This window comes from Ammodytes marinus (assembly GCF_949987685.1).
Source record: "Ammodytes marinus genome assembly, chromosome: 1".
Taxonomy (NCBI): domain Eukaryota; kingdom Metazoa; phylum Chordata; class Actinopteri; order Uranoscopiformes; family Ammodytidae; genus Ammodytes; species Ammodytes marinus.
Window position 1 is genome coordinate 14,267,302 of NC_137230.1, and position 70,919 is coordinate 14,338,220.

General features: G+C 41.0%; 7 protein-coding genes across 8 annotated transcripts in view; 4 read left to right on the forward strand and 3 right to left on the reverse strand.

Annotated features, from left to right (window-relative positions):
- Positions 1-3,718: 3,718 nt before the first annotated feature.
- On the reverse strand, positions 3,719-6,519 carry LOC307252160 (RING finger protein 148-like). Its single transcript, XM_080029750.1, has one exon. It carries the CDS (start codon positions 6,093-6,095, stop codon positions 5,004-5,006), a length of 1,092 nt encoding a protein of 363 aa, XP_079885876.1. The 5' UTR covers positions 6,096-6,519; the 3' UTR covers positions 3,719-5,003.
- Positions 6,520-9,552: 3,033 nt separating this feature from the next.
- Positions 9,553-17,464, forward strand: slc24a5 (solute carrier family 24 member 5; the record flags this gene model as incomplete). Its single annotated transcript, XM_080028335.1, has 9 exons — positions 9,553-9,709; positions 10,105-10,284; positions 11,268-11,351; positions 11,644-11,747; positions 11,923-12,023; positions 14,590-14,873; positions 15,218-15,424; positions 16,470-16,571; positions 16,918-17,464. 9 exons carry the CDS (start codon positions 9,553-9,555, stop codon positions 17,238-17,240), a joined length of 1,542 nt encoding a protein of 513 aa, XP_079884461.1. The 3' UTR covers positions 17,241-17,464.
- Positions 17,465-18,175: 711 nt separating this feature from the next.
- Positions 18,176-26,877, reverse strand: myef2 (myelin expression factor 2). The gene is made up of 17 exons (XM_080028074.1): positions 26,718-26,877; positions 26,082-26,278; positions 25,289-25,341; positions 24,373-24,380; positions 24,187-24,280; positions 23,768-23,959; positions 23,523-23,676; positions 23,365-23,414; positions 23,221-23,281; positions 22,717-22,818; positions 22,199-22,234; positions 21,999-22,094; positions 21,779-21,868; positions 21,029-21,073; positions 19,431-19,603; positions 18,696-18,747; positions 18,176-18,557 (listed from the first exon to the last, which is right to left on the reverse strand). The coding sequence occupies exons 1-17, from the start codon at positions 26,825-26,827 to the stop codon at positions 18,394-18,396; spliced, it is 1,677 nt and encodes a 558-aa protein (XP_079884200.1). The 5' UTR covers positions 26,828-26,877; the 3' UTR covers positions 18,176-18,393.
- A 5,990-nt stretch (positions 26,878-32,867) lies between these two features.
- Positions 32,868-33,113, forward strand: ctxn2 (cortexin 2; the record flags this gene model as incomplete). Its single annotated transcript, XM_080053810.1, has 1 exon — positions 32,868-33,113. One exon carries the CDS (start codon positions 32,868-32,870, stop codon positions 33,111-33,113), a length of 246 nt encoding a protein of 81 aa, XP_079909936.1.
- Positions 33,114-39,512: 6,399 nt separating this feature from the next.
- slc12a1 (solute carrier family 12 member 1) lies at positions 39,513-52,080 on the forward strand (the record flags this gene model as incomplete). The annotated part of the gene is made up of 26 exons (XM_080038379.1): positions 39,513-39,767; positions 41,331-41,474; positions 41,791-41,866; positions 42,802-42,897; positions 43,753-43,892; positions 44,007-44,117; positions 44,224-44,335; positions 44,488-44,615; positions 44,819-44,903; positions 45,182-45,339; positions 45,439-45,546; positions 45,670-45,793; positions 45,922-46,023; positions 46,708-46,863; positions 46,946-47,045; positions 47,643-47,754; positions 48,098-48,238; positions 48,853-48,959; positions 49,062-49,144; positions 49,799-49,921; positions 50,422-50,550; positions 50,978-51,089; positions 51,262-51,348; positions 51,506-51,641; positions 51,762-51,829; positions 51,945-52,080. 26 exons carry the CDS (start codon positions 39,513-39,515, stop codon positions 52,078-52,080), a joined length of 3,129 nt encoding a protein of 1,042 aa, XP_079894505.1.
- A 1,524-nt stretch (positions 52,081-53,604) lies between these two features.
- On the forward strand, positions 53,605-56,596 carry dut (deoxyuridine triphosphatase). Of its 2 annotated transcripts, none has more exons than XM_080033241.1 (7): positions 53,605-53,753; positions 54,426-54,576; positions 54,820-54,911; positions 55,049-55,093; positions 55,200-55,274; positions 56,091-56,161; positions 56,461-56,596. In XM_080033241.1, the coding sequence occupies exons 1-7, from the start codon at positions 53,642-53,644 to the stop codon at positions 56,515-56,517; spliced, it is 603 nt and encodes a 200-aa protein (XP_079889367.1). In that variant the 5' UTR covers positions 53,605-53,641; the 3' UTR covers positions 56,518-56,596. The 2 variants fall into 2 exon arrangements, with proteins under 2 accessions (XP_079889367.1, XP_079889368.1); XM_080033242.1 differs by lacking the exon at positions 53,605-53,753 and adding an exon at positions 53,768-53,948.
- A 1,396-nt stretch (positions 56,597-57,992) lies between these two features.
- The window catches only part of fbn1 (fibrillin 1), a 61,343-nt gene continuing 48,416 nt past the window's right edge, over positions 57,993-70,919 (reverse strand). The window contains exons 51-66 of the mRNA XM_080025901.1: positions 69,347-69,499; positions 69,188-69,250; positions 68,972-69,091; positions 68,185-68,304; positions 67,972-68,094; positions 67,190-67,321; positions 66,696-66,821; positions 65,906-66,112; positions 65,233-65,358; positions 64,788-64,910; positions 63,566-63,682; positions 61,680-61,808; positions 61,460-61,579; positions 60,486-60,717; positions 60,217-60,394; positions 57,993-59,661 (exon numbers count right to left, since the gene is read on the reverse strand). Of these exons, the coding sequence (XP_079882027.1) occupies positions 59,275-59,661; positions 60,217-60,394; positions 60,486-60,717; positions 61,460-61,579; positions 61,680-61,808; positions 63,566-63,682; positions 64,788-64,910; positions 65,233-65,358; positions 65,906-66,112; positions 66,696-66,821; positions 67,190-67,321; positions 67,972-68,094; positions 68,185-68,304; positions 68,972-69,091; positions 69,188-69,250; positions 69,347-69,499 (2,456 nt within the window). The 3' untranslated portion in view covers positions 57,993-59,274. The remainder of the gene's footprint in view (positions 59,662-60,216; positions 60,395-60,485; positions 60,718-61,459; positions 61,580-61,679; positions 61,809-63,565; positions 63,683-64,787; positions 64,911-65,232; positions 65,359-65,905; positions 66,113-66,695; positions 66,822-67,189; positions 67,322-67,971; positions 68,095-68,184; positions 68,305-68,971; positions 69,092-69,187; positions 69,251-69,346; positions 69,500-70,919) is intronic.

Sequence of the window (70,919 nt, forward strand, 5' to 3'; positions counted from 1 at the left end):
GCTCGATTGTTTTAGTTCAGTGAAATAGTGAAAAATGCCTTTGTGGTTTCTCAGAGACAAAGCAGCATATTTTGATTTGCTTGTTTTTACCCATTAACATTCCACAATCCTAATATAATTAGTTTGCTGTCATTGAGGACAGAGGGCATAAACTAATATTCACATTTATTAAATTATTGTTGAAATAAATCAAAATGAATTTATACAAAACAAATCAATTAACGTATCTGCTCTTAATAATACAAGACAAATTATAAGCCACCAATGACCCGACCTCCACAACGTACAAAGAAGATATGCCAACTTGCATTAGGACACACCGAGCATCAAACTTCTGCAGAATATCATGATGAAGAGGTTGTCCTTGATTTTTTTCAGGTAGTCAGCATGATGCTGTATTAATATCTTCCAGTAGATGGCAGACTTTAAACCATTGGAGTCCATATGGCACCAAACCATACAGTGCTCAAAAGGAATAAGTTGGAACTGGACAGTGTCACTTGAACCATTGTGTGGTGTGGTGGGACACAGATAACCTTGGTGCATCACTTCCTTCCCTTGCCATTAATTCCAAAGGGGAAGAGGTGTTTCTTCCCTCGGACATCCTCTCTTTTCCTTTAACCTCACATGCCAGCCTGTCGGCCCCTTTGCTGTCTGTCAGCAGGAAAAAGAGAGCAACGGGTGGCGAGTTAGCCAGGGAAGCGTGTCACATGACAGGACGGGGCAGTAACGTCAATGACACAGGATGACAGTTTGTTTTGTCCAGTGCACTCGGCACTATCCGAGCTGCCAGAAGGGACAACCAGAGGAAGGGAAGGGTTGTCATTACATCAAGCAGAGGCTAAGACTCTCACCTGGAGAAAAAACATAATTCACTGGCTGCTGTGGTAGTGATAGAACAGTAAAATATATGCAGAATATTTGAAGTAGACTCTTCCTGATGAGATAATGCTGGCAGCAAACATTCCAGCCTTATAACACATTAACCATACATTCCTTATCGACTGTATTGTGTTTTTCCGGAAAGAGCCAGTCTCCCTCCTTTAATGTTTTAAAATAAAATAAACCCTGCTGAGAGTGGTGACTGGTATACTCAATATTTGCATTGTATCACTGAAATGCTAAGAATGTGGAGTAGAGGATTATATACATGTCTACCAGAGCGTTTGATCAAATCATCTAGGCACTAAGAGAAGAAATAGATGTTTTATAATGTAGTTACTGACTAAATGGATTCATTTGTTCCTTATTGCACATTTGTAATCAAATTCTCCTCCATCATTAAGTTAATAATACAGACAGTCTGGGACAAAAGAGCCTGGGACCAGACCAACTACTGTAAATGCATTAGAAAGATTTTCAAGCTGCATAGCAGAGAGACTCGAGATAGATAGATAGATAGATAGATAGATAGATAGATAGATAGATAGATAGATAGATAGATAGATAGATAGATAGATAGATAGATAGATAGATAGATAGATAGATAGATAGATAGATAGATAGATAGATAGATAGATAGATAGATAGATAGATAGATAGATAGATAGATAGATAGATAGATAGATAGATAGATAGATAGATAGATAGATAGATGGATCTCTTCAACTGGGCCATAAAATTATACAGCCAGTGAAGTACTCAATTTCATTGTCGTGACATTTATTACACAGTACTTTCCACTCAAGCAAGAAATTGGCCCGGTACCTAAAACTGGAGGGAGGGACTGGATTGTGACCAGGTTTATCATAGCTGGAATTTAATTCAAATGTGTTTTTCTTTTCCTCTCTTATTTGACTACTGCTTTTATTGCTCTCAACAGCTGTGTCTTTTCTAATAATCAGTGTACTTAACCTGTTGTTTTACCTTGTAACCTGTTCTGCTTTGTTCTGGTTTGTTCTGTACCGTGTCTTGTTTTGTGCTGCGTACTGTTCTGCTTGTGCTGTTGTTGTTATTTACCCTTTATGTCCTTGTTTATTTGTAATTTAAAAAGCCTTTTCAATACCAAGGCCAGGGGACTACAGATGAAAAGCTTTTTGGTCAATTCTGGCATTCTTAACCCATGTATATAATCATGTGTTTTATCAATTTGCACTGTCCCCTTCTTAAATAAACTGAATTCATTTGAAATGTGAGTAGTGATTTTCTCCACCAGGTGGTGCTGTAGGCCTGTCATAAACATTCACAGGGAGCAATGGAGGGACATCAAGACTCATGGGGCATAAAGACTGAACATTGTTTTGAATTTATTTAAACATTGAGATACTTTTTTTCATTATTCAGTTCCATTTCCATAGAAAACACGAGACATTTACTGTCATTAGATCGTACATGAGCTGATAAGCTCTGTGGCCACACTACAGCAGTTAATTCCACTGTTTGATTCCTATCTGGAATTGAAGGTCAAGTGCAGTATTAGAGTACAGCCACAGACTATATGCCATTAAATGAAAACCTTCTGACTCAATTTTCTCTTTAACAACGGCAATAAATCAGGAGGAGCGCCACCGCTGAGCAGAGCGTGCCCCTAACCCAGGGCTTTCCAGTTGTTCCCAGCCTAGCCAGTTAGCTCGGTATTGATTCTCTGTCGTGCTGTGATACCACTATAACCATCTGACCTATCAATGCTGAGCTCACAGCACTAGAATCAAGTGCACACGGCCCTCACAGGGGGTCGGCTCAACTCATCCTCTGGACTGTGGTGCTATTACTAAAAACATCTGCTCTTGGGTCATGTCCTGCTATACCTGCTCTAGCCTCTACAATACACATTTCACCTTCACAATAATTCCACCCCTTTTCACACATACACACAGTCCTTGGGCAACTTTTGAGACATTCGGGCCGTTATATTGAAATGACAGGAGGTTGAAATTAAAATTATTATTAAAAAATTAGGCCCCCTCAAAATTGCTATGAGGGGGCCATCATAGCAAGAGTTGGATTACCCAGCACACACAATGGGACCAGGCAGTGCCTATATGAGCCACTGACTGCTGGGGCGTCAGACCCAGATGAATTGAAGGCAATCGGTCCCTCACAAAGAAGTTAAAAAGAAAAGTTTGATACTTAAATAAACTGAAATATTGGACTCACTCCAAAAATCCTTTAAATTAAACAACGCAAGAAGAAAAATTGCTGACCACTAAACTAGTGTCTCTATTATTTATAAGAGGTCACAAGCCAAGACTGTTGCTAACCACGACTCATTTTACAGCTCTTCATAATCACACAAGCTCAGAGTCCTGGATGACTCAGGGAAATATGCTCAATAGCCTCGAACATTTTCAAAAGAAGTCTCGCGATTTAATTGAAGACTTTACTGAAGATGTACTTCTAACACACAATGAAAGGATAATATAAAATAATATTTCCTTTTCATTGCCTTCCAGCTGCATATCTCCGCTTGCTCAGTCAGGCCCTTCTACTTATATGATGTGATGATTATCCGGCTCAGGCTCAAGGTGTGTGCGGATGGGCTCCCACCTGTGCAAAGTTAATTACAGTTCCATTCCTATCCTACAGTCCTTTGGACCAAGACCATAACTCTGAAAGTGAGACACTATTATTGACAGACCTAGACCTGCACATTCACACTCGCACACACTAATTGACTCCCCGACCATCCACATACACACACACACACACACACACACACACACACACATACACACATATGAACACCATTCTTACAAGCACACATGCTCATAAAGTTGTCCTCATTTTGAGGGATTTATTGCATTTTAATAAGCATCAATGTGATTTAAAGTCATATTCATTTGTATAGAACAATTTAAGACTCTTGGAATCTGTTAAACAGCAGTGAAAATGATTCAATAGAAAAATATGTGAAGTACCAACAATAATCAGCATATCCCCACCAGCAAATAGAGAAAACAATTCTTTAGCTTTATCATTCACTGTGGAACACACTCAATCTTGGAAAATGCAAAAATCTTAAACGTGTTTCAAAATGTACCCATGGGAGAGTTTAGAGGTAGACCACAAGGACTCCAAAAAAGTCAAGTAAGTGAAAGGAAAAACCTGGAAGACCTGTTCAAGAACAGAAACTTGTAAAAAAATAAAAATAAAAAAATAAATCAGACGTTTAGAGAGGGACTTTACATATTATGTTATGCTTTACCTTTATATTACCAGATAGCATGGTCGACAAATAAGTCAATCAATATATTCATATATATATCATTTCAAAAAACAGTACACATTAAGTTACCCTCCCCCAACCCCATCTAGTCAAGATTACATTCTTTGCTTCATGTTTCTAACCAAGAGTACCGGGCCCTCAGGTGATGATACTCACTCATCGCTGTGCAATGTGTGTCATGCTGCATTTCCAGTCACATGGGTGTGTTCAAGAAGGTATGTTTGCAAAGTAAGTGTGACAAGCAATACAATTAGAATGGTAAAAATAAAACATTTCCCCTTTCGAAGGAGCGGAGAGAAACAAAAAAAAATTAAGTACATTTATTCAAAGATTTGTTGATTTAAAAGACAATGGTCAATTGTGAGGGAGTTTGAGCGATGCAAGCTAACAAAGCTTTTCGTGGAGGGAGTTGCGGACATGTTAAAAAAAACAAGATATGCAAATCCTCTGCTGCACTTCCTCCTAAACCAGTTGTCGAAATTGTGTGTTTACGCAAAACAGCAACTTGACGCTGGCAGCCCTATAGCCCTGCATGACTTTCAGAATCTATTCTAAACATCTAAAAGAAAAAAAAGAAAAACTTTAAGAACACACCCAATCATTTTACACTTGCACCAAGACAGACACACGGAAAGTGCAAACTAATTACACAAGTGTCATTACCACTTTAAATCCTTGAAAACCTTTTCTGATAATCAATTTTTACCAACACCTGCATTTACAGGATGAACATTGTTCCTCCTGTTGGATCATTATGGTTTGATTCCTTTGTGCAGGTTCAACAGGGAATTAGACTGTGTCCTGGTTGGGTTAGTGTTGTGTTTCCGTTTGCTGTTGCTCATCCCCTCGCGGCCTCTGACTCTCCCTGGAAGGCCCTGTTGTCATAGAGATGCTGATGACTCTCTGGGGCAGGGCTGCTCGTGTCCGTCAGTGGGACTTCATATATGGCTTCTCCTCCTGTCACCGTGACCACAGTGACATCTGGTGGCGTGTCGGCAGACATGTTGTCTTTGGTCTCTTCTTCTACCCCCAGGGCCTTCAGGATGTCGCACTTACACATGGGGCAGGTCCTCCTCTCCAGCAGCCAGGGCTCGATGCAGCCTTTGTGGAAGATGTGGTCGCACGTCAGCACCGTCACCACTTCCCCGGCCCTGTAGGACTCAATGCACACGGCGCACACCTGGGAGTCGGATGCGGTTTCCTCGTCCCCAGTCTTGAGCTTGCGCACTTGCAGGCGCCCGATAGCCTTCTTGGCCTCGGACTTTAGCCTCTTCTCTGAACGCCTGTGCCTGCTCATGCTGTAGAGACGGTTGGCGGAGATGAACACAAAGTAGGTGATGGAGGCCGCTGTCACAACAAAGAAGGCGATGGACAGGAAGTAGAGCCAGTAGGCGTCCATCCAGGGTCCGTGAGGGCTGCCTGGTTCGATAAGCATCTCGACCTCTGTCCCGTTTTTCACCAACCTGACCACCTGCATGCCCTGGATGTTGCCGGTCATGATAGCTACAATGTTGCCCGCCTCCGAGTGGGCCATGTGAGTGGTGCTGTTGCCACTGCCGTCCACATTGTACACCACCACACCAGCTGCCCCTTGACGTTTGGCAGCGTTGATCTTCTGACTGAAGGTGCAGTTGCCCCTTTTAATGAGGGCTATCCACGGTGGTGAGCTGGAGTTGCGGTTGAAGACAGGATAAGGGTCGCAGCCTCTGGGGTCTCCCGTGGGAAGCGTAACAATGCCCTCGGCTAACTCCAAGTTAGAGTTACGGCCGTACGTCCCGCACTCACAATATTTGTCCACTGTCTCATTGTTGGTGTCGTTCACATAGCTTATTTTCACCATGGCTGTCCAAAACACCATGGCAGCCGAGTAGTGAACAAGCCCCGACAAACACAGCAGAAGCAGCAGAGAGTGTTGTGTCTTCTTACCCATGGTAACGCTCTTCTTTAAGAAAACAACTGGAAGCCTGCTGTTAGCGTCCGTGTGCTTCTTTAAAAAACTCCTTTTGTCAGTCGCAGTTCCTGGTTTTGTTGGAGCAATGACGATCCGAATACAGCTGCAGTTTAGCCCTACCTGCTGCTGTCTCCCGTAATCTGATATGAGCCTTTGGTAACACAACACCAGCTATGCGTCAGCCACTCACCTCTCGTTATCTTCCTGAACCTTGAACACTGAACACTCCTCTCAGAGGGCAGGGTGCTGTGGTATTCAACAAGTTGGTGTGCAAAAAAACACACAGACCTGTGCTGTTTTTTCAAAAGCCAAAGAAACGGCATATAGGAGGCAAGACACGATAAGCGAGAGATAAGGGTAATTCTGTGGACCTTAGTCAGCAACACAGAACAATCTTGTGAGACTAATAAAAACAGCTGAAGTTTCCTTGTGTGACGATGAGTAAAGCAACTCAGACTGGTTTTTCTAGTCCGGCTCGTTTCCTTCCCCTATTCCTGTGGCTGAGGTCATTGTTGTGAAATGCAAACTGACAAGTATTACTACTACTCTGTACTTTGTGGCTATTTCTACTCTCTTACAAAACAAACAGTCTGCCTCTACCAAACATTTTAACTAAACTGGCCCATCAGAAATGTGTAAATTAAATCACACTGGAGGTGCACACAGCCTTGTGCAGGTGTCCCCTGTGTGTAGATACATAAAGGCACTTTAAGAGTATCTACACAGCTAGCATACCAGTGACAACAACTGACATGCACCAGGGCATTGTCAAGTTTCCATTGTATCTTCTTACACACAAGTGAAAGCACATGCAAGCACACACACACACACACACACACACACACACACACACACACACACACAAACACTGGGAGAGACATTGACGCTTCCAATGACAAATGAGATGGAGAGGTTTGTTGCCAACTGCTATTTTACCAAACACACACACAAACTGCATCACACAGACCTCTAGAGTTTGCTAAAGAAACATTCATCACAACATCATAAAAAGGGGCCTGGTATTTATTTTGGACAGCTCACGGTTCTTGATAACAGGAACAATTGTTCTGCTATGACCCTTAAATTCTTGAAACTCAAATAATTACCGACACACAGCAGAAAATAAAGCACAGAGTGAACCCATGAACTATATACTGTATTATTAACTACAGAGATAAAGCAACATTATACCATACTGGTGTAAATAAAGTGTTGTAAAGGGCCGTTGGTTAGTTGCTACAGCTGTTCACACGAGTATACAGCCTAAGTATGCTTTCTGTATTTGTTTATTTACAGAACCACACTCATTCCAACAGTTGTGAACCACCGATGTTTATTCTGCATTCTTTCATTAAACCCCATTTGGACTATACATCCTCTGCGCATTTTTACCAGATGCACCACAGCGGCTTCTAAGCTATTTCTTACCAGAATATAATCTCTCTCCACAACATAAAGGAAGCACTCTCTTCCCAAGATATGCTCAAAGACTTTATGTTCCAATACTGGCATCTACTGGTTGGACAAGGGTCTGGTCAAAGACAATAACAAACTGCACTGAGTCACTCAGACATCCCTAAACACTGTGAATAATAAAAGCTGATATATTACAGGCTATCTTGCCTTACGATAATTTGACCCCCAAGATGTTTTTTAATTTCAGTAGGCTACTATTCCATATCATATGCCAATCTGGTGATCAAATAACACCCACATATTAAAATACCACGAAGTCAAGTCTTAAGAATGTATTAGCCTATTTAATTGATAAAAAAAAATACCTCATTAAATCAATAATCGTATGATCAAACATAAACAAATATGATGAAGTGGGATGATCTGATAGGCCTACATTATAAAACTAGTTCAAACGTTATCCACTAGTAGCCTAGTGGGAACAGGCATTATGAAACATACGTAGACTATAAAACGTAGGCTACTTCACGATAGAACTTCATGACATGTTGGCTGGTGGTCACGAGGTGCTAAACACATTTCCTTAATGTCAAAGAATAAGTAAAAATACAAGAGAACTCGGGTGTTTAAAAAGCCACTATTAATCGCAGTATAGCCTACCACACAGGGACGCCATTTACTCACTGTTGTAGATCATTCAAAAGAATATTTAAAAAAAGAAAACTCAATATGACTCATCAAAACAAGATAAGCACATGCAGAATGCACGTAGCCTAGTTCATTCATTTGGCCTATTTGGCAATGTTGTAAATCGTTTTCAGCATTTTGCATTCATGTAACCTGCTACTGAGTTTAGTGCAGTGCCATTGAAAAGGAATAAGCCAAGCAACTTACCACTTATTGCACAGCTCTTCTCTGCAGTAGCCTACTGATACACTGTCCATCAGTGTAATGTCTCCTAAGCGCCTGGCTGTCTTGGAGTGCGTGCACGTGCTCGCTGGTTTCAAGATTTGGGGCAAACTTGGGGCATGTCCGGTCAAGCCCGACACCCCGTCATTCTAGGCCTAACCTACACACACACACACACACACACACACACACACACACGCACACCTTTTTTCTTTCACATGGGTAAGTTGTAGGCCTAATATGAGTGTTTTGTTTTTTATAGCCTACCGTTTGAATAGCCTATACAAGTGAGTAGCACACATCTATGGCATTGGTTAGAAAGCCTAACTAGCCTATATCGATAAAGATAAAGATTAGTTTCCAGGAATTGATTCGATGGAGAAAATTAGATTGATGAAAGTTCCCAGAAATCAAGAAGCCTAGGCCAATTTGACCTTTAAATTATCACATGCGGCCCATGTTATCTATATGTTTTTCCTTATATTTATAGCTTACTCTGTTTTATAGGCATGTAGGCTAACTAAAAATAATAGCTTTGCATAAACATTTCAATATACCAAAACTGCTAAAGCAATACCTATCAAATGTTTCCGTATTTGTAGCCACTAATGCCCAATAAAGTGAATTATCTCTCCAGTTGTATACTGCAATCAATATGGTAAAGTCTTGCAGAGCGTCAGGCCTCACCCTTTAAATAAATATTTACAGTCGTGTCAATTTGTGTTCTTATTCAGTTACCGAATGAGAAACAATTCATTTTCCACATACAAAGTTGTGTTAAAGTGTATGCTTAATTACACCCCTGGTGCGCCTCAGGGTGCTGGAGTCCGTTCATGTCGAGTGGAATGACTTACAACTCGTGATTCCCCCCCCCCCCCCCCCCCCATTCCCATTCTTGGCTAAAGCGCCAGGCCTTAAAAGATGCCTTCTCCCCCCCAATAATCTCTCTATTCGCAGCTTGTAGTCGTAGTGTAGAGTTAGATGCAGCGTTTCCAGCAGGCAGCTTCAACCCACATTTAACCTTTTTGTACACTTTTTTTGGGTTAGGAGAAAGGGCCACATGAATCCTTAGGAATTCCTTTTTTATTTTTATTTATTGACTCAAACTAACATGAATAAAGCTGCTGTTCTGCACAGGAAGAAGAGGAAAGATTTTATACCTTACTTTCTGGGATTTGTAATATTTTTGTATTGCACGGTCCATCTTGTGTCATATACAGCAACAACAGCCCAGGGAAGCCGCTCTGCCAGGGTGCGCCGGGCTCTTGGTAAGAAAATCATTATGTCTGTGTTTGTGTTTTTAAACCTCCCACAATTTTACAAAATATTTTTGTTTTATTATTCTAATCTGTTTAAAGGGTTGTTAAAAATGTCACGGCTCATTTTCTTTTGTTAGAAAGTGTGTGTGTGTGTGTGTGTGTGTGTGTGTGTGTGTGTGTGTGTGTGTGTGTGTGTGTGTGTGTGTGTGTGTGTGTGTGTGTGTGTGTGTGTGTGTGTAATCAATTGTAGCTCAGCAACTGTGACAGTGTTTGCTTTCTCCCTAATCCTCATGTCTTATTGGCATGAAATCCCGCTTAACTGGCCATTAAGACATTACACAATGTTGCTGCAGAACTCCAGCAAACAGGCCGTTCAAGTCAGTGATGATGTGTGTGTCTTTCAGAGAATGAAACAGAATGTGTCGTGGAACAATCCTCAGAGTTTCCTGAAGGCTTCTTCACGCTGCAGGAGAGGAAGGATGGAGGGCTCGTCATTTATTTTATGATTATTTTCTACATGTTTTTGGCTGTGGCGGTAGTCTGCGATGATTACTTTTTGCCATCCTTAGAATTGATCAGTGACCGTGAGTGACATGACATTTTTTTTATGTGTGTTTGAAATGAATGAAGGGGTTAGTAGGCTATATCATTGAATCACCACACAAGTAGCCATACTTGGAAAGATGACAATTGATAATCTTAGATTCACTCTATTTTTGTCATATACTTTACGTACTTATTAGCCTTCCCTAATGTTGAATGTAGGGTTACATTTTTTTTGCCAACTCTAGTGGTTTTATTAAGCCACATACATTATGGATTGGGCAAACTTCAAAGGACTGTCTTGTGTAGATATTGTAGGACTAAGAATAAGAATTCCTAAATACAGTATGTGGACAGATTGTAACTGAATACGTTTATAAATATAAAGTATAAACCTATGTGATATGTTTAACTGATTAAACAGTTCTTATTAATGAATGTAAATAACGTTGAGCAGAGTGTGGCTGTGCTGTTCCTTCCTACTCTGTTCCTTTTGCTTGAGATGCGATCAGATATACCTTTGAAACTTCTATTGACATTAGGCTCAAATAGGGCTTCAACAAATTATCATTTTCATTGTCAATACTTCAGTTTATTATTGTTTTAATGGATCAATAATTGTTTATAGCTAAGCTCATCCGTTGTTTCAATTGTCTTTTAGCCCACAATCAATATTGGCATGGGATTTTTACGATTCACAATTATCCTGGCTTCATTGTGGGGGATACAATGGACCAGATGAGTCTTCAACCATTATGACATGATTTTAGAACGACAGGAACAATGCAGTTCCCTCCTGAGGCAATTAAAAATAACTCAGGCATATTAATATAGGACTTTATGTTAGCAAAACTAGACAGCTTTTTACAATTCCAATAACGGAAATTCCCCACGATCAACAATATTTTTTCGCGAATCGGGATAAATAACACACCCGATATTAAAATGTTTTGTGTTCTATTCCTTCCATCTCCGCTCCATGTAAACTGTGGTGTTTTCTCTGTGTGTCCCGTATCTCCCTCAGGTCTGGGACTCTCTCAGGATGTAGCAGGAGCCACGTTTATGGCAGCTGGTAGTTCTGCGCCTGAACTGGTCACAGCCTTTCTGGGTAATTAATCGTGCACATTAGTATTGATGATAATTACAACAAACTGTTGATGATGACGCCCGCATCATCATCACTGTCTCTGTGTCCCTTTGCAAACTGATGATCTGTGACTCTGCCGCCATATGGGAACAGAAGAGGGGCTGTGCCCTTTGGTTAGGACATGTTTTCCTCGCTTCACTTCTGTTGTTCTCCCCACATTTCCTCCACATTGTCCCTGTCCTCACAGCTAACAGGTGCTCTTTATGTGTGTGTGTGTGTGCGTGTGCGTGTGCGTGTGCGTGCGTGTGTCCAGGTGTGTTTGTGACAAAGGGAGACATTGGGGTCAGTACCATCGTGGGATCAGCAGTTTACAACCTGCTAGGAATCTGTGCTGCCTGCGGACTCTTGGCCTCTATGGTACATTCTGACACAGTCACAACACACAATCACAGCATTCAGACAAGGATTAGCCACCCCCGCTTACTATTAGTGCTTAAAAGCGGCCATCTTTAGCGGGCCAAAGCGGAAGAATTGTTGTGTACATTTTGTGGTATAAACTGTAAAACAATTATTTTTGTTTTCCTTTTATCAGGCAGGGCGCCTCAGCTGTTGGCCGCTGTTCAGGGACTGTCTGGCATATGCCATCAGTGTCTCTGCTGTTATTGCCATAATTTCTGATAACAAGGTGTACTGGTGAGTATACTGCCTCAACAATATTGTTCCAGGCTGTCCCCACCTGAAAGCACCTCCAGGTGAAGGTGGTGATATAAAAGACAAAGCCAGATGCAGTTGTTTATTGTGTCTTGTGACACCGAGAACAACAATTTAAAATAGATATCTGAGACAGTGGTGTAGTACAGTACTATGACTCAATAGCATTTATTACACTGACAGTACAGAGCAATAAATGTCCCTCGTCATAAACACAGCAATTTAGGTAGCATTCGTCGTTTATGAGAAATTTCCACATGTACTGGAATTACTTATTAATTCTAGCGATAGCACAGTAAGATGAAGTGATAAAACCGCACATACTGTATCTATTATGGAGCTAGAGTTTCATGAAATAAAACATGTTGCGAAATAGAAGAGAAAAATCAAAACCAAACTGCCCCCCATCCAAAAAGTAGGGGAAACCTTGGTGAACACAACCTACGTAATAATAATGATACCTTATAACAGAAACAAGCTAACAAAAAGCAGGGGACAAGAACAAAAGTGGTTGCAGTTTGATTTCATATGAGGAGCAACCCTAAAATTAGTTTTTAAAGGTACAATATGTAACTTTGGGTGTGTCAGAGAAGTGAACAATTTCTAAATGCATATTCTCATAACTGATAAACAAACTTCCTTCACAGGAAAATTGGACCCCTGGAACACTGTATGAAGTTAGAAAGCTAGCATAAAAGTTACTGTTTCACTGTTGTTGTTTACAGCAGCAAGGCCACATTTTTATTTACGAACATTTTCTAGTCTTACGTTTGGTTCCAGAGGGGTATACTACGAAACAAACTCAACAGAGCCCGGCTCTCTTTTTTTGATCTGGTTCAACATAACACATACCCTCGCTCAGAGCTAACCAGTATCACGAAGGAAGTTATCAACCTCTTATGTTGAACGAGGGTTTCGGCTTCAGGCTCTGTGCGCATCCCCATGAAAGGGGGCGTTTGACCCGTCATTTGACTCTGCATCCGCACAAAATGGACTGATCTTGTGCCGCTAACTTTACACAAACGGACTGATTGCGAGCAGCTGAGTAAAACAAAAGTGTGTCGCCAACTTCATTCAAGAGGAAGAGTTTGTCAGTCTGAATTATTACAGCAGAAAACAGAGAGCCGAAAAAAACTCTTACTGCAAATAAGGAGAGTGGAATGCTGCCAGCATGGAAATTATTTATTTATCTTGCCGATCGTTCTCGCAGTGCGTAACGTGACATTATAAAACAATGAAACGTTGAACTCGGATTTAAACACTATACCATTTAGCCTAATATAGGCTACTTTGCTATATTTATAGCACTACGCCTATAGTCCCACACTTAAGAATGTAATTTAAGTCTGACACTGTCCCCAAATGAATAGCCTATGGAAAATCACTTTAGTTTTGGGCCATATTATAATGAATACAATTTTGATTTAGACTATTAGCCTTTTATTTGAATCTTACAAATACCACTAGGCCTACAATAAAAAATCCTGTTGTCTGTATTTTTCGGACAAATATGAATCTACTGTGAGAAGCTTAACCTGCGAGTCTGCAACAATGTCCGAACTGTGACAGCTGTCACCTGTCACGTCCCAACTGTAATCGCTACTGATGAAAAGAAAGAAGCCCACAGTGAAATAATGTTGCAACCTGTGATTTTATAGAACGCTTTATTAAGAGCCAGTGTGTGTAGATCGCCAGGTAAAATCATTTGAGGTGAGAGCATAGAGTGGCGCTGCATACAGTAGGTCTAGGCTATTTAACATTTTCTGCATCAATAACTGTATGCATGTGGCAAAAAGCCCCAGCGCGATGTGACAGTTCATTCTGCTGTAAGCCTTATGTCACGGCTTCGTTTCGGCTTCAGTTATTACTGATCAATAAGTTTACTTATTTAACAAGTTTCCTCAGTGAGAATGTATCGCTCAGACAATATAGTCAGGTCCGCGGGATTTCAAAATGTGTAGTTTCCTTAAAGGGCAGCGCTCTAAGAGCCGAATTTAAGCTCAAACTCTGAAACAAAAACTGGTCTGAGCAGGTTAGCCCTGCAGCCTCTGTTACCACGGTGATCTAGCCAGGTAAAAAGAGAGCCACCTTTCGTGATACTGAAAATTCTGGCTTTAGACCGCTTTAGACTCAACAGACCTTGCTCAGCCCTTAATCTCGCTTCGTAGTATACCCCTCAAGTTCCATGATAGAATCATTCAACACTAAGAATTCCATATAGTGAAAATATGTTGTGTAAACTAACTGCAGGCTCTGCAAATATAAACAAACCACCCTCCAGTGAAACGACATGCATCTTTATTGAAGCCTTTTATAGGACACAAAACATCTTCCAAAAGCAAGGCCCATTACCAATTATCTGAAGTATGACTTGGGACTTTGGTTGAATGCTGCAGGAGTAGCTTAGCTTATTAGTCTTTCATTTGGACAGCTTACACTCATATCTGTCCCCAAGGTCAATAATGAGTCTTAATGTTCAAATTTGATTGATTGATTGATTGATTGATTGATTGATTGATTGATTGATTGGAATTGATTTGTGTTCCAGGTATGACGCGGCCTGCCTGCTGCTGATCTACGCCGTCTACATCGTGGTTCTGTGCTTCGACCTTCGCATCAGTGAGTTTGTCCTGAGGAAGTTCAGCCCGTGCTGCACCTGCCTGGGGAAAGGACCTGGAGAGAAGGCAGAGACACAGCCTCTGATGGGCTGGAGCGATGACAGCAGTCTGAGAGTCCACAGTCGCGCCAGAACAGACAGCGGGATCTTCCAGGATGACTCGGGATACTCTCACCTGTCCCTCAGTCTGCACGGCCTCAACGAGATCCCAGAAGGTAAAAAAAAAAAGTGAATAAGACTTAATATTTGGTTGCAAATCCTTCTGTATCCTCCTGTATCTATCTAAGGGAAATCACTTTGATAGTACTTCTTCCTGGTTTTTCACAGACCCAAAATGCTTAACATTGTTTTTTGTACACATTTCCCCATTCACACACACATTCATACACCGATAGCAGCATCTACCACACAGGGTGCAAGTTAACTATCAGGAGTAATTTGGGGTTCAGTGTATCTATCTATCTATATACTGTATATATATATATATATATATATATATATATATATATGTGTGTGTGATCCACTCATAACACTTTTTTCTCTGCTTGTGCCCCATCAGAGCACAAAAGTGTGTTTGCCGTGCCAGAGAGTGACCTGAAACGGATCCTCTGGGTTCTGTGTCTGCCCATCACTACTCTGCTTTTCCTGACCATTCCCAACTGCAGGAGAAGATTCTGGAAGAGCTGGTACATGATAACCTTCTTCATGTCCGCTGTCTGGATCTCAGCTTTCACCTATCTGCTGGTGTGGATGGTCACTGTTGTCGGTAGGATCATTGTTTTTTTTGCTTGTTTTTTTATGACTTTGTGTGAAATCTTTACATGTCCTTTAGTTTTAGTTGCAGGTGTTCGTGGGCCCTTCCTTTGTGTAACACCAGTGTTTTGAAAGTTGGTGAGAAAAAATTTCTAATTTTTCAGAGTAGAATCACATGTTGGTCTGCTGGCTAATTCCTGGGATGCCATTGTCTTGGAAGTGCATGAGAGGGGGGTTATTGTAGCTCCAGTGGGCCATTTGGCTGCCCGGTCTCAGCAGGATTACCGCTCGTTTCACCCTTAAGGAAACAGTCATGTGAGCACTGCATGTATACACAGAACTACCCACAGGCAAAGATCCAAGAACAGCTTTACCCCATCAGACGTAAACTATACAACTGACCTGGGATCAGTGAAAGAAAGGAAGCTCCATCATGTGACGGTGGTAGGTCTCCTGAAGTATAATGAGAGTATTATCCCATAGTCGTCAGATAGTCTCACATGGAGGGAGAGTTTAGTCTTATGAGAGAGCAGGCATGGGACCGAGCAGGTACAGCTCTAACATACAGTGTGTCATTGAGAATGTTTTTTTCTCCTGTGACTCTGCTCATCAGCAGTTTTAGTTTTGTTTTACAAGGCGTGTGCAGTATGACTATTTTTTCGCAAATAAACTAAATATTAAAAAAGAGCAATTAATTATACTCATCAGAATTACCTAGCAGCGCTTATGTACAAGAGAAACATTTAAACGACATACAATTGAACAATCTAATATAATATAAATGAATAAAACATAACATTTTGTATTTTTTTTAAATGGTCAAAACTCTTTACAAAGTTACGCTAATGGCTAGTTGAAATTTCATATGTGGGTGGAGTTCTGCTTGGGGAATTTGGTCTTATGACCAAAGTATTTCTCAAATCGTGGCTACGGCCCTCCCTCCAGTGGTGATTTATTAACCCTATAGCCACAGTTCAGATAAGAGCAGCAGCTGTTCTCACCTTCGCTTGATGTTGTTGATGGAGTGGAAGAGTGACTTTGATACTATGTTTACACAGGCGACACCCTTGGCATCCCTGATACAGTTATGGGGCTCACCCTGCTCGCTGCCGGCACCAGTATACCCGACACTGTGGCCAGTGTCATGGTGGCCAGAGAAGGTAACTACCAGTGTCATTCTTCATCAGCTCCCATTCACTAAAGTACTTGATATACTGTAGGTCATGGCCATTCATAACAAAACTCATTCTAAAATGAATAGTAATTTGCTGTGTTTATTTCCTCAATATAATTCAAATGTAGCTGCCCAAAAAGAGTATGCTCGACCACTGCTTTAGTACAGAGCTCTCTTGCTAAAATACATTAATGTTCATTATTGATTTATCATTCTCTTGCTGACTTATTTTACCTTATGCCGTTTTCTAAAATAACAACTTAAATATAATGTTAAAATCTTTGCAAATAGAGTCTCAAGTACAAAATGTAAACATGTTTTCTGTCCACCAGGGAAAGCCGATATGGCCATGTCCAACATTGTGGGCTCTAATGTTTTCGACATGCTGTGCCTGGGCCTGCCCTGGTTCATCAAGACTGCCTTTGTGGACACCGTCAACCCCGTAGAGGTCAACAGCACTGGACTGGTCTTCATTTCCTGCACGCTCCTCCTTTCCATTGCCTTCCTCTTTGTGGCCATTCATATTAACGGATGGAAGTTGGACTGGAAGTTGGGAATCGTATGCCTCTTCTGCTACATCCTCTTTGCTACTCTGTCCATACTATACGAACTGGGGATTATTGGAAATAATCCTATAAAACTGTGCAGTGACTGAGCTCTGACCCTCCCAGGGCTGAAGCCACATTCTCCTAAACTCTTAACAACTGTACAAGAACACAACAGAATTGTTAAGCCTCATAATCTTAAAAATTTCCAGATAAGGAAACATGGTTCCACTCAAACTTTTTTAAGTTATTGTGCCATGGAAGACTTGTGCTGGTCACATCTCAAGAACAGGACCTAGATTTGTAATTTATATAATAATATTATATGTGCAAAAGAGCATTCACTTCGGTGTGCCTGTCTGATCCAGGCATGCCCCATCATAAGGTTTTGTAAGGTGTCTTACTTCTGTCTTACTTAAGAACCATAAAAAGAAAATGTGCATTATCTTTTCAAAGCAATAAAAGGTGTCAACTATATAAGAATTTGGTTATGTCCTCTTTATGTTGTTGTAGGAGTTGAGTCAACACAACAGATTTTTATTAGCTTTTTATGAGCATCATAATGCCTGCAAAAAGTGGAAGGTGGAAAAAGCCATAAATTGTGAATAAACAAAACTTTCCACTTGTGTACGATTACCAAAGAAGTGGGAAAAAAGGGGGGGGGGGGGTCAAAGCCAACTACAAAGCATAGATGATTGAATGAACTTCAGTTCAGACACCGATTTAGATTTGTAACATTGTTAATATAATCAAATTATCCTACTGAAAAAACTAAATACAAATCTTTAATATCTGGGATTTGACACTTCCTGCAGTAAATATTGGGAACCAGAGCTAATTAAATATGTCAATTTTGATAGCACATAATTTGAATTACTCCGTTTTGATAGAAGTGGAATTGTCCCACCTTCCAAGAGGCCACTGTATGGCAGTGTTGAGCAATGATGCTCAACGAATCAACACCTCAGCTTCAGTTTTACACAATGTGAAGAACAACTTTGAGACTTTGAACACAGGAGATTTTACAACCACCAGGTTTAAAAATTAAAAGTTTATTTGTTAAAATAAACTGCCTGACAAAAAAGGGTTTACAAAACAAAGATAAAATAACTATGTAGTGTGTATATATAAACAAAACCAAAAAGAGAAAAGGAACCGTGGACACATGGAGATATGAAGTAATTGTGTTTTTAAAACAAAACAAAAGATAATTGGCAAGTGGGCTGAATGTGGAAGTGTGTTAGTATGACTCCTACAAAAGCTCTAGGCATTACGATCGATACGGACGTCCACTTCTCGGCCGTTGATCTTGGTTCCATTCATCATCCTGCAGGCCTTGTCAGCACTCTCTGGACAGTCGAATCTCACTGTCCCACATCCCTTTGACCTCCCGTTCTCCATCTTGATCTCTGCAAACATTACCTGGCCTGCAGTTTAGACATAAACAAGCATTAAATGAATTCTGAAACAGCAAGTGTTGATGAGTGTTATACCTCTTAATTTGGCGTCCATGGTTGACAAGAAGTCATGATGGAATGTCAATTCATATAAACCAAACTACGTACCGCACTCTCTGAACTTCTCTTTCAGCTTTTGCCATGTCAGATCATACGACAGCTGCAACACAGAAATGTGCACTTTAGTCAATCCGATTCTGTCCGGTAAATTATGAGGGGCTCAGTTAAGTTTATGACCTCAGAGACTGTGGAGCTGATTGAATATTGTGTACGCAACGTGAAAATAACTTTTCCGTTCAAATTGCCCCCACTGAAGAGTGTGGAGACATTAGCATTTAGTCTTTAATTTACCGTATCCTTTACTACTATCATCAAGTTGGTTTTAAGGCATTATATCCTAATTTAATGTTCATTCTATGTCTGTTTCATTGTGATGCAGGCTATAACGGTGTTGTGCAAATAAAGTGTATCAAATGTAAAGGATGAGTGCATTAATTAGGTGTATATTACAAACACATCAGGAAGATTCAGGGTCTGAAGAAAAATATGGAAATAGTCAAAACCATGCTGGGAAGTACAGCACCAGTTAATTAAAAAAACAACAACAACAGCATTAAAAACCCATTTAAAGCATAATCATCATTTGTTATACTGAACGACAAGCATGGGTTGTGTCCGACTAAAAAAGGTAAATCAACACTAGGGCATCATAGAAAGGCGAAAAGGTATTTATCAATGAAATGGTAATTAAATCAGTGGGGAGGGTTTTGGAGACAGCTCTGCAACTACAATACTGTTTAATGGACTTCTTATCCTTTATAGTAGCAACGATCCCACACTTACATTTCGCACAAAGATCTGACAGCCTCCTTTAGACCCAGAGCCTCTGTCAGACATGTGGCCCAGGCCTCCACCTCCATAGCCACCAAATCCACGGTTCATGTCCATTCCCGACGAGCCAATACGATCATAGCTGGAGCCCATCCGGTCCATAGACCTATTGCCCATGCCGCCACCTGCAAGTAACAGATACATCCACCCATAATCATTAAATAAGAGAGCAGCTTAAACTAATGAACCATCTTTATTTATTAAACAAGGCTTTATATAGTGGTCCCTGCTAAAACTTCATTGGTATTCTAGTCATTGTGACATTGCACAGAAAAGCAGACATTGGACCAGTTCAAATTGTAAGTCACCAATCAACAATAACAATGTTGTAAAATAACTTCTCTACATGGTTTTTCATTTTGTGTAAAGTTGGGCCATATTTCAAACCATAGAAGCACAACATCAAGAGCAAAGCAGCGGGTCTTGGGCACACCGACTGAAAGCTATTTTGTTTAATCATTTCTAGCAGCACAAAGTGCACAAGAGCTGTATGGAGTGAATATGGAGCCCTCATTTGAGGGCTTGCTGATTAATACATATACTCTCAGCCAATCACATCAATGTTCTCATTGCTCTCAAACAGATGTGCAAATCACAGTGATGTATGACAATATTTCAACAAAACAGAGCACTTCTTCAAGAAATCATATTGTCGCACCTGTAGTGCAGTGGTAGGAAGTGAACACACACCACCATAAATCTGAAGTCAAAGGCAGATGGTGTAACAATGAATGATAGAAATAAAATAAAGAAGATGAAGCCATTTATATGCCCATATCAATCCAACCATTTTTCAGTTTTCATTCTCACATCATAAATGGTCAGAGTATTTTAAGCTGTGACACAATAGTGTTAGTTCAATTATGCATTTCAGGAAAAAAAAATCTGAAAATCCACTTTTGCTAAAACACCTTGATACTAATTGAATATTTATGATAAAGATAAACCAACGCTAAAGGGCCCTCATGTTTTGTTTTAAGGCAACACATTAGCAGAGCCAATGCTTGACTGGGGTCACCTTATTGAGTGCATAATCATTTTTGAGAGGAAAAAAGGTATGTGGTCATATGTGTGCAGGTGCATGACGTTTGTTTTGATGTCCCTATGGCACGCAACGGTACTGCATTAACAATCCACTTATTACTCAAGTGACTGTGTTCCATAAATGAAGTGTTTTTTATTGATTATGTTAAGAAACAAACTAAGGAGAAGAGAGAGGAGGAGACAGGGGAAGAGCAAGAGCCATGAGACATCCCAACTCAGACACAAGTCAGTGTTTCCACTGGTAACATTAAAAATTGCACCACACACACAGTACGGCACTTGTCTGGCTGGGTGATTGTGTCAAGGAACACTGCTCATAATCCAAACCCCACGCTGAGTGGATTTCTATCATGGGTGATGATGTGTGTTCAAGCAATAAAGCCCAAAAAAGTCCAAAATGTAGACGGATAGGATAATTTGAGATTAAAAAAATACCTCCAAAACAAATGTGTATGCACAGGGAACAACTCGATATTTAACAGATGTGTATGGATTATCTCATCTACCTAATCCAGTCCCCATGTGAGCCATGCCTCCTCCAAAACCTCCACCTAAAGAACAGAATTTGTGTTCAGATTAAACAAAGAAACAGTGAACCTATAAAACAGAACAGCATATTTAGCAAAAAACCTTCCCTAAACCCCACAATAACTCAAAACCAAACATTACACCGCAAGTTGCATAACAGTCACTGTGTCTAGTGTTTAACGATCTCCTATTACACTACGTTTCTGGTCTTCATTTTTCATTAATGACTCCTATAGAGCAGCCTGACAAGAATCACTGCACAAAACTGCACGATATAGATTGTCGGGAAACTCTTCCTGTCATCTGGGGGCTTTCTGCATTCTTTGTCAACACTCTGATTCGCGTTTCTCCTCCCCTTCCCCCTCCCCCTCGCCCCCTCCCGCCAAACACACTCCGTTGTGATTGGTTACTTTCCGGAAGACCTGCGAAGGGAGCAGGCCTGAGCGTGTAGCAGCATTACCATTCATGGAAAATCCGCTTTTTTAGACGTCACGCGATCCAGCAAATTTGAACAAATGAATTGCAAACGGCGTCCCTAGTGTTGAGCGCTGTGCACTGCCACCCCAGACGGTCGGCAGGGAATACGTCTAAATGCATGTACGTCATTATTTGACACTTTCGTATCGTTTAACATGACTATAAAACATTTTAACAAAAGGTATCGGTCAGAAAAGACGAAAAAGCATGATAGGTGCTCTTTAAGTATGACAATTCAGAATATCACTTACCCATTCCTCCAAACGAATCCCCAAATCCTCGATTCATTGGCATCATGTCACTGTGGCCAAAGTCCCGATCCATTCCTGACCGGTACATGTCTAAACACACAAATAAAATGTGAACTAGAGGAGTTAAGTTACCAATAGCACAAACATTTCAGTGTTTACAGTTTAACATCCTAGAACTGAACCTCATCTCTGCACAGTCGGAGTGAATACGCTCACTTACCTCCCATCCTGCCAACTGGCGCCATGTCTCTCCCTCCAAAGCCGCCCATGTTGCCAATGCTATCCATGCCGCCAAATCCACCGCCGCCACTCATTCCTGTCAAGAGCAGCATCAAGATTGAACACCGTTTTCTCCTTACACCAATGAAAAGTTGACATTTGTCTTTCACAGGGAAAACTCACAGGTTTCAAAAAGCTTACCTCCTCCAAGTCTGTTCATTCCACCAACATCCATACCTATGGAAGAAGATATCAGTTAGGACCTGCCAAAGTATATACTGTATCAAATGATATCCAATGGGTATATAGGCATGGGAAGGTTATGTGTAAAACACTGTACAAAGGTGGCTTTAGGCAGAATATAGGTCATAACCTAACACCTAGTAGACTAAACTTGCTGTATTTCAGCTGGTGGGAGCTCTGTTTGTCTTATCTCTTTCACACATAGTGAGGGGTCAAAGGATGAGTCAAGTAAATGTCAGCCAAGATTTTGTGGTCGAATGGTTTACACATTAACTCTATGTTGTTTGCAGGCAAATTAAGAATTACACATTGATGTACAAAGTTTATTACTGAGGGCTTGTGGTGCTTATGTTTCGATCAGTGAGTGAAGATGCATCCGATTCTCTGTGATAAGCATGTCCTCTTGTGCGAGACAGACCGCTCAACACGGTATGTGACATATCAAACAACTAAAACATTTCTAAGTGGTGGTTTACCTCCGGGCCCCATGGATCCCATGCCTCCTCCACCGCTCAGACGGTTAGGATTTATTGGCTGCCCTCCTGGCCCCAATCCCATGCCAATACCACCTAGACCTCCTATAAGCAAAATACAAATGAAAAATAGGAAAAGAAAAGTTGAGACTATGGAATTTACTAGCACTAATGGTAGAGCTCATTAAATAAGATGTAATAATTTGAACAAAGCTAAATCCATAATGATCATGCCAATTACAATTAATATAACAGACATTAAGAACTTTGCGCATAATAATGTGTGTTCAGTCAAAAGGCAAATTACAAAGACATTTCTTTACATGATCCACCTTGACTGCATCTACAATGCACCAACTCTCAAGAATTGAAGATTACATTTTAACATAAAAAGGTATAGAGATGTGTGATAAGTCTTTGCTTTCAGCAAAAACACACAACAAAATTCTGATTTCGTCACAATCAAATATATTTACACAACTGATTAGGGGATATGAGTGTACTCACTTGGTAACTGAGATGGCTTTTCTACTTGATGGAAATCATCAGGGGGAAGAGATTTCTCATCCTGTAAAACCACACAACAATGTATTAAATCGTTTTCATATCTTCTGTACAAATGAAGGAAAAGAATAACTAAAATGAACATACCATTTTAACGTGCATCTGTCTGTCAAAGAGCATCTGTCCATTGAACATGGCTGAGTCAGGAGTCAAGTAAAAGATTGCGGTACAATTTGGAAGCATTGCTTTGTGTGCTTTAAAAAAATTAAAAATAAATTCCTCTTTAATTCAATTCAGAAGGATACATATGGACTGCACGGCCTCCAGTGCCTGTTCAAAAGTCACCGTTCCCATCCCGCGGCTCTTGCCGTCTGTATCCTCTTTGACATCTGCTCGTTTCACCACACCGGCCATGCCAAACACCTCCTTTAACTTCTTCCAGCCCACCTTGAAATCCAGCTAAAAACAACAGAAACACAATACCACATTTAAATCAACAATTAGAATCATGCATAGTTAGATTTGAAAATGGTGTATACTATGTCCTCACGTTGGCAACAAAGACAGTGGTGCCCAGCCGTCCGGCCTGCAGTGCACTGATGACCTCATGGGGGATGTTGGGGTTGTTGGCGATGGAGGGTGGAAGGTTCATCACACCCGGCCCCATGTCCTGCCCACGACCTCCCTGTTGACCTCCTCCAATACGCTGCAGCACACGCCGAGCATGTTCCCCATCGGGGTCCTTTAATAAAAATACACATAGGAAATGCATTACAATTTACTTCTGAAATACAACAGCAAGTATTGCAGTGACACAGAAAAACAACACAATGTGTTCTGCCTTTAAAAACAGCTGGGATTAAATAATGAACTTCTTAAAAGCTAAAACAAGAAGAGTTGTGTGATAAAGATTTCAAAATTATCAATTACAGTTTTACTGTATATATTTAACGATAATTCAGTTCTCACCTCTTTGATGTTGAGTGGTCTTCCACTCAGGTCATGCTTATTCATTATTTCTATCGCCTTCTTCACAAACTCCTCATCTTTGAACTCCACCACACTGATTAATAAGGGAGAAAGGGAAATCAGATGAGTACATGCAAGTGCGAGATTCACAGATCCATGTCAAAGAAAGTATGGTATGTTTCTTACCCACAACCCTAAACAAGATGCATTATAGGAGTCCAGGTAGCACACAGATCCAATGTGGAGGGGGTAAACAAAGTACAGTTAAAATCAAGACAAAAACTACCAATACAATGTATCAAGATGCTTCTAGAATTTTCTATAATGCCTGTTGGCAATATTGTTCACACTGGCTTGAGCCATCAGTTTTTTGGTTGCATTTAAATATATTGTAAAAAGGATTAAAGGCTAGTAAGAGCGTTTTTTTTTAAAACATTATCTAAAGCAATGTTGACAATTACAATACTTTTGATCAATAAAGGTTTTTGTAAACTCAAACATTTACATTTTTTGAACTGGACACAGATACCAAGGTACAAAAAAAATGCATTAACACATTTATTTAGTACATTGTTTAGTGTTAATCAGTTTACCACTGCAAGAAACTTTAATAAGTGTGGTCCTCCTTTGCACCTATAATATGCATTTTTGCCACGTATGTAAAACATAACCATAAAAAAAAACACTACAGGTTCATTCAAGAATGTTTTGTTCCCTTGAAGAGAGCTGTGAAATATAACAGAATTGTAAAATAAGTTTGAGACATGAGGGTTACTCAATAAAACAGATCACACAACCCACAATTTCCTTTGGAAAATGGCCAAACAAACAAACTTTTACACCAATTGAAATGACAACAACAAAAGCAAAAGTGTACTCTTAAGAGGAGTTCTTTAGGCTACTTTTCCAAAATCAACAGGACATCTCCCTTTCAAATTAATATCAATCATTAGCCATCTACCAGGCTAAACACGACCTACAGTATCTCCAGTTCAGTAACTTAGTAAGACCCAAAGGATCTTAACCTAAAAGAGCACTTAGTTAATGAGAGCCTGCTGAAGGCATTTAAAACCTTGTGCAGCAAATTGGCCACATCACTTACCCTTGACTTTCCTTCTGCATCCTTAAAGAGCTCCACGTATGTAACCTCACCAACTACATGAGACATACAAAGGAAAAATACCAAAAGAACAAAGGATTTTAAGTCACCCAGTCTTCAAGTCGCCGTTGGCCTTGGCAATTCCACTACAGATGGAAATGTCCCTTTAATGATCAACAGTCAGCCCAGACCAACATCCCACCAGACAACACCATGCCTTTCTGGGCAGTGACTGAGACACCCAAAGGCCAAGGCCACAGAGAAACACAGCTACATTCAACCTGGGAAATTCAAAAGTCTTCAACATGATCAGTGTGTCAACATTTTCTATGCATGACAGTTGAAAGGTTTAATCTATCCTTTGACCTTTCAAAAGGCCTCTTTCAGAACCCCATAATTCAGATTGTAAAACATTACAGCATTTTCAATCATATAATCAAGATTCACCTTGCAACAGTTGCAACAAAATCATTCAACAATCAGTTCTACTACGGGTTTGAGGTTACATTTTGGAGCTGACAATGCCGTAAGAACAAGTGACAATTGTAACTAAGTTCTTCTTCCATTTCTCACAGACATATCAGCACAAACTAAATTGGTGTCCGGCCAAAAGAATGTATTAAAACTCCCAATAACCTAATATCACTACTATATTCACTAAGGACATCCAGAGAAAGCTACAAACTAACTGACTAACTGCTAATAGAAGGATGCTCCACCTGGTAACAAAAGAGAAAGGGTCAAGAACTTCTAATCAGCTGAAGAAAGACACCGTCCCCATCACTGTGGACATTACCTTTCTCACGCATTAGATCTTTAATTGCCTGCCACTTCAAATCATAGGGGATATTGCTGATGAACACCCGGTTCCTGAGGGCCCCCTTCTTTTCTCCACCATGTTTCTCTTTGTAGGGATGGTGGCGGCTTCCTCTTCGGGTGGACTTCTCTTTAGCATCATGCTTTTCTTTGGGGGGGTTAGTTTCTTCGGCATCCCTACAAAACACACACACACAAGGCCGTCAGTCAGAGCCGACCTCAAAACCACATTCAGAGATCCCACAGTGTAGTCAAAACTCATAATATCACAATTAATCGAGATTAATATTGATATCTTTGCACAGGGAAACACGAATATCGTCATTATGTTAGCGTTAGCAAGAAAACAGCTCAACATATTCGAGGTTAGCACCAATTAAGTTATAGCAACAGCGCGGTTTAAACTGCAGGTAGAAATTATATAGCATACTTTAGACAGCAATTCAGCTTACAATATATCACATATCACACACTTGCTTCTCTGTTGGTATGTTTGACATGAGAGGTTTGAAAGGCTAGCATCAAATAGCTAGCATAACAGGACTCCATTTTAGCTAAGCTAGATAAGGTCTGCAGAGACGGGACAGGCACGACAAAACATAATTTCTCTACTCACGTTTTGACGCCATTGGGTGTTTCTTCAGGCGTCTCCTCCGGTTCGGAATTGACAGATGCTATAGATTCCTCTTGCTTCGGATCGTCGTCAATAATTATAACATCTGCCATGTTGTGGTTTTCTTTGCCTCCATACGACGCAAGATGCCCCTGTCTGACTGTCGCTGTTACGCAGTTCAAAATGTGCAGTGGAGATTTCTGCCTTCAACGCGAGATTCGGGAAAATGTTGCTAGGCAGCCTGGTAAGAGGGACAAATCATGGAAAAGTAGGTAGCTACAACGAATAACACAAGACGGTGACAAATAATTGCTGTGGGGTTACAAGACTCTTTCAGGGGCCAGTAGTAGCAAGTGAATAAGAGAGGTAGCCTAGTAAATTAATAATGCATGTGATCATGTGTGTGTCTATTTTTTGAACAGTACACGGACCCAAGAAACCCATATCAAGACCAGTGCAACCCATTAGGCCTACAGCAGTTTGATCCCTGTAGCCTACAATAAGTAAGTGCCTAGATTATCTGAATATGAATGTATGCTAATGATAGGCATACAGTCCAGAAAGAGCACAGCCAATTAAGCATTCCTATAACTATAGATTGATATTCACTTCTAGCCTAGGCCTACTTGGAGGAATAATTTGATTTTCTTTCGCCTATACATTTGTAGAGAATCTGCCCATAAAGTCTGTAGATTCCTCTGAAAAAAAAGTTTCTAAATTTGACTTGATTGGTTCAAGGCCTACTACACCTAGACTATAGAAACGTTGCCCACTACTAATTGCTATCAGTGTTTTGAGGGGCGGCCTTAATGATGATTTTTATTTTTATTTTTTATAAATAATGTTTGTGCAAGCGTGTGCATGCTCCCCGCAATAAGAAAAAAGATTGTGGAATCCAGTTGGTTCATAGACAAATATGAGAGTATGGGCCCTGGGCACAGACTCTTAATTTACACATAGAACGCTTATTCCGTATGTATGTGGGGGCCTAAAGGCCCCTCATGAAGCCCCTTAAACAGATCTACTAATTCTGTCGTTTTGCACAATTGCTTTTGTAATTCTCCCCTACTTGAGGGGCCCATGACTCTTTTTTTCTAGTTACATTTACATAGTTACATCCTTATATTTAGGCTATTCCTTTTTGGACCCTGTTATTGACATGAGTGACTGAGCAACATGAAAAGTTACTATCAGTATATCTGGCTTAGGGCCCCCTTGAGCCCTGTGGCCCCTAGTAGCATGCACAAGCATTATTTATAAAAAAAAATTAAAAAAATTTTTTTTTGTTCTTGCCTGTCAGTGGGGGCCCCCCAGAGGGCAGGGCCCGTTTCAATTGAAGCGGGTGAAACTTGGCCGCCACTGTAACACTATCAGTCTCAGAGGCACCATTTGACCAAGGACGGATTGCAACAACTGCTAAATTGCCTACAGGGCATAACAGGGAAGTTAACCTTTAACCCACAGTACAATAGGCCTAAAGATGTTACTCTGTAAATGAAAAATCAGGTCAATAAAAATTATAATACATTCCTTGATCATGGTTAGTTGTTTTCCGTAGAAAAACACCCCACAGATGATGCTGCACAATTCATGCTCATTTAACTAAGCAAATAGGCAAGAGCCCTCCATCGGTCAAAAACTGCAGTGAGTGAGTAATATGTTTCAGTTGGCAACAAGTTATTTAACCCTAACTGATGCAGTGAATAGCTTCTTATTTCTTAAACAACAATGTCAGAAGACATATGCTGTGGTTTTGGAAAAGATGTAATTCTGTTTCATAGGGGTGAAATACTTGGCCTGCATAAAACAAAGAAAACTACTCAGGAGAAGATGAAACTACTAAAATCGATTAAAGAACGTCCATTGCATTACAACCTGGACAGATAGGGGTGAACCGACATTTTTGAAAAAGGAATGTGGTCGGAAAAATAATGATCATGATGGAAGGTCACTTATAATAAATACAATTATTTGATGGAATCAAAATTTTAAATATCGACAGTAGAACTCCCGGCTATGTTTAATAGTGAAAGTAAGAGCATTTCCAAACACACAATGCGAAGAGAACATAAGGGAAATGGAGATGTGTATACCCTTAAAAAACACTTATCAGTGGGGCTTGTCAAGATAAAATGCTTCAATTTGTCAGGGAGCATACAGATTGGACTCTGGAGCAATGGAAAAAGGTTGTGTGGTCTGATGAGACCAGATTGACCCTGTTCCAGAGTGATCAGGGTAATAAGAGAGGCAGATGAAATGATCCTCTCATCATGCCTAGTGCCTGTCTGGCACTGTACAGTAGGATCTGGGGTTGCTTCAGTTGGTCAGGTCTAGGTTCTAAGCAACCATATGTGCTAAATAAAGCTTAACAAAATGTGTTACGGCAAATATGTGCCGAAATCAAAGCTAAATATGGTCCAACATGTTATTTGAGTGTGACTTTTTTGGGGAGGGGGCAGTGTATAATTGAATAGCCTAATTCTTTTCACTAACAAGAGCTGTCAGTCCACCTAAGTTTTTACACATCATCATTCAATGCTAAAGCTTCCCCTTATACATTTAAACTGTAATGTGACTTTCTGAGTAATTAATAGTTGTGATGAGCTTTTAACTCATTTGTTTAACTCCCCCCCTACTAGCCTACTAGAGATAATTAAGTTGTCTCCACACTTTTAACAGAAAACCAAACTCAAACACCACCAGGGAAGTTAATTACGACAACAGAGTCAAAATGTAAACCCACAGCTGTAGTAGATTAACTATGTATTTATGGTTTGAAAACCATTAATAGCACAATATAAACCTGTCCCTGACTTGCATGTCCAATATGGCTATCGGGTTTACCACCCTTTGACCTCATCATGCGATGCAAAGATTGTTTGAACAGCTTTACGCAACTGGTGTATTTCATTTGTCTTGTATACTTTGATACAATGGCCTTAGCAATATGTCTTAATAACATTTAGGTTTTTATATTTTACTAGATCCCCTTTAAGTGAAAAACTTAAGTTCCAATCAAACATGTAAATTAATGAAGTTGTGAGCCCCAGGAGTATTGCTACATTTTGGCTAATGGGGAGATGTATTTTACCTTCTTCTTGTACAGATTGCACATAAAGTTGTGGTGTAGAGTTCATTAACATTGAAGGGGAGCACTACATAGAATCATGTTTTACAGTTCCCAGTATCAGTTCTGCTCCTGACCTGCTGTTGTTTGGCAGATAAAACTCTAGCAATCCTTATATGCACACAAGGTAATAATCTAATAGATGTTGTGCAACAGGTGCAGAATGTCCACTCCCAGCGGTTTTCTCTTCCACATCAAAATGAGTCCAAAGCACAGCAGCACACCCTGACACAGTTACCTGTTCTGACTGATATGATACCCGCAATTCAGAAGCAAAAGTCCTATTTTTACCATGGAGAAATAAATAAAGATTTTTACGGCGTTGCACTTCTGTTCATTTTCACATGAATGGGCTCATGAATTCCTCTCTTAGAGCACTGTCATAAATGAATAATAATGACTTACAATTCACACTGTAACTGGACCTCGTCACTGATAACTGCACACTATTGGAATAGCTTTCCATTTTGACAGTGTCGCTTAAATTGACATCAGGGCAATGAGGTAAAATGTCTTAGGAATTCATTTTCTGTGTGACAGACCCCCTAAGCTAATTTGCAAGAGCCATCCTTGAAATAATCCTGAAGTAAAAGTGTGCTCCTGAGTAACTGACTCTGTCTACTTGTGTGCTCCACTTCCTGTTTCTCCCAGCTACGGCCAAGTGCTAACAACCCATCAGGACTACAAATTGCCTCTGACCCACGTAAACAGGACAGTTCTAAAGACACTGCAGAGGCATAAAACTGCCAGGAGGAAAATTCACTTAAGTGTAAAGGTTCTCTCAAGGTATTTTCCTACTGTTTACAATCGGAAAAAAAATTGTGTTTTCCGAAAAGAGCTCCCTGTCTGCCACTTCTACCACCATGAATTATTATTATTATTTCACATTGCACACCAGCGATGACCATCTCCCTCGTGGCGTGCCTTATCCTTAGATCAGAGACACTGCACCACTGACTGTGACAGAAGCCACATTGCTGATATGAATTTTCACCGCATAACAAACCAACCAGATGGCCCGACGCTTCCCCACCGCATTATGTTACAGTGGGCAATCAGATATGACCCGCTGTTTGTTTTTTCTATAGACAAGACTGATTTTCTTTCACTACAGTAACATCTTATTTAGTCAGTCTGTTCTCCTTCACCGTGTACAATGGGCTTTCATTTCTAAGCCTTTTAAGCGTACAAATAAGCAGAGGGGCTTATTTAGAGTGACCACAGCTAAACTGCACAAATCATCAAACCATGGCTTGTAGGAGATTTGCTCTGCTCTAAGATACAAAATATACCTTATAGCAACAGCAGCATTTACTGGCCCAGAGCAGTAAGAGGCAGCATTTCTCCTCCTCCTGGCTATAAGCCACGATATTCACATTTAGGTGGAGTCTTCTTTTCTTTTCTTTTTTTTTAGTAAAGCTAAATAAGCCAGGGAGGGGAGAACGAAGAGGCGGTTTGCTTGTCCGTGCTGCTGCATCCAACCCTGGTGTTGCTGAGAGTGTGTTGGGGTGGTGGTGGTGGTGGTGGTATGTTGTGAATGACTGAGGCAGCAGAGCAGCTGAGTGAGACTAACAAGTGGTTGCCATGCAGCAGCAGGAGCAAAGCGTGCTTGCTTCTGGAGGGAGAGATAGAGAAACAGAATGATAATGAGGAGGAGGCAGAAGCAAGTAAGTGGGGAGGAACATGAGGAGAGGACTCACTGTATCTCTGCGAAAAAGAGAGACACATATCCCAGCCCCTATCCAGCCTCAACCTGGCATCACTGTTTCTCTCTCTATCTCTCGCTCTTTTTTTTTTGTTTAGATGAGAGGTTGGCCTGGCAACACGTCCAGTTACTATGCCTGCGATGGATGGCGTATTAAGGGATATGTGTCGGAGGGTTCCGAGGAAGAGGAGTTGTTGGCAACAAACCGCAGCAACAGGTCTGTAGGGATGGAACGACAATGACGGTGAGATGCCTTGCTTCCCCCCCCCCTCCCCATACGTCCCCCACTAGAGAGAATCTGTCAATGCAGTCTCTCGCTTTCTCCCCTATACCTCCCCTCACTCCCTCCCTCTCTCTCCGCTCGCAGTCTCCCACACCATGCATTCTTGTGCAGTGTCCTGCCCATCATTCTACTTCTGTCTGTCTGCCTTGTCTGTCTTTCCCAATTCACTGTGTTCATTCCTTGTTTGTACGTCCGCTCCCTCTCTCATCCAACCCCCCCTTCCCCTTCCCTTCCCTTGCTCTCACTCGAGCCACCTGCTGCTTGCGTTCATTGGAAAAAGATTTGGGAAGAAAAGAATGACAGAAGCAGACTTCCACTTGTGTGACCAAACCGGTTTCGGTTAATTAGGTTTGGCCAGTCAGCGTCGCATTCCGGTCTAATGGAATTACTCTGTCTGGCAGGCATCTGCCATACATGCAACAGGTAGAGACCTCTTTATTTCTCAAAAACAAACATACAAAGCGTCACATCTTCATGGGATCTGACGCTTTCATTGATACCTTCACCGCTGTGCCTGTGTTTAACTGCTGGCCATGCACTGCGACACACACCGTCATTCTAACCTGACTTAAAGGAATGTATAGCCACGGCTTTGGCTTTTGTCATTTCCTCATGCAACATACCCAGAGGTGCAGAGTATGAGAGAGAGGTGAAAGTCTCCGGGCATCCTATTGATACCACATTCAAAAGGAGAGGCTATTTATAGATACCATGCAGTTACCCCTTTCACGTTCTGTGGTCAGCCCATTTCACAACATACATTTCATTGCAGGATTGCCGTATCTTCTCTTTTTTCCAGATCTGCACCCTTTATTTCTCACAGCCTGCACAGTATACGCATGCATTAAAGTGTAATAGTCATATTCAAAAATGGATTGATTGAAATGGATCATCCTCTCTGCACAGGAGTCAAGAAGACAGCAATAATCTGAAGCCCTCATGTACTATATCTACTCTCTGTCCAGGTATACACCATGCAGGCTTCTGAACGCCTGACCCTGTCGGAGGAGAGATGAGGCACCTCGATGTCGGTTTACCATGTGTAGCGTCCACTACAACCACTCCCTTGCTGCCATGAGCGGAAACGACATGATGGCGCACTCGCTGACTCTGGAGCAGAAGACGGCCTTTGCCTTCGTGGGGATGCTCCTGGTGTTCCTGGGGCTGCTGATAGTGAGGTGTTTCAGGATCCTGCTGGACCCTTACAGCAGCATGCCTTCCTCCAACTGGGCCGATGGCATCGAGGGGCTGGAGAAAGGGACATTTGAGTATGCCCTCACTTAACACAGGGACACACACACACTTCCATAGATGGTCCTCAATTTCTTTTTTACAGAAATGCCTATTGACACACACGTATATACACAAAGGGCACAAATGCACTCACTTGCGTGCATACAGTACACACACAATACACAGCCTTGCACAACCATTGCAACTGAAACGCCATAAAGACACATCTCTCTGTGCCGGACTGAACTACATTAAGAGACTGAAGCTGTGTATGTTGTTGTTCAACGTGTGTGCACTGTTAGTTCAGAAGCCAGTGTAGAGCCTCTCTACTGTACATGTTTGTTGTTGTGCATATCTGAGGGAGCGAGCGAGCAAGTGTGTGTGTGTGTGTGTGTGGGTGTGGGTGTGTGTGTGTGATTGCCCTTCTGCCAGTGGGGGGTGCATTTCAGCCCATTGATTTACAATGAAATGGCTGAAGCTCCCTTTTACCCTACCTACGAGTTGAATGTCTGTAGATGATTAGAGGTGGAAGCTTGTAGGAGAGGGTGGGGGATTCAGGTGCAGTGGGATTATTCAGATTAAGTTTGGAGACTCAGGGACAAGATTCCTAACGTGAACTCAGAATCGGGAACAGAGTGGTTGGCTGCACCCATGCGAAGCATTCTGTTCTGCACAAGAATGTATGTGGTTGGATACAGGGTATCATACACTATTGCTTTGTGGACTAACCAATCCAAAGGAAAGCTGCTGGTCCGTTCCTTGGCATCCTGTTTTTTGAGGGTGTGCAATGAAAGACAACTGGACAAACTGTGATTTACATTATGGTGTTACTGTTTCTAATTGATGCAAAAACAACTCTCGGAGTTTGTACCGCTGCTGTCTATGATGAGTGATGGTATACTGTATGTTGCCATGATTACATGTCTGACTGAAAGAAAAGAAAAAAACAACTGTTTACCTTTCGACGATATGTCTGTAAAGACATTAGTTAATGTTGCTTTGTGGACTGTCACTTGTTCCGTCTGTCTAAAGTGTGGCTGATGCGATCAAGCCAAATAACTTTTAAGGGAAATGGGGATTCGAAACCGAGGATGGACTCCCTCTCTCAGCTAGTTTTCTAATGAAAAGGATAAACTCTCACTACCTGTCTACAGAGGAAAAGGTGGGATGTCTGTCAGCTCTGCACATGAATGTCGGTTTCCTCCTTTTCTCTGCCATGCTCACCTGCTCTCTTCCTCCCAGACAGAGGGAGACAGGACGGTCCTTAACAGAGATTCTGTATTACAGCAGACTTGTCCAAGTCTTGAATGTTCCTTTGCTACTTTTTACGGTCTACGGTTTTCTCCTTAGTGCTGTGAATCTGCCTTACTGTGACCTTCAATGGGTTTATGTGCCTTCATCTAGACATATTAGAGCACCTGTCTGTGCATTTGTGCGTGCGCGTGTACGTGTATGCCTATGTGTGTGTGTGTGGCATATCATGACATGTTGCTTGCTCAGCTGGTGGTAGAGATTTCTCATTGATGTAGATTTGATTCAATGATGTGAAATAAATAGAATTCCTTCACTTTAAAAAAAAGGTGTGTCTTTTGTTGCACTTTGTGAAGCTCGTCGACAGTGTTGAGTGAAAATAATGTTTGTGGGCTCCTAATTCAGTTTGTGATGTCAGTAGGCTACAGTAGACACTACTTTATTATGAATGAACTGACCCTTGGGTCCAAACAGAGTTCTGGCTGGGCCAATTTAATACTGCCAACTTTAAGAGGGGTGGCGAGTGGTCCCTACCAACTTGGGCTGCTCCATGTTCTGATTCATTTTGATTGGCTCAGTCTGACCCTCAGTCACTTACATCCCTCTGAAGTTATAGAGATACAGATAAGCGAACATAGCAAAAAGAAAATGACAAGGAAAAACGTGGGGCAGAGAAGTTAAGGGTAAAAAAGTGTAAACAGGAGCGTCAATGGTAATGAGCTGCTCAGATAAATAGATCCTGATGACTTTTTTGTGTATTTGTGAAGGGGGTGGGGAGGGGGGTAGATAGAGGCCTGTATACTTTAGAAATGTGTTCTTTCTGTCTCTATCTATACGATCTAGACAGTTTCTGTCTAAATTGCCTATTGTTTTTATTATTTCACACAGTTGCAAACTATTTGCTATGTGTATGGGCCTGCATTGTGGTTTTTGAATACATAGCCTACGTATATTGAAAAACAATGAATATCAGACTGTGCTCTCTATTGGTCAATTGTAGGCTACATGTTGGTACAGACGTTAGCAGTAGTTTACAGTACACTGTTAGTGTTCCAGCTTACCCTGTATGATTGTTTAGTCAGGTCTTGTTTTGATTTAATGCAGTGATGAGTTGCTTGTACAAACTGAGGAGGCAAGTGTGTCTTGAAGGTCTTAAGCAACATCAGATTATTTTTATACCACAAAGGCTTTATTAGTTGTTGCTTAGTTTTACATCTGTATTACATTATGTAGTATAATTATTACAAAATTACCCCAAAAAGGTGTTCTACATGCTTTCGTCACACCCTCTCATAAAAGGCCTCTCCATCCCAAGGTCCTGGGCCACATTTATGTCCCAGTAGTCCTGATTCACTAAATCAGTTTCACAAATAGGCACAAGACTTAAAGGAATACTTCACCCATACGGAACCAGCGTTCTATCATTATAAAATAACTATTATAATATAATGAATGAGGTTTTTCTTCCCTCAGTCTTCCCTTAGTCTTCCCTTGGCCCAGCTGTCCTGTTAATCCTAACCCTTACTGTGATGTCACAAGAAGGAAACTGTAGGGTTAGACAGTGAGACCATAAAACACTCTTTCTGCCTTTTCTCAGGCTAAGATGATCCGATTTCATTTTTTTTGCACATTTATACTACATAGGATCTCCGAGTTCAATACACCTTCATATTCCAACCGGTGAAGTAGGCCTTTAAGGTGACAGTATAGGTCACAGGACACAGCAGAGGCTCCAAATTCATCTTGATTAAAAAAAATGTCAAGCCTTTTTGTCCACTCTGCTTCTTCTAAGCCCTGGCGGGAGATGTCCAACATTACTGCAGCAGCAGACAGAAAAGGAGCGAGAGGGGGCGTTAGAGCAATACTGGAAGGAAACGATTTAACAATAGCGCTAGTAGTAGGAGTAGGAGCTTATGGCTATATAGTGTGCATGTACAGTAAGTGCATTGTGTAGATAGAGAAAGGGGTCAATGTAGCAGCAGAAAGTGATAGACACAGACAACTTATGATAATCTTCTTGTGGTGATAAGGCAGGTTTTAAACCAGCCTTTCCTCCTGCGGACATTTCCCGCTCAGAGACCAGGCCACGGCTACCTTGCCCCATATCATTCTTCAGGAATGCAGTCATTATTGCACCATTATCACTTATGTCGCATCCTTATCTGAAATCTATTTTTATTGAAGAAAAAAACACTGCCCTTTTGCTCTTGAACCTACAAGCCCACTAACTTTGGGATGAAAAACTAACCTGATTATTAACCCAGGTCATCAAATCTCAAATATTTGCAAAGGTGTCTGCTTTGTATTGTATTTTCAACTCAGTTAGCAGTCGTCATCTGAAGTTTATTTAAAATACCAGAAATCCCTTTCCTTCTTTGATTTAAACAAAGGTAGAGACAACGAAACACATATTTGCATTCAGGTATAAGAATAATGTAGGGCATTTTCATTCAAGGCCTCTGGTTACAGTTACGCAGTGCACATTTCAAGTGATCTCTTTATATACTTGTGCTTGCAACAGCAAAGGGTATATCAGGAATATTCAAAATTCATAATTTGTTGATTTCCTTCCTTTAGGGAGACAGAAGCAATAAGGGCACGGATGTAATTACATTTTTGCTACTGGGTTTACAGAAAATAGGACCTGAGTGCTTTGCAATGACTCAGCCCTGAACCTTCCTACCTTTTGCTCATTATCAATCATCGGTTTTATTACTTATGGTCTTCGGACCTCACAAGCTTTGTCCTTGATTTGTTGTGATAAGACAGAGATACATAAGCTTTCCATGTGCTGGTATATACAATTCATGCAATATTCCCCAGACAAAGAGGAGAATCTGGCTTCTGACTACTCCATTTATTAATGCCCGCACTGGCAGCCTGTTGTTCTGAAATAAGTCGGAGCCAATTTCAAATCTGAAGTCAGAGCCCTCATTTCAAATGGAGCCTGAGCCACGGCTGTGTCGAATACCTGTATGAATGGATAGCTTAATGATTACCTACATATTTCTGGGTTTTATAACAGTTATTATTAGTGATAACTAAGAACGCTGTTATCTTAGTAATAATAATAAATGACTTTGTGTTTGTCAAAACTGCACATCACTATGAGCCATACGCCCAGATGTTGGATATCATTTTGTTGGTTATTTTCATGTTTCCTTAAAATATAAATAATACCTTTTGCCAATTTTAAAATTGATCCAAACGTTCATGTTGAACATCGTTTTTTGAATTTCCATATTCTATAAAGGTAGAATTTAAACATGATAGAAAAAAGTATTAATTTACATGTTTTATAAGAGCTGTTTTGAGTGGCCCTGACAGAACAGTCCAGGCTGTGGGAGAGTTCAATCAGAATGTCACATTAAACAGAGCATTAACCAATGAGCATATTCATTTATTGACACGTGCTGGTGATAAAGATAACATTTCAAAAGTCTTTGGCAATGAGACCCCATTGTGGTGATGTGATACGGCCAGGGAAGCTATGTAGGCCTGTTTATTGCAGCCCTTTAAGATGTGATATCAGGAATCATGTATGCCGGTATCTGCACTTTTGCAGTTCACATTGCAGTAAGCAGAGCAAGGTTTGATAAAATGCTGCAATGGATTTCTTTTCCTACCTGTTTTGAGCCTTTAACTTTAGTGCAGATTTGCTTGTTCTGTACAAATTAAAGCATATGCACCTGCTGCCTTGGCCTCGCCATTGAGGCTCAGGACTTCTCTGGGGATTTCTACCTGCACTAAGGCAACTTCAGTGTGGCACAAGACAAGAGCTTGCTCTGTTTTAAACTCAAAATTAACTCCAAACCGAACTTCTAACACACAACGGAGGATAAGTATCATCATTACCAGTTATGAATTACTTGCTGCCGTCAGACTAAAACAGAAAATTGATATAGAGGAAGAAGCAAAGAGGAGAGTCGTAGTGCAGAAGTCATTTACATACGTAAAATGTACTTTCTTAAGCTTGAGTCTGTAGAAAAATCATAACAACATTGAACCACTCACTGTGTTGCCAATCAGATAACCATTGTGCAGTTGATTGGTCCCTTTCATTCTGCACATACAAACACGTGCTGGATTACTTTTCAACGCCTTCAGAACGGCCAAGGTCAGATTCCGAGTCATTAGCCTACCTTTAGCTGCATAAATCTCTGTGGTGTATCAGTAATAAGGAAGTTTGCCTGTTAAGAGGTATTTTAAAGGCACTTAAAGGCAAGTCATGTGGCCATAGAGCAGTGCCTCCGGCATGTTCCTGTAATTCATGGTGTCATATTAACTCTCATTTCAGTCAAGAATTCAACAAATGATTCTATGCTAGCTAACCAACCTCCCTCTTAACATTTTCTGGCAAGGAGAATTATTGGAGATTAGATCATTATATCATGATCAATCATTAAAATACCTTTATTTAATCAATTATGTTACTCTGATGGGCCAAATATCACTGTAGGAAGGTGACTCAAATATATATTTATCTCTTTATCAATATAGTTCTATTGATTATATACTTGTTAAGAAATCAGTATTTTTCGCCTTATCTTTTCAGCCACAGTCACAAACATCCTAAATGGGCTGTAACCTTGAAACTTTTCCACCTTAGTTATTTTAGCTTTCTTTCTTATGGAAACTTTCGTCGGATGTTGTCCGATGATTCATCAAGGGCCCTCTGGTCTGAGGAAATACTACCCGTAGCCCCATAAACTGCAACCACAGAACAACATGTGCTGTTGCCCTGCACTTCAGACAATAATATTAGTGATCAATTCATCAGAACTTCGGCATTGAGCGCCTTTATCTCTCGTTTGGCGTTTATGACTTGGTTAATCGTTAAGCAATGCCTTTGAGTCCCCTGGGATGGAGCAAGGACATATCTGACACCCCTGGTTCACTTTTTCAAAGGGGTTGATCCAGAAAGTTAGCCAATGGCTGGCAGCCAGTGCATGACCCAGGACTGTAAGGGTATAAAGGTAGGCCATCTGAGACCAACCAGGCCTATACACAGGAGAAGCTTAGCAGAAGACAGACGCCTCTATAAATCTATACCTAGCCTAGTTCATACATCAATTAATACGCATTACCACACCAGTTGATGCGGCGCTGTGCTCTATTAAAACACTGTTGGATGACTGAAGACTTCGGCCCCACACCTCTGTTTCGTCTTAAATCTGAGAATCTCCCTCAGCATTCGTGATGGAGAGGAGCAAACCTAATGGAGGGGCGCATGATAATTCGGCGTACGATTACACTTTGGATGGACCCCTTGACAATGAGAACAACTTATCTAATGGCGACCAACGGACAGTCAGGCCCTCTGTGGTCAGTGCCTTTGGTCATGACACTTTGGACCGAGTGCCCAACATTGACTTCTATCGTAATGCGGGCAGTGTGAGTGGTCACCGGGCTGTGAGACCTTCTCTGCAGGAGCTCCACAATGTCTTTCAGAAGGTGAGTGCGTGCATTTGTGGGATGTGAAGTTTGTATATCAGTGCAGATCCTCTACACTTATGTACTTTTCTTTTCTTTCTTTCCTGATACATGGTACCTTTTCCTCTACTACAATGCATGGTAGTCCCTCACTTCACCATCTGCCGAAAGTATTTTTCATGTGTTCTTCGCAAGTTAATCAAAGTCACTGACTTCCTAACTGCAGTCGGTGCCTGAGCTTCACTCTCCATTCGCTGAGGTTAAAGACTCAAAACTGAGTAATATAAGACATTTTACAGCTGTTTAATCATTCAAACATCATCACTTGCAGTGTCCACAGGTCAGTTCATTAAATCCTAAAGACTTGTTAAACTTAAAAAGGACACCCAATGCCATGTCTAGAACTTCACAGCAATCAACACAATGCAACACAACTAAGCATTGTTTTTTATTAGGCAGTTATACTGCTCTGTGTTGCAAAACAGAAGGGGTTATAGGTCATTTGGGTTTTATAGGTTGAAGTAGATCAAATTATTTAAACCTCATTCCTGTGTAAAACAGATTGCAAAATACATTGTTAAAGTATATATTTATATAATACATTTTTTTTTTAAAGATGACTTTATTATTATTATTGGGCAAGCACAACACAAATTGCAAATAATAATAAGGTTATCTATCACCCAATCATCAGCATCTTGACAAGTATTTTAAAATGTACTGGAACCAGTGATTCATATGAGCATGAATTTTTACGTACTGCTGACTCATAGTCTTATAGCCTCCGGCACATTTGATGTAAACATTTTTGACGATCTATTCCTTGAATTATTGAATGATTGTGACACAAGTTACATTCTTAAGGTAGTCTTGAGATTTGAATGGCCGCAATATACTTTTCTCAATGACACTACTGACAAAAAGGCTGAGATCTCTTCATTTCTGTAATGACCACATCGGAAAAAGTCTCACCAAATGAGATTCCTGGGCCTGAGTGTTGGGCAGGAGAGTCATTATCCGGTCAATATTAATCTTCATAGAAAGTTAAGGCTTGTCTTTATTTTATACTTCAGTTTCTACAGACAAACACAGCACCAGTGTAATATCTTTGCAAACACATCAATCGTCATTCGAATCAAACAACCATGGCTTCCTCTCCCTCTCCAAGTTCCTTTCTGTTTGTTTACTTGTTTAGGATCCTATTAGCTCCTGCATTGCAGCAGCTATTCTTCCTGAGGTCCTTACACTATCTTTACAATAGGACAATGCAATAATGAATGTACATAATACACATTACAATACAACAGCAGAACAATACACACACAAACAATGGGCATTGGAGAAGGCAGGAGAAAGCCAAAACCATACCTCTACATGAAAATACACTGTATCTCCTCATGAGATTACTAAAAGCAACACGTTCATGTAATTATTTTAAAACTGAAAAATGTATGCATTGGTTTGATATAATATAATGTATTCATGCAAATTAAACTAAAGCACACTCATCATGCATAAAGCCCCAGTTCTGTTTCTGTCCATGTTTCCCGTCCCTTACATTTGCCTATACCTATATCCAAACAGAATGGGCAGATCTCCGTGCCAGACACGGTGGACGACTATGGCGAGGGGAGTGACGGGGCCCCCTCTGGTGATCCGGAGTCTGCCGTCCCCATTGACAGCAACAAAGGAGGAGGTGTAAAGTTTGGCTGGATAAGGGGAGTCCTGGTGAGTTATGTTGGGTCACGATGGGTTCCCTCTACTTTATAGAAACAAGGTCGCTCCACATAGCTGTGACCCGGGCAAGAGGAGGCCTCATCCGTCTCAATAACATGGCAGGGCCAAGTCGGGCTCTCAAGACCAGAGCCTGGGAGGCATCGGCATTGCTCCGGAGCAGAATGTTGTTTTAAAACTATTTTTTAAATTGAGTTACAGGTGTTTATATTAGTAAATTAAATGGATACACTATATTGTTCAAGCATGTTTATCATTAACATTGCCATGTCACCAAACTGAACGTTTCTAATGTTCTTGTCTTCAACAGGTGAGATGCATGCTGAACATCTGGGGTGTCATGCTGTTCATCCGTCTGTCCTGGATTTTCGGTCAGGCAGGCTGGGGTGAGTGAGACAGAGACACAGGTTAAACTGATGGGACACAATTAGTCTCTAAGCACTAAGCTGTGTTTGTACATGTTACATTTTATTAACCAATGCTATAATTTTGGGGGGAGTTCTCCCTTTACTTCTTACACAGCTCAGGCTAGGATGGAAACTGTTGCCAATTCAGGGCTTTAAAAAGTCCACTTTACATTTTGTTGACCCATCTCCATCAGTGAAACCCAAGATAATTTCCCCAGTACCACCAGTTTTGTAGAGCAGCCGATCCAATATGTCTATGTTTGGAGAAACCAAGGTGCTGTAAACCGGTAATTCCTGGAACTGGGGACAATTAAAGGATTACATAGTCCTCAAGTCATTAGCAGGAAGTGATTGAATTGGGGCAGATTCAGGTCTATCCAGGTCTATTCTGAGAGCCAAACTTCTATGAGCAATTTATTTTGTTTGTGTGTGTGTGTGTGTGTGTGTGTGTGTGTGTGTGTGTGTGTGTGTGTGTGTGTGTGTGTGTGTGTGTGTGTGTGTGTGTGTGTGTGTGTGTGTGTGTGTGTGTGTGCGTGTGTGTGTGTGTGTTTGTGCGCGCGACATGCAGTATGAATTAGAGGAAATCGTGTGAATGGCTTCATGAGTGTGTTCATTGCTCAAGAACCCATCAATCGGCAGCAGCTTTTGTTCAGCCGGCGTAACTAAATGGTTTGGAGAAGCAGAAAAGGCTGCAGGCATAAGGCAGAGCAGGTAGCATACTGCTGTAACCTTAAAGCCTCCAGGCTCCTCTGGGACTTTGACACACACTGTGTTTAAAGGTGACCATGGGGAGGAAGGTTTCATTTTGCAATCACACTGTTTTATTACTGACCCCTTAACTGTACTCGCTGAGTAAGTAGTTGATGTAAAACAATTATTTTGAGCTGTTGTGTGTATGCTTGTGTGCATTGCAGGTCTGGGAATTGTGGTTATCCTCCTCAGCTGTGTGGTCACCACCATCACTGGCCTCTCCATGTCTGCCATTTGTACAAATGGTGTGGTCAGAGGAGGTAAGACAACACGTCGACAATCCTGACCATCCGAGCATTTCGCAGAAACATTTTGATTCCACCTGTCATGTAGCCACTTTTATTACACTAGAAAAACTACAGCAAAGCTATACCCTTGGGAAAGATTTAGCTTGGTTAACTAAAGAAAAGAAGAAACTTAGAAAAAGTACTCAAAGACAAATTTATTTGTAATACATGTTAATTGAGTTTATTGCAGAAACTAAAAAAGTACCAATTTGTTCTCCACAGGTCATAAATAAACCAGAAAATAACATTTAAATTACATTTATTCACAAATCACAGCACTACCGGTGGCTGCCTGACAAATTAATAATTAATGCAGCTAAACTACCAGCAAGCTACTGCAAAATGTAGTTAAACTTCTAGTTTATATACATGTAGTTACTACTTGTAATACTTCCCAACACTGCATGCAAGCATTTCACTCAAAAGGTAACCATTCAACAGAGCCACTGCAGCTTGCACCAACAGTTCACACTTCTATTTATAAATGTATATAGCTTGAGATAACACGCAATCATCTTGACATAAAATCTTTTACTGGGACAATGGAATGACCCGGAGGACAGTGTGTGTAGATAAAGACACAAGACTCAAAACTGCACCTGAATGTCACCTCTTGGAGGCCTTTTCTTTGTTTTACAGCCTACCTAACTTGTCCTGACATAAAATCAATGAATCTGCGATGTGGTGATTAATTATCCACTCCTGTGTGTGTGTGTGTGTGTGTGTGTGTGTGTGTGTGTGTGTGTGTGTGTGTGTGTGTGTGTGTGTGTGTGTGTGTGTGTGTGTGTTTGTGTGTTTGTTAATGTGCGTTTCATTTTGCCATTTCAGGAGGAGCCTACTACTTGATATCTCGTAGTTTAGGACCAGAGTTTGGCGGGTCGATCGGTCTCATTTTTGCCTTTGCCAATGCAGTGGCTGTGTCCATGTATGTGGTGGGATTTTCTGAGACTGTGGTCGATTTGCTCCAGGTATGTGATGTTATGCTTATCAGGTGATCTGATCATAGAAGGATTTGTGGAAATGTCTCATATTCTGAGATATTTGACTACACACTTATCTATGCTTTCTCTGCAACTACTCAGGACTATGATAGCCTCATGGTGGATGAACTAAATGACATCCGGATCATTGGAGTTATTACAGTGGTGTTGCTACTGGGCATATCTGTTGCCGGAATGGAATGGGAGGCCAAGGTGAGCGATGGACATAATGCTTGTTGTTGGCTAATCTCTCGGGCATTTTTTGGGGGCAAAACGTCCAACCAAGCCTTGTATCAATTGAATACCTTTGTCCCCACAGGCACAGATTGTCCTACTCGTCATCTTGCTCGTGGCCATAGTGAACGTAATTGTGGGGACGTTCATTCCTGCAACCGAGGTCAAGAAATCCCAAGGCTTCTTTAATTATGACTGTAAGACACTCTTTCCAAACGAATGCTCCTGTTAATCACAAAAAACAATCATTACATTTTAGACTTGACTAATTCACAAAGCACTGTTGGACTAATTTTCTCTCTCCATTTTCCCCCCTCTATATATATTTGTCTTTCTCTCTCTTCCACAGCAAAAATCTTCTTAGAGAATTTTACTCCGGCCTTTCGAGACGGTGAATCATTTTTCTCCGTGTTTGCCATCTTTTTCCCAGCTGCAACAGGGATCCTGGCTGGAGCCAATATCTCCGGCGACTTGCGGGTAACTTTTTCATACAGAAATCCTTGCATCAGAGCAACACAAGGCTTTAAACAAAAGCTCTAGGGGATATGACATTTTTAAAAACTTTTTATACTTCAAGTGAATCATGTGATAGTATTAGAAGTAACTAGGATTTAGTTTAGTTTTCAGAGTCACTGATATGCCTTGAATATGAAATTTAAAACACATATGTTGTCTTACAGGATCCTCAAGCAGCCATACCTAAAGGCACCTTGCTGGCCATCCTGATAACTGCTGTCACCTACGTGGGTGTTGCCCTATGCATCTGTAAGTAGCCTACCATAGATAGTATATAAGTACAGTAATCAGTTAAATGCAACACCAGTGATAAACTTATTTTACATTAGTGTTTTTCAAATAAAAACTTGCAAGAGAGTTTACCCTGTCCCTTTCGCAAATGCACTTTAATTCAAAAATAGAGTAGAGGATCACTTCTCTCAGCTAACTTTAGTCATGACAACATTTGCATTTTAAGTATTTATTTCAGGTTGATTGTGAGACCACATTAATAAGCAACACACCTGTTCTTCTCTCTGATTGGTCAGCTGCCACCGTTGTACGTGATGCCACAGGAAACCTGAATGACACCATTATTAATGCAATCACATGCAACGGTTCATCAGTAGCTGCTTGTGACCTCGGCTGGGATTTCTCTTCATGTGAAAAAGAGAATTGCGCGTTTGGTTTGATGAACAACTTCCAGGTACACAGCCCTGACATCTCTGATCTGCACAAAATAAATGCTTTTCTCTCTCTTTTTTTGTCCATCTCTAACGCTCTCCTCTCCTCACCTCTGGTTCAGGTGATGACCATGGCATCTGGGTTTGGTCCTCTCATCATTGCTGGAACGTTCTCAGCCACCCTTTCCTCAGCCCTGGCTTCCCTTGTCAGCGCCCCCAAAGTCTTTCAGGTTGTTATTCTTTGCTCACATTTTTCTAAATGCCGTACATGATGCAACTCATGCTCTCTAAGGAGCTCTCCATTAGTGTTCCAGACTCCTTAAGACTCTCTTTTTCTTGTTCTCTTCCACCAGGCACTGTGCAAAGACAACATCTACACGGCCCTGCACTTCTTTGCCAAGGGATATGGCAAGAATAACGAGCCTATCCGTGGCTATGTCCTCACTTTCATTATTTCCATTGCCTTCATTATCATTGGTCAGTTCAATTGTCTTCCGTAAAATATTCAAATATGCTAATGAGGAGTTTACACTTTAATGCGTCAAATCTACTTTAAGATTAATTCTTAACCCTTTTTTTGTTTTTTGTTTTTTTTGTCTCCATAGGTGATCTGAACGCCATCGCACCTATCATCTCAAACTTCTTCCTGGCATCCTATGCTCTCATCAATTTCTCCTGCTTCCATGCATCCTACGCCAAGTCTCCAGGTGAGTCTCTATGAACAAAGTAGTTTAAACAGTATCGGATAGTTATTTCTAGAATCAGAGACAGTGAATGTATTCAAACAAGGCCAATATAAAAAGCCACTGTAAACCTGGTCTAAAAAAGTAAAAATCAATATATTATACCAAAGTTGGCAGCTTTTACAAAAATCTGATGATAAATAAATCTTCATAAATAGTATAAAACATGGTAAAAAAAAAGGTCACAAAGAAGGACCGTGTGGGTGTGGCCGTATCAAACGGTCCCCATGGCAACAGTCATAGTTGCAACTGCCGTGATTTGTTCAACATACTCATGCGTAATAATAACCAGAGCACAGCCTGCCTCATCTAAATTGAATTCCTGTAAGTTTTTCAAGCTTAAATGACAATGTCTTTCATTTGGATTAATAGATAGACCTAACTCTTTTCAGATGATAAATATCATGCAAATACACCCCCCACGTTAGAAGGATTTTGTGGATGTGGGTTACACGGGCTTTGAGGCATTTCTTGGGAGAAACTGAGTTGCATTAGATTCGATTTTGGATTTTCTTTTCAGATTCACAAAAAGACTTTAGTAATACTCGTTGTTACCATGTCGCTGTTAATGGAATTATGTTATAAAGCTTGTTTAGCAACAACCTGCTGTCATTTAATGTGATCTTTCTTCTGTCATGCTTTTCTCAGGTTGGAGACCAGCATATAAATTCTACAACATGTGGCTATCCCTGATGGGCGCGGTGCTCTGTTGTGCTGTTATGTTCGTCATCAACTGGTGGGCTGCTCTACTCACATACGGCATTGAAATCCTCCTATACGTCTACGTCACAGTCAAGAAGCCAGGTGAGCCGTGTTTACGTGTGTACATGTTTGGAGGTGAATTCATGATGCCTGCATGGTAGAGTCACAAGTCTTATTTTTCCAGACGTGAACTGGGGTTCGTCCACGCAGGCGGTGACGTTTGTGAGTGCGGTGAACAACGCTCTGTCTCTGTCCAGTGTAGACGACCATGTCAAGAACTTCAGGTAACAGTCTGCATTGCATCCAGTGTGATTGCACATATGTATTTCAAAACAATTCAATAAAACTTTTTTATGCCTCCGCGTAAGCGATAATGGAAGCCCGGGTTGTTCGAAATCCATCAGGGCTATTCTTCTGAACACAATATCTCAAGAACGCTCAGAGGGATTTTGACTAATTTTGCACATACTCAAACTTCGACGCGAGGATAAACTGATTCGATTTTGGAAGTCAAGGGTCAAGGTCACTGTAACCTCATGCCACAGGAACGCAATATCTCCAGAACACTTTGAGGGATTTTGTCAAATTTGGCACAAACTCACAGTTGGACTGGAGGGTGAAATAATTAGATTTTGGAGGCCTAAGGTCATAAGGTTACTGTGCCCTTACATATTGTCAGGTGGCAGTGACCTTGTAACATAGAGTAGCTTCTTAGGAGCTTTACCTTCTAAAGTTTAGAGCATTGTCTACCCCCACTGTACTTTCATCGTTCAGTTGTTGTATGCCTCGCAGAAGCATTCTGTATATCTGCTAGGTGGCAGTTGTAGTTATAATCCTAAAACACAAAGATACATTGTAACACATTCTTCTTTCTGTCTCAGGCCTCAGATCTTAGCACTGACTGGTTCTGCACGGTCCAGACCAGCTCTCCTAGACCTGGCTCACTCCTTCTCTAATGACTATGGGCTCTGCCTCGCCGCTGAAGTCTTTGTGGTAAGATTATATTGTAATCTCACTATTTGAGAATGCAAAGGGATGGATATTACCAAGGCAGCACATATTGTCTCTCCCAAATCTTTATTTAAATATCAACCTTCTATTCGTATCAAGATTTGCACATCAAGCAAATTTCAATTGTGCCGAGCGCAGGCTTCTCAAGCAGTGGATATTCAAGCGAATATCAAGCAGGGATGAGGGAAATGCCAACTGTCTGGATAACCCAGACTACAGTTAAGGTCCGGTCGTGTCCTCTGAATATGAAAAAGCCAGGTGTATGTGCGTTCTCATTCTCTCCCAAACACACTCACTCAACTGCTGTGTGTTGTGATCTCTCCAGGGCCCGAGATCGGAGGCCCTCGAAGAGATGAACTCCGGCATGGAGAAGAACCAGATGTGGCTTAGGAAGATCAAACGCAAGGCGTTCTACGCTGCTGTGGCCTGTGAAGACTTCAGGGAAGGGGCCGAGAGCCTGCTGCAGGTCAGTGTGGTGATGATGACCTACAAAAGCTTTCTTCAACTCAAAAGAAGAAAACAACAAAGTCATCCAGCTAACCCAGATAATCTGTTGGTTTAATGTGTAACCTGTGAGTTTTGATCGTAAGGAAGACGGAAGATTTAAATGTTGCAGAGTTTATTGCCCCATTTCCTCCTAACACCAAGTATCTATTGCCTTGTTATTATGATTCCTGCCTGGGTCCGTCATAAGGATCAGGTCTGGACAATAGAGCAGGAGGTAGAGTAGAGAGTCTTATGGCTCTGGCTATTGCACTTTGGAGATAAGATGCATTGTCAGGATGGCTTACTTCAAACAGCACAGCAGATTAAAAGCTGTTGATTAACACTGCATTGGATGAGACCCTGCAGACGAAGTGAGATCTGCTGTGTGATCTGGTCATAATTTCTGGCAGTAAAACCGCTTCACCGCCTTCTTGTCCAGGACATTTTGAAACTTTTAGGATATTTCTTTCTCTTCTCCAGTTAATTAACACTCTGGGTTTTATGACCGCAGGCTAACCTGGGGCCTGTGTTGCTTCGGTTATCTGATGTTGAGTTTCATCATTGACGCTATGAATGTCCTGCTTTTCCTTACAGGCTTCTGGTCTTGGCCGAATGAAGCCTAACATATTAATGATGGGCTTTAAGAAAAACTGGAAGACTGCGGGCGCAGCGGCAGTGCAGACTTATGCTGGAATACTGCAGTAAGTCCAGACTAGACACACACTAATGCAGAAGAAATTAAACTCGGATAAGTAAACTTTGTTTGGAATTATGTGTCCTCATTCTCTTTTCCTTTCTCAAAGTGACGCGTTTGACTTTGAGTATGGGACACTTGTGCTGAGGATGGACCAGGGACTGGATGTGTCGCATATTGTCGAGTCAGAAGGTCAGTGTGGAAACTTCTCTGGGCTACATGTACGGTTTATACTATTGTCTTCAGTAACTACTGCGTCAGTATCAAAACAGCTGTGATTATGAAGTATTTTTCAAGAGAGCTACACGATACAGTATGTAGGTCAACAGGAGATACATTTCCTTGAAAAAGCGGCTTGAAATAAAGAAAGTGGCGAGCAGTGACACCTCAAAGCAATAACATATAGAAGGATTTATACTCACATTGAAAGAATGCACCTTTCATACAAGAGGGAGATTAGCAGTGTGTGAAAGTCAAATTTATAATCAAAGAGATAAAGGTCCACTTGTAAATGTGTTGGACGTTTTAAACTACCAAACTAATAGGAGAAGTAAAACACTGCTGCTAAAGTGTGTGGACTTTTTATTCTCACAGCAAACCACAGTAACTTACTATCATAAAATAACTAATGAGATAAGCCAGGGTACTTTGTTCTGTAGATTACAAAGTATTGATGAAGGTCATATAGTTGACAGATAAGATGCCAAAACATCTACCAGTTTACAGGTTGCAGCTTTGTAGATATCTAGACTGTAACAAAAGGCAATCCTTACTAATGTCACGCATTATATTCACAAAGATGGATAGTCATTTTTTCTAAAATGGGAATTTGATTGTGTCTTTCAGAGGAAGCGCTAAAGGCAGCAAAGGAACAACAGGCTCTGGACAGTGAGATGATGCAAAACGGGAAACCAAAAGGAGTGTTCAGGAAATCCAGGAAATCCTCTAAGCAAGTGCTCATGACCAGAGGTATTATTTCAATAGGTCATTTCTCTCTTACCTGACATTTTCGAAAAAGGCTGCAATCGAAGCTATTTATATCAAAGGTTGCATCAAATGAGTTGAGTGTCATTTTTTAATACATTATATGGGAAAAGGGAGAAATAAATCACAAACACAAAAACAAACACACACACACACTTACATTTCCACTGAGATGTGAATCCAATGGAACACATCTTTTTGGAAGCTTCTCTACTCTCCCATGGAGTTATAAATAAATCAAGCACTCCCACTAAAGATGTATCTAATATGGTTGCTTTGGTTCCAGTTGGAAGAGACAAAGATGGGCATCAGTATGCAATCCCCCTAATTTGAACATTAAACCTGAGAGATGTCCATTCCTGCTGATTTAGAGTCAGTTCTTATGTTGTGCGCTAGTTTTCCCATCCACGATCAGCCAATGAATTACATTCCCCTCCCTCTCCCTCATCCACTTCTCATATCTTTTTCTTTTTTCCCTCTCTCAGTGTCAGTGTGTGGCCCTCCGCCCGCACAGGTTGCCAAGATGAATGAGCAGCTGATGGAGGCCAGCACTCAGTTCAAAAAGAAACAGCCTAAAGGCACTATTGATGTGTGGTGGCTGTTTGACGATGGAGGTAGGTGTTGGTTCCTCTTCTCTAGGCAGCCCTCTCTTACGTGACCTCACCTTGCATTGCTATTGTAAAATATGCCAGCCTTGTGATACTCTCCACATTTAATGGTGCTGATTTGAAAGACATATTCATGCCTTTCATTACAATCATTGACAATTAAGTATTTTGATTTGGCGTTTATGCTAATGGTCAACACTGATAGACCATTAGCATAAATGCCAGGTCTGGATCTAGTCCGATGCTCAAACCGGCTGCCAAATGTATTAAAATACTGTATAAAAAATTTTAAAAATGTAAATCTCCTTGTGACAGACAATCTGAGATGATCTGAGGTTCAGAGATGCATGGATACAAACTGAAATAATACAATCAACAATTACAATTCATTTGGTTTTACAATAACACAATAATGCATTTCCCCCTCTGTCAGGTCTTACCCTGCTGCTCCCCTACATCCTCACCACCAGGAAGAAGTGGAAGGACAGTAAATTAAGGATCTTCATCGCAGGACAGCCTGGACGCACTGAGCAGGATAAACAGGAGTGAGTCATTAATTGATGTTTCAATATCAATTAAAGTTTAATGGATGGAAGCTATATTGGGCTAATTCACTTTACAGGGGATGGGTGTTTAAAATAAATAAATAAAATGTGCTAAAAACAATGACCTACATTCATCTGAAAGGTAATCTGTGTGTTTTAATCTGTCCCGCAGGATGAAGTCTCTGTTGCAGAAATTTAGAATCAACTGCACCGACATCAACGTCATTGACGACATCCATGTCCAACCTCGCTCAGAGAGGTGACTGCATATTATTTCAGTTAGTAGTATACGAGTGGACCAGATGGTGCAACATTAATAGTGCAATTGACTTCACAGTATCTGCATATTATATGATATAAAACATGAATCTTTTCAACAGTAAGCTAATTTTTTATCTTCTTCTGCTTTTGTCCAGCTTGAAGAAGTTAAATGACATGATTGAACCTTTCCGTCTGCGTGACGGGTCTAAAGACAAGACTCAGGCTGAAGCGCTGCGAAGAGAGCACCCCTTTAAAATCACTGATGAAGAGCTCAGCACCTTTGAGGAGAAGGTAAAAGCCCTTACACATATTTCAATATGTTTTATTCAGCACACATACATAATTATGTATTTGTTTGGATTGGAGCTGAAGTTCATTGTTAAAAAAAAAATGCCCGCTGTTGTTTTACAGACTAACCTCCAGATACGACTGAATGAGCTGCTTCAGGAAAACTCCAAATCAGCCAATCTGATCGTTGTGTAAGTATAAGCAATGGTTGCCATAATAACATTGAATTGCCATATTGAACTTAATCCATTGTTGGAATGAGCGGTGGCGTGTAACATGCTCTCTGTACATTTACCCCCTCTGCAGGAGCATGCCCATTGCCCGTAAGGAATCAGTCTCTGATTACCTCTACATGGCCTGGCTGGACATTCTGTCAAAGGACCTTCCACCAACCCTGCTCATTAGAGGCAACCACCAGAGTGTGCTTACTTTCTACTCCTGAGCACTCCCGAGCAGCAAGCTAAAACTAGGAAGGAAATAAATGTCAGGACCATAATAATTGACCATGTTCATAAAGCCCCAGACCTAAACCACCATGTAACACAACAAATCGGGGCTTTGGATCTCCAAGTCCCAAGCCAAGAAAATATAAGAAATATAGTGGTCAGTTGGTGTGTTTGACTAGGCACTGTACAGCCACCAGAGTCCAACTTTTTACTGCTGTGCTGCACTCTTTAGTTCTTTAGGTTCAAGACTACACTAAATAAAGAAAAACTGAACGTGAATTTAGGAGCATAGGTCTATAAGCCTGCTCTTTCCAAAGTGTGGAGAGAAAAAAGGTGTAAAACGCAGGTATTTTTATACGCATAGCAATAAAACAAAAGCTCATAATTTCGGGTTAGAACAAAGTCATGTCATACGTCTTCCTGAGGCGGTCAGGTCAGTTCAATGAGCAAAGGCACAGAGATACAAGACATGCTTTTAATGGTTATACTGACTGTGTTCCCTGCTGCTGTGATTGTAAAATAAATGTATATAGTATATGTCTGAATTCAATGGTGGATATTTTTTGAGCGAGAAAAACCTTTTCATGAATGATTAACAGCTTCTGTTCTTTTAAACCATGATAATGATTGTCCATTATGAAGCTGTTAACCTTTTCCACATTATACTGTTTGAATGTATGTAATGTAACCTTACTATCGCAGTACACTTTTTGTTTAAGGAGATCAAAGTGAGATCAAAGTCCAATTAATAAATCCAATTCTTCTGTATATTTGACCCTTTCTGTCTTCCTATATAGGTCTATAATTGTGATTACTTGAAATAAAGAATTATTACAATTACAGTTTTTATACTTGTCTAAGTCATTTATAAGTTGATCAGATGAGAAGATGTCACACGCTGGGAAGTACTCGAACATTGGATGACATTTAATTTTTTTAACTACATTTTTATAACTATAGGCTTACTTTATATATATATACTATATATATATATATATATATATATATATATATATATATATATATATATATATATATATATATATATGAGAGAGAGAGAGAGAGAGAGAGAGAGAGAGAGAGTTTATAATGGTCTATGAGCCTATAATAACATATTACATAACTTGTAAGGCTATGCGTAGGCCTTTGTATTTTCATTGTATAGAAGTACATTTTAAATTTATTTCCAAAATGTTGTGTGTCGCAGATTACTTTCACTGCTTGTGTCTTACATTTTGCATGCATTTTTCTTTTTGATGTTGCATCACTAAAAGGAGCCTGAGATTCAAGAATTGAATTGGTAAAACGTATGACTTTTGGTTACTGATTTATGTTGCATTATTAAATAACTATCTAACTTCACATGGAGGCTAATTTATGAGGAAAATACAATCATCCTGTATGTGTATGCCATATGAAATTAACCAATAACAAACTGGTTCCTCAGCCCTGTGGAGGAGCAGCTGCACGACAGGAGGAGGCGGAAGTGCAGATCAGCTGATGGCACGTCAGCGCCCAGCTAGCTGTTAGCCTGCAGACCTACGTTAGCATAACAATATGACACGACTATTGCTACGTCAAAGTAAACTGCAGCTTCGATGCTCTTTGTTGAGTGACGGTGAACCACGATTCTTAGGAAGGCAAATACACATGCTCGCTCAAAACAAAGGCAAGCATGAAATAAGGATGGCTACTATTAGTAGAATGCCGGGGGCTTATTGATGCTTGCTTTGCTAGCCCGCCTAGCATTCATGAAACTAACCAGTATGGTTTTACTATTTGCGTTTTAACTGTACAGTCTTTCGTGTACTGAACGCATAAACTAAACCGACTCTGCTGTGTCTGCTCTGATGCTATACAATGCGTAAGTAAAGCGAGGCTTTATATCCTCCAAATGTTTTCTTTATTCCACCATCTGTTGTGGCTTTTTAAATCAGTAACTCTCGCGAGAACTTGGGGGTAGTGACTGTGGATACAGAGAATACTTACTTTTTTGTCTTTATTAAAACGTTTTTTCCCCATACAATTAATAAGAGTTAATTAGAAGGCTATTTACAATACTTTATTTCACATGACTACGTTTTGTGTTTTATATAAAAGTAGTTGCTTAATGGTATGTGTTTTTGAGGAGGGGCTAATTTGGCGCTACTTTCAGCGCGGGAAATTCAATTTAAATAGTAGTACCGCCAAGAAACAGGAGCAGAACGGGTTTAACCGTGCAGAAGTCGCTTGTAGTTCAGTCTGCTATTTATCAAATAGTTGTATTTAGTTCGTATAGATTTTGTTTTAGTATTTTCTCGGTGTTCTAACTGTTGACACTTTTCCAATATGCCTGCCCTAGAAGTCGCATCGGCAATTTCTCCATCAAAGAAGGCAAAGATTGAAACAAAGCCCGAGGAAGGAAGACCCATCCTCAGATTTGCTAAACTTTCTGAACATGCCACCCCACCTACAAGAGGCTCAACCAAAGCAGCGGGATATGACCTCTACAGGTTGGTTATACTTTACATTTAAAGTATGTTTGGGCTAACTAATGACCTAATGTGAGCAGCTTATGTAAGTGTTAGGTAATGTGACTAACTATTTGATATAAGTGCTTGTAAAATCCATATCTGCTTTTCACCCAAAAACATACACAATGTCAGTAAAATTACTTAACACGTGCCCTTTTCTAAAAGCGTCTGTCATCAATATGTGAACCAGCTAGCTAACATTAATACTCTTTATTAAAACAGTGCATATGATTACTGCATTGATCCTATGGATAAGGCCATCGTGAAGACAGACATCCAGATAGCAGTTCCACACGGCTGCTATGGTAGAGTGGGTGAGTGTTTGACACACTGATGCAACTCTAGCATTACTGTTTTTCTTCTGGTGTCTACAGGCTGTATATAGGGTTAGACCAGTTGCAGACCAAGATGCCACAACTGATTCTTTACATCTTTTTTCCCCCCTTCTCAGCACCAAGATCTGGACTGGCAGCAAAATACTTCATCGATGTTGGTGGTAAGTCTTTACTTTGTTATAATGAGAATCCATGTTAGTAAGCGATGTATTTTAAACCTTGTCACGTCTGTCATTATCATTTCTCTAATGTCTCCGTTCTCCTCAGCTGGAGTTGTAGATGAAGACTATAGAGGAAACGTAGGTGTTGTGCTCTTCAACTTCGGCAAGGAAAAATTTGAAGGTGAGTTGTTGTGGCATCCGTGAAATATCAGATCACTGTTTCAATCAAAGGTACCAGGAATACTGTACCCATGTTTATTATTAAACATGGGGAGGCAATACTGTAAAGACAAGCTCATGCTTTTCTGATGGACTGATTGATAGCTTAATTTAAAATCCTTATTTTAATTTAATTTTTTAACATGGCTTGCGTTTAAATCTGCCCCTGCTGTTTGATGGCAAATATCTCAAAAAAGTCAGATATGCAGCACCAGTGAAGTCATTTCATCTCGTATACTAAAAACTACATACATTGTACTGTTGTTGTAGAATTCTATTCACGTTTAATGCTGGGCTTACACTAGAGGACTTTTAAAAGACTTTGAAAAGACTGAAGACTGAAACCCTCTTACATCTAAAGACAATCAACTCGCACCTGAAGACAACTAGTCATTAGTTTTCAGTCACAGAGTGAGCTTTTGAAAAGACGGGGGGTCTCATATTGCAAGACTACAACTAGATTCCTTTTGAGATTAATATTATTTCCGCAAACGCGATTGTGATTATTTAATTAAAAACAAGTTAATTCAATATTCCGAGCGGGGGACTTCCTTTAGTTATTTGACCAGCTTTATTTGCTGATCCCCCAATAACTTTAACTCCTAACCCTGTATTTGACGGTAGAGTGTTCAGGTTGCGCGGCTGTCAGCGCATAAGACTGTATTGTTGCATCCTGCAGATCTGTAAGCGATAAGATTTCTTAACAGTTTAAGCTTAACGATTAAGGATATTGTCTTTACAAATTGGTTGTTTCATCTTATTCTGTTTCTCTTCACAGTGAAAAAGGGTGACAGAGTTGCACAGCTGGTCTGTGAGAAAATCTCCTACCCAGATCTGGTGGAGGAAAAGGTATATTTTCAACTTGAAACACTATTCACGCACATACACTTTTTCCAATTCACAAACACTATTCATGCATACACTTTTTCCAGTTCAGTAAAAATCTTTATGAAGGGAGGATTTATTGGAGCAGTTTTATTAGACTACATTAGTTTTAGCTAGGAATTATATGATAAACTGGCAGTTGAGAATACTTTAGCCGTTTTTAAATGCTTTTGGTTTTTTGGACTTGCTGCAGTACTTTTCTTGTAATCAGATTTTAGTTTAAAATCCATTTAATGAAGAAATGCATTGTTGTGTTCTTTCAGACGCTCGATGAGACGGAGCGTGGTGATGGAGGATTTGGATCCACTGGGCGCAACTGAAAGCTCCAAATGTAATTGGAGTGGCGATGTATATGTTGAAAATATGTTTTGATATGAATAAAGTTATTTTGTTTTTCTACTTAGAGTCTGGTGTCTTTATTGGGATGGTCACCCACATGTTTGTAGCAACAGCTTTGAGGCCTGCTGAACCACAAAGAGGAAAACATTCTTCCAAATGTCCACACGGGGGCATTGCAAGACAAGAAATAGATCTTAGGCTAGTGAATAAACATAAACAAGTTAACCTCAGCTTCATCACTGATTCCATTGAGGTACTATGACTATCTTTATAGTATGCTGGGCTTACACTAGAGGACTTTTAAAAGACTGAAACCCTCTTACATCTAAAGACAATCAACTCACACCTGAAGACAACTAGTCATTAGTTTTCAGTCACAGAGTGAGATTTTTGAAAAGACGGGTCTCATATTGCAAGACTACAAATAGATTCCTTTTGAGATTAATATAATTTCCGCAAACGTGATTGTGATTATTTAATTAAAAACAAGTTAATTCAATATTCCGAGCGGGGGACTTCCTTAGTTATTTGACCAGCTTTATTTGCTGATCTCATCCCAATAACTTTAACTCCTAACCCTGTATTTGACGGTAGAGTGTTCAGGTTGCGCGGCTGTCAGCGTGGTTCTCCACCGAGGCTTCTATGAAAAAGTATCCGAAATAAGTGTCTCACCAGGTGGACACAGGTCGCGACTGATGCCGCTCCTCCTGTGTCGTGCTTGGTGCATGCGAGTGTGACAGTGTTTACGTCATTTCGCTTGAGCCAACCCCCTAAAACTAGCGATAATATCAAACATGTTTGATAATGTCGGAACGTCAAGACGGGAAGAAGACTGGCTGAAATCGGGTCGGAAGACCACCAAACGACTGAGATTACGTGCGCGCGCCTCAACTCCAGCACGACTCCAGTGATTTCAGCCCGACATCGGAAGATTGTCTGCGACTGTCAAATCGCGTGAAAAGTTGTGTAGTGTAAGCCCAGCATTAAGGTCATGAGGTGCACTATGCAGTTTTAGAGGATGGGGATTTGTTTACATTTGCAGAGCCTGCAGTTTGTTTACAAAACATTCTCTCTACATGTAATTCTTAGTATTGATTGATTCTATCAAATAAAAAAATATATATTTAAAGGCAACTGGAACCAAACAAGACTATAATATTTGTGTTAAGAAAACTGGACCCTGCTTCTGTGAACAGCAACAGTTAAACTTAACTGTTAAGGTAGCCTTCTAACTTCAAACAGGGATCCAATTTTCCTGTCAGGAAAGCTTGTTAAGTTATTAGAATATACCTTAGAGACTGTTCAGTTATTTGACACACCCAAAGGTACACAGTGCATCTTTTTAAAGAACCATATGAGATAATGTTGCATGACTGAAGAGAGATATCTAACATGTAGGTGGGTTACATTAGTTATTCAATGTAGATACAAGGGGAAAAGCACAGCAGTGAATACATAAACACCAAAAAATATGTTTTTATTGTGAATTTACAACTAAACCCTCACTGATGTGAACAGAGAACACAGACTGGTGTCGGGCTGGTCCGTGGCAATGCGGCACTGATTGTACTTGTGAGAGAATTGTGTGGCCGCGAAGACCTCAGTGCATAATCATGAAGGCCCAGGTTTGGCATCATCAATGTGTGTGTGTGTGTGTGTGTGTGTATGCATGTCTGTGCAGGTGTGTGTATGTATAAACAGTTTACAAAGGAAGTAGTTGGTCATTATAAGCACCATTACAAACCCCTCTATTCCAGGGGCTTCCTCTAGTTTACAAATGCTTCATAGATTAAAAGTGGCATCGATTATTACAGTATAAACACAATTTACATGTAGTATAGAGGAGAGCGGATGAAGCTAGCTGTTACTGTTGCAAAGATGTGAAATCTTCAAAATGGCTGATGGGATTTTATCTTGTTGACTACAGAGTTTTGTATAGTAGTACAGTGCAATTAGAAGTATATTTGGTTGTGTTGCTAGCACCAGTAAATATGAATTATTCTAGTCAGTAGGAAAGATGGAAAAGCATAGTTTAAATATGCAGTAGGAGTCATTCAAGCTCAGACATGGCTACATCTCAATAGTCCATTGTGGGTTCCTTTCCTCTCCTAACCATTACCTTTTTTGTCATCTTCACTCCATTAAATTAAAATCTGGGGAAGGAGAAATGTGTTTACTTTCATGTATCCAGGTTTGTTCAGTCATTTACCTGAGGGGAGGAAATGAATTTATTTCAGACTATTGGGACTCACCCTTCTTCTTCTTCGTCCTAAACTGAGTTCTTAAAAAAAAGAAAACTCAGCCCCGTAGAGCTTTCTGCAGTCCACATAGCCCTCCAAAGTGGCACCTGATTCCACATATCATACAACATTAAACCCTACAATTATAAAAACCATTCACACTCTCAATAGTGCTTTGCCCACCGCTGAAGTTGTGTGTCAGGGCAAATATGCTCTTCATTTCGACTGAAACGTTTCAGCTGGCTTGGCATTTTCCACAGAAATTGTATCTATGATATGTAGAATCATCTTTGGTAAATCAAATGAGGCAGTCCCTCCACCCCCACCCCCACCCCACCCCCCTTCTTGTCTCTTTGGTGGCGAGCCCTTCTCCCTGTCAGAAGCCTAACCACTGATCCAGAGTCAGGGATTGTTTGGCATTTTTTTGGGAAGTGTGTGAGCCTGACACTGGATTAGCAGCTGCCCGGCAACGTCTGCCTTGTCTCAGTCTTGTGACGGTTAATGGAGGATGATCTGCACCCTCATCTTCAGTATGTCTCCCAGCTGTCCCGTGAGGTAGTCTTTATCGTGCCGGTCCTCCAGCTCCACCAGCTCCTTCTTCTTGTAGAGGGGCACGCTGCTGATCTGAAGGTGGTACGCCCCTGGGAGGAGGTTCTTCTTCTTGCCCAGGTGCAGGTAGCTGACGCCCTCCCGCTGGTTGATCTTGAAGTAGCCTTCTTCGTTGCCGTAGTCGATGCTGTAGCGCACGTGGTCACTGAGTGTAGACAGGGCCGGGGTGAACTCCAGGATGTGGTCGCGGTTGCTCAGGTCGCTGATGTTAAGGTGCAACTGCAGCGTGTCCTCGATGTCCACACTGGCCAGACTGACCTCCTCTTCCTCAGTCAGCTGCAGAAAAGAAATGGCAGTCTGACTGAATTAAGTGGAAATAATAAGACATGCGACATACAAAGTGTATTATGTTTTCTGATTTTAATCAAGGACAAGGTGTAGTAAAAGAACATAAAGCAGGCCTCTTTCCAGGATACTAGCAAATTGTGAGGTTGTTATGGGGGAGTTGGAACACTATACTGTAAGTGACTTAGATTTTTCATATTGTACTTGTTCAGTTAACTGTTCCCGTACATTTTAGAACCCCAAATGTCTGAATGCTGTTACAAGGCCTTTCCCACACTGCCAAGGATAAAATTATCATGCAGGCAGATAGATAACATACAAATTGACTATGCTGCTAAAATATTTTACTGTAACGTTTTCATATTTAGAATTCTCTTCTTTTTCTACTTTACATATTGTTTTATATTTATGTATATATTGTTCCTTTTCTTACATATTCATAAGGCTCTGTTTTTATTGAGCACCTTGAGGATTGCTGCTAAATTTTGTTGTAAACAGTTCAATAACAAAAAAACTATCCTATACCGTTCTTTTCTATTCTGTTACCTGCATGTCTTCCACAGTATCGTTCTGCGTTGCGCTGCGACGTTTGCGTCCCTTCTTGGGATAGCCGTTGATCTTGCACTCATAGCAGGCCTCGGGAGACAAAGAATTATCATCGTCCTCACCTCCCTCACGGACATTTGAGCCACCGCTAGTAAAGCCCAGCCCTGTGACACAGTGCCTGAAAACAAGACACAAACCCATCGGTCAACTAGAAACACCCACATAAAGGTTTCACACACACACACACAGCCATTCACTCACTCACTTACCCTTGTCCTGCGCGGAAGTAGCCATTCGGACATCCGCAGAGGTAGCCCCCGTCGGTGTTGGAGCAGCCAAACTTGCAGGGGTTCTGGGTGGTGGAGCACTCGTTGACGTCAGAGCAGCCTCCACTGCCTTGCTCGTAGTTGAAGCCGGTGGGGCAGAGGCAGCGGAAGCTTCCCAGGGTGTTGTGGCAGGACGCTCCCCCACAGATCTGGCTGTTCTGACACTCGTTCTCATCTGGGTCACAGGAAGTTGGTTGGACGGGAAGTAAACAAACAAAAAAAAAGGTCATTCCAGTTGACGGGCAGACAAACAATACTGGGAAAGTCTGACGTGATTGTCGCAAAATACTATGTGTGAGAGATGCAAACTTAAAATAGAGGTTAAACCGACAAGAGATCATTGTTTAGGGGGGTAAACAGAGGCACACACAAACACCGTACCATAACAAGTAACAAATATTTTGTCTACGGCTCAGCAATTTTATTATTTAATGTGCTTTTTTTTACAGATCTTCCTCCATCTATGTATTTGGTTCTCGTCCCTACTTGAATAAGCCACTTTGTCCCATAAGAGTGAGATATTTACATAAGGGTCTGTCTTTTCACCCACATAGTTTTTGTTTCTTTCTATGTGTGAATATATGATAAAACTAAGTGTAGGTTTTATTTTAAAGGTTGTAAATAAGGATATTGTGCCTTTTAGTTTTAACATTATATTTCCTTTTCTCATGACCTTACCACAGTAAGGGAAGGGTTGTACTTCCAGAGGAAATTAAAAACATGTTGGTCATATTTATATTTTAATTGAAGGAGGAAAGAGGTTAAGGATGTTTTTTTTTAAAAGCATCCAGACCAGACTCTAGCCCAGAACACCATGGCTGCATTGTACATACTTTGGCAACCAAGTCATCAGGATGCCCCAAAAGGAAGGAATTGTTATAGTTGCTAATAAAAATAAAACTGTGGTAATAACTCACCCACACACTGGTTCCACTGGTAGTGCTGCAGGTAGCCTTGTGGACAGCTGCACCTGTATCCACCCACTAAGTTCTGACATCCATGCTGACACCTGTGGTTACTTTCACACTCATCTGTATCTGTCAGGGACAAAAACAAACAACAAAGCTACTTTAAGAGCCTATACTTTTCTGTAGTGAATCAGCTGATACTGAAGCTGGTATGGATAGTGTTTCAGACCTTCACAGTTTTGGGCATTGGGATCTAATGAGAATCCACGCTGGCAGTCGCAGTTGAAGCTCCCTGGAGTGTTCTGGCAGACACCGTTGGAGCCACAGAGAGTGGAGTCTGAAGCACATTCATTGTTGTCTACACAGAGAGAGGAGGGAAGCTTTCAGACCAGGGTAAAACAGGAAACAAGATATAATAAAAGCTCATTTGGATGTACTGAGTCATTTAGAAATGTGTGGAGATTCGAATTGTTCTCGATGGCAGGTCGCCATGGACTGTTGGTACGATTTGTTTCACAGTCTCCACTAGTTTAGGACTAAAGTCTCTCATATACCTATTTGATCTCAGACCAGAAGAAATGATCACAAAGAGTGCAAGTGTGAAAGTTAACTATTGACCTTTGGAAAAATACTTTGAAAAAAAAACTACTCCCAACGCCCGGGAATATGCTTTTAGTCAAGATTATTTTGAAAGAACACGTTCCAGTGTTGTGACTGGAATCGATGCAAATCTGAACACAATCATGTAGTTGATGCTATTTTGCAGCTCAGATCAAAGCGGAGAGAGGGCTATAATCTCTTGATATCAGTTGTTTTATGCAAGATCCTGGGTCTTTTCACGGCCCAAGCCTGAGATTTTAGAAGTCTTTTCTAATGTGTTCCCAGTTTTAAATCGTTGTGTGTGTCAACAAGTGGTATATTGTGTTAAAAAAATAATAACGGGAAATTCTACCTGGCAATTTCTTTAAAGGAAGGATCAGTCAAAATGATTATACTGGATGAGGACAAGTACTTCTTTACAGCTTTAAGGAGCAGATGCTTTGTCTGGAAAAGTGTTCAATATTTGTGGCCAACGAGCACGTGCCCTGAAGGAGGTTAGGGTGACTGTGTCCTACACTTAAGCAAATCAGCGGTAGTAAATGAGGCATGATGTCAACGAGTGTCACGTCAATTTTCTCCAACTGCCAGAAAGACATACACACCTATTGTATGTCATTGGCCTGTGGTTGTTCCTACAGTCAAAACTAAAGGGAACCTTGTTTTTGGACCTTATGTGAGGTCATGGGAGCCACTTTATGGTCTGGAAAAAAAAAGACTTGTGGTAGTCATGGCGATCCACTGCAAAGTTCCATAACAAAGCATCGCTAAGCTGACATGACTCCGAACCAGCCCAGCCTAATAAGATCAGTGGGATATCAGCCGGAATCCATTAACTCTGAACGAGAGTTAGTAAAGGTAAGACAAGAGGTCTTTTATGAGCTGTGCTGGCAGATACTATAAGGAACTACATGAGCATTAGACACAGGGTGAGCGATATGGGAGTGGAACTTGTTTAAGTCTTATTCATTTTATAAAACCTTTATTTAACAAGGCAGGTCGTGATAGTAAGCATCTAAAAAGAATTAGGCATAGGCTATTTATCATTCCAAACGAAAGATATTGTCATCTAACAACATTCAAAAAGCGTTCGTATATTGGTACCAACGCTGTTTGAATGTTGTTTGCAGAAGTGTGTTTTTTTATGCTGCTCAAGGAAAAGCTCATTTTAATCTAGATGAACATTGTTTAATGACAAATAAAGGATTCTGAGTTTGAAGCATTTTAAAGAAATTTGGTTTAGATGAGTGTGGGCTATGCTCTGGCAGACTCAGACTTTTTTGAAAGCTTAATGAGACACTGACTTTGATATCATACATTGATTTTTATGATTTACAACCCAGTTTCAAGAAGCTTTAAGATCTAAAATGACGACCTGGCAATAGACAAAAGCCTCTTGAGGGGAGAGGAGTGACACTATGTATAGTGTACCTTTTGAGAATTGAGCAATGCTTATTACAACATATTACAACATATTTGAAGTACAGTCTATCTATATTCTACATTGTGTTCATTTACCGATGCAGGCAGAATGATGCTGGGTGAAACCAGGGGGACATTTGCAGGTGAACCCTCCGATGGTGTTAACACATAAGAACTGACAATTATGCTGCTTGGTCGAACACTCATCCAGATCTGAAAGAGAGAGAAGTTGCACAACATGTAATCAGCTATACTTTTAACAGGACAGTTAGGACTTCTCATTAGTAGTTTATATAGTGCATTTAAGGTGCTGTGTCAGATCATTGCATGTACTACTGTATTGGGGCTGCTCTTTTTTCTGTGAGTCAAATTCCAGTCCTTCTACAGTCACTGACCTACAAATGAACTGCAAAATGAACCAGACACCGGAAACATGGAGGGGGAACTGCAGAGGGGGAAACTGCAGCTATGGTAAATAAAGATGTAGCAGGCCCCAAGAAAAGTGAACACAGTGTGCAATACTTTGTTTAGACTCACAAACAAGCCTGATAAACAGAGACGCCTTCCAGATGCACCGTGTCACAGGCCCTGGATATAGGTCATACACGTTCATTGGACAAACATGTGCATATCTGGACAGACAGACCAAATGTCCAAACGGAGCGTCTTGGGACAGTGAGCAGAACACTGGCAGAGGGCCCGGCACACTCAGCACTACAGTGGCTCTAACCTGTAAACTAAGTCAAGCAAGAACTTCAACTTCAACTTTATTGTCCCCGTAGGTGGTGGTGGCGGGAGGGGAATTTGTCTTGCAGCCAAGTACCTGCTGCAACTAACAGCGCTCTCATTCCAAGAGAATGCCACTGAACTCATCGGATCTGGCTACAATGGCCCCAAAGGTGGAGTCAGTGATACTGGAGACATTTTGTTGAGATAATCCCTTTCCGACAAAATCAGTGAATATCACCTCACGATCCACTACCTGTCTATACTGTGCATGCATTGAAAAAAAAATCCAGTGTTAGTGTTGATACACATCCTGGGCTCTATAAACAGGCATGTTTCTAGCTACGGTGGGCCCCCTTTGTTTACGTATCCTTTGTTTACATACCAGTTTACAGAGCCTAGGCTGTGTCTTAAAACCTGTTTTTTTTCTTCTGAAACACAGCACGTAAAAGCAATGGATTGTGAGGAGATATTCACTGTTTTTAACTAAATGTGACTTTGTGACTAAAAGATTTGCTGACTCCACCTTTAGTGTGGGTTTGTAATGAAAGCCTTCTGTTCATCTACAGAAGTGTTGGTGTGCGAGTTTCACCTCTGCAGCTCTTGCCATCTTCCTGTAGGATGTATCCGCGTGGGCAGGAGCAGAGGTAGCCTCCCTCTGTGTTCTTACAGATGAAGTTACAAGGCTTCGGTGCCTGTATGCACTCATCCACATCTAGAGAGAGAGAGAGAGAGAGAGAGAGAGAGAGAGAGAGAGAGAGAGAGAGAGAGAGAGAGAGAGAGGGAGGGAGGGCGAGACAGACAGAGTGAGTGAGAGTTTGATCCCGTGGCCAGAAATTCCATAAGAGGAGCTGATGAGACGGACAGACTCGGGCTGCATTTTTCAGGGGAGTGTGTAGGCAGTCCACCCACGTAGTTTCAGCCTTTTTTTTTTTTTTTTTTTTCCTAGACAGCAGGAATGAGAGCGGGAGGTAGGCATGGTAAGAAAAAAAGGGTCCATAAAGTGTAATGTGCCAAAGGTTGAAATTAAACCTTACCCACACACTGTGTGCCGCTGATGTCAGTAGTGTAACCAGCTTTGCAGTTGCAGCTATAGGAGCCCAATGCGTTGATGCACTGACCATTCTTGCATAAGTTCCCCATCACACGACACTCATCGATATCTAGACGAGATCAAGGAAAGTTATATACTGGTAGAGAATCAATGCTTTGAAAGTGTTTATAACAGCCAACAACAGGCTTCTGGTCATTTAACACCCATCACTAGTAATGTAAAGAACCATGCCAGTGAGTCATTAATATCATGTTATGCATCTGGAGGGGTTCCAATCATTTCAATACACATAGAACAAAAGGTTTTCTTTTGTGATGGCACCTGATCATGGTGATTAAATTTGAACAGGGACCATTTTGAAAAACCACTTTTGTCAGGGACATGCACTAACTAAGGGGTATTTCAATGCAAAAACAGATGATTGGTTGCAGGAAATATTTCTAACAACTTAACATAGGAAACACTAGTGACTTGAGGATTATTGTTAAATCAAGCAAAACTACCACTAGGGTCACTTTAGCAATTTGAGATTCAATACATAGCTTGTTAGCTCTATTAGTAAACACACTCATTTTACTGAAGATAATCTTGAGTTGATTGTTTTCTGTCAATTATTTGTAGTGACATTCAGTTTAAATTAAAGTTAGATAGCCTACCTCTGCCATCAGTGGTGTACCCAGGGCCCAGGGGACACATCTTCTTATACTGTGTTGTCCCGGGCAGGGGGCACAGCTCACAGTTGGTGCCCCAGCCTCTGCCTCCATCACAGCAACACTCGGACTTGGTCACCAAGTTTCTGTTACTGGAAGTCATCTGACACAGAGTCGTCAGAACTTCAGTGAAACAGAAGCCTTCTCGGTTATCTGGAGGGTGGGAGAGACGAGAGTATAAAATAAAATGAGCCAGACAAAAAAAAGTCAAGGACGAACAAAACAGAGGTTAAGCCTGAGGAAAGCAGAGCAAACCACCCAGACAGGACCTGGCCTCAGAGAAACCAGACGTAAAACAGATAACCCCACACTGCTCTATCACTCCTGTCTGTAAGGAGTAAGATAGCCGTAAGAACCACAGCGCTTACAAAATCTCCCAGGAGTTTTTCTCACCAGGTTTAGCACATCAAGTCTATCCAGACACTATATATATTTAGATTAGGGAGGAAGGCCTTGAACGGATTGCCTTGTCCCTATCTTGACAGTAACAGACACATGGTTTTTAACGAGACAGTGGTGAAAGTCCCATTGAGATAAAAAAAAATGAGGATTACCCTCTAGTTAGCCAAGACTTAACATTTTATATTTATATACAGTATTATAATACCAGTGTAATGTAAATAAATCCTTATCTGAACAAATTAAATTAATGAGGCAGTTTGAACAAAACCTAATCCTCATAATAATAAATAAATAATTCAATTGATATTGAACTCAAATAAGTTAGGGTACGTACCAATACATTCAGTCTGTGTGGGGTTAGCGTTGAATCCTTGGTCACATCTGCAGCGGAAGCTTCCTATTGTGTTCTCACAGCGGCCATTCTTACAGATACCTGGTTTGGCTGTACACTCATTCAGATCTAACAAACACACACAAGCACACACACACGGAAAGTTTAAAGAACCAAGAAGTATCACATCACACACACCCTAGTATTTCTTCAATACTAGGTTCAAGTGTGAACCCCGGACATTTCTAACTGAAGCTTCTAGTATTTGCTAGCATAGTACAAATATTCAAATGGAGAGGATACAGTATGTTGTATATGATGATATTGATCAAGGACACTGTATGACAGCAAAGGTCAAAAAACTACCAGGACGTGATATTAATCTATAGAGACACAACAAGCTTTGTGCAGATTTTCCAAATCAAGCTTAGAATTTAGTCCATAAACTGGAATGACAGCTTAATATTTCCTACAGTAGGACACTACGATAATCTCACCAATGCAACCGTCTCCGCCGGGCTGGCGTGTGTATCCAGGGGCACAGATGCACATGAATGTACCAATCAGGTTCTTGCAGGTCATGCCTCTGCTGGCACAGTCATCTATACCATCTTCACACTCATTTTGGTCTGGAAAAACAAACGTAGACGGTTACTGAATAAAAGGAAACACAAAGTATGAAGCAATCTGAGTACGCATGCATGTGCAACAATTACACCAGTGATGTAACCCAGACGCTCACACACACACACACACACACACACACACACACACACACACACACACACACACACACACACACACACACACACACACACACACACACACACACACACACACACACACAATGCAACACTTCATAGTTTAATGGAACTGCCCGATCAAACACTGAGCCCTGTAGTGCTAACAGGCTGTGTAGTGGGAGGCTTGGTGGTCTGTTTGGAGCGCTAATGTAAACAGTGACGCTATATAGACATTGACAAGTTCCTCCTGTCTCGGGCGCTTCCCTCCAAATACAACCATTGCTATGGTGCCCCAGGCTATCTGAGAGAGCCGAGGTATAAACAGTGACTCGGCCGCTTAAAGTTTCCACAGAGTGTTATAAGTTGGTCCGAGACAGAGAACCCTTGAGGATGTTGCATAGATAGTGCGTTACGTAACTTTATGGATGGGGCCGGCATGTCTCCGCGAGGTACTTTGTTTATTTTCTACCAACACTTTCCACAAGGTCCAACTATGACTTAGAAAAGCCGAGTGAAGTCATATAGCTGTAGTATACCTTTGCACATCCTCCTGTCCTCGCGCAGCACGTAGCCGGTGGGACATTTGCACTCGTACGAGCCCACCACGTTGACACAGCGGAAGGCACACAGTAGAGGGTTCTGGGAGCACTCATTGATGTCTGGACAAGGAACAGTAAAGCAACAAGTTACAGTGGACTACAAAGACTGTGAACTTTGGAATTGATAGTGCAGACAAAATTCCCACATACCTTCACAGGTCATCATCGGGCCAGGCTCAAAGCCATCGTCACACGCACACTCAAAACCGCCGATGACATTGGTGCATGTGCCGTTGCCGCAAGGACTGCCGACCTCACACTCATTAGTGTCTGTATTGAAGAAAGTTGCATAAACCCCTTTTAAAAAGGTGCAGTGTGTAATATCAGAATATTTAGTGATAGCGGTGAAAGCTCCCTTCGGTAACCCCTAGCTTTCGAATAATTAGAGAAGATACAGTGGCTTTCAAGGACAACAAGCTAGTAAGTAAGGATGACATCATCCACCACTGCCTCAAGTATTTCCAAAATATCAAGTGATGAGGAAAATATATATTAAGTTATTTAATCTATAGTACTTCTTCTTCGTCCGCCAACAGGTGCATTTCCCCAGGACACCCACTATATCAAAACATGATAAAAAGGTGTATGGCCGTTTGTCCATTGTGGGATACTGTAGAAACATGACAGTGCAACATGGTGGCCTCCGTGGAGGGTGACCGACTTCTATGTGATTATAAAACCTAATTCTAAGGTAATAATAGAAACAACAACTTTTATTTTCAAGCGATAATACACTAATTAAATCTTACTTATGAATATTATATTACATTTCTGCAAAGTCTGTTGTGAAAAATGCCAATACATTGTACACACTGCACCTTTAAGCGTGTTAGACAAACATCTACCAGGTGTATGGATCAGTGAGGGAGTATGAAAGATACGAACAGAGGAAGATGAGTCAATGAGAGATAGATAACAAAGAAGTGCGTAAACTTGCCTTCACACACGACTCCTCTACTGTCCAGACTGTATCCCATGGGACATTCACAGCGGAAGGAGCCGTCAGTGTTGATACACTGGCCATTTACGCAAGGGTCATTGAGGCATTCATCAATATCTGCAATCAAAATGCATCAAGCAAATTACTGTTTGTGCCACAACTGTAACACGGACACAGAACGGTGGAGGTTCATTGCATTTATCAAACACCTACCTTTCGGGGCATCATCTGGCCCCCGTTGATATCCCTCATTGGGGCAGAGAAGAGGATACGCCTCTTCAAACCGGGAGATGGGAGAAAGTCACGATTACCATTCAATCAAGCACATCACTGCCTGCGAGAGATTGCATGTATATTGGAGTTATTGCTCACCCTCTCCCTTGCTGGGGCAGATTTCACATGGGTCTCCCCAGCCTTGACCTGGCATTCCAGTGCAGCAACATGCTTCCTTGGAGGTGTTCTGTGGCTTTGGAACCTGGCAGCGCCCATTTTCAAACTTGGTATAGCAGTAATTCACACGGATATCTAAGGGTTAACACGCGCACACATACACACACACACACACACACAAACAAAGAGGACAAAAGTACTGAAACATATTTTCGACCACTTTTATTTGTTTTCCTGCTTAGAGTTTAATGGGGGCAAAAAATGCCACAGCCTTGATAATGACAGCAGTGTTGTGCTTCCATGTAGGTTACTGAAAATGGACCAAAACTACAACATATTTCTCTTGTAAACCAAGTTTCCACATTTTTTGGTGAAGTGTTTGCAGCAGTGAGGATAAAGGTTGGACAATTATCTGTCAGTGATCTGTGTTTGCCAGTCTCCCCCCCCCCCTCTCTCTCTCTCTCTCTCTCTCTCTCTCTCTCTCTCTCTCTCTCTGCTTCTGAGGGCTCTTGTTCCTCCTGGACTAGGCAGGCACTTACTTGTAATAAGAAGCATATGGTCGCACTCTCCTGCTAGAGCTGGCCTTCACTGAACTCAACACAAATAAGCTTTCTGACCACCATAGATCACACACACACACACACACACACACGCACGCACGCACGCACGCACGCACACACACACACACACACACACACACACACACACACACACACACACACACACACACACACACACACACACACACACACACACACACACACACACACACACACACACACACACACACACACACACACACACACACACACACACACACACACAGACACCTGGCTCAGAGGCAAGGATCACATACATCAACACCTGGTGCTGTGAGGAGAATGTCAAAGAGTGTCATGTTACTTTCCTCCATGAAACTGATTTGTCAGCCTTTCCGAAATAGAGATTTATGGTGCTCTGTGCACAGCTGTTGTGCAAGTGTGTGTGAGTGCATGCACATGTGCATATGTCATTCTTATTTTGTAGTTTGTACACTGAAATAAATCTCATACAAATGTTCAAGTGTCTTTTCAAGTCAGAGAGTCAGAATATAATACTGAAAAACAAAAACATTGAGCTTCGAATTAAGGAGTTAAGCCATAAAATTAATCAAGACTTGGCCTACAGCTGAATGTCGTGACACAGATCTGACGGTGGTAAGGGTGGTGACAGATATTTAATTGTCATAATTATGGACATTTTTGCCAAACAGTTCTGGCATCATAATTCAAAATATATATAATTAATTGGAAAGCCCTTGTGGCCTAGTGGGTAAGACACATACCATATCATGTTATCACGATATCCCAAGTACGATTTCAGCCAGGGAGGGAGCACTGCTGCATGTCATAACTTACTGTCTCTCCCCATGTTTCTCTAAAATATATGTCTTTATTTTTATCCTAAAACTGTAGTGGGGAATGGTCAGACAATACATACCTGTATACTGTACAATGACATATATGTTTCTGTTTCATATAGCCTACATTACTGGCAAACTGGCCACATTCTAAAA

Coding starts and splice junctions, on each gene's coding strand:
- LOC307252160 (XM_080029750.1), bottom strand. CDS start 6,095: ATGGGTAAGAAGACACAACACTCTCTGCTGCTTCTGCTGTGTTTGTCG.
- myef2 (XM_080028074.1), bottom strand. CDS start 26,827: ATGGCAGATGTTATAATTATTGACGACGATCCGAAGCAAGAGGAATCT. Junction 26,279..26,717: donor ACACCCAATGGCGTCAAAAC/GTGAGTAGAGAA, acceptor TGTGTTTTGTAG/GGATGCCGAAGAAACTAACC. Junction 19,604..21,028: donor TCACATGGGGACTGGATTAG/GTAGATGAGATA, acceptor TGTTACTTGCAG/GTGGCGGCATGGGCAATAGG.
- dut (XM_080033241.1), top strand. CDS start 53,642: ATGACACGACTATTGCTACGTCAAAGTAAACTGCAGCTTCGATGCTCT. Junction 54,577..54,819: donor GCGGGATATGACCTCTACAG/GTTGGTTATACT, acceptor TTATTAAAACAG/TGCATATGATTACTGCATTG. Junction 56,162..56,460: donor CAGATCTGGTGGAGGAAAAG/GTATATTTTCAA, acceptor GTGTTCTTTCAG/ACGCTCGATGAGACGGAGCG.